Consider the following 72089-nt stretch of genomic DNA (forward strand, 5'->3'; position numbering starts at 1 on the left):
TCAAACATTCAATACCATTATTTTTCCAAATTGAGGTCTCAGGTCTGTGTTAAGCACTTCTCTTAACACAACATTGCACAAATATTATGCAACCAGACTTCAAAACTTCTGTGTTGAGAAATGGGAATAATAATGAGTACTTTTTGGAAGCATTGCTCCAGTCTTGCCTCTGTCTAGGTAGGGAAGGCTGATCATGGCCACAGTGCTACATGCTACATGAGTTAATTTGTCTTTTTATCTGCTTTTGGCTCATAGCTCACTTACAACTTTGTGAAAAATGACAGTGTCAACATCTTGCCATTAATGGGCCATGTGACAGGCGTCTAACACAGCAGGCTGAAGAGAAGCATCTGAGTCCTGCAAACTCTCCATACTGCTAGATTTTGTGATGGATGACAGAGATCTATGATACTGACAAAGATGCTGCTGACCTTACTTCCAAAAATGCTAGATGGCTTGCAGAATACAACAGTATGCCCAGGACACATGATACAAAAACCAAGCACATTTTTTGAGGGGGAAAGATTGACTTTTAAATCTGGAAAATGGTTCAGAAGCAGTAAGTTCTCTTAAGAGGAATGTTGTTTTGGAAATGCTTCTCTTATCTACAGAAACAGCAGATTTATTTTTTAAAAGTGAATCCATAAAATGGTAGACAATGTCCATTTTTTTCCCCACATACCACCTGTCGTCTACCAGAAACTTTTCTATTAACCTGTGACAATACTTAAACTGGCCAGATTATGTAAAGTATTTTAAAAGAGGATGCTTTTATAAAGGTAATTTTGTCAATGCAACAAAGCACTTCTTACATTTCTTGCTAACCCTGTTTGGTTGTTAGCAATTTTTTGTTTTCCTCCACAGAGAACAAGCACTCAACTATTTTCAGGCTTTAAAATGGGAACAAAAATCAAGATAGCATGTGCTTTCCTCTTCAGCCTGCATTGTCTCTGAGAAGAAAATAAATAGAACGTTCTTGTCTATGACGATGATATCAGAAAAATAAAAGTAGGACACACAAAAGAAAAGCATTACTGAGTCATAGCTACATACACAGCAGAACCAAGAGCTCATTACAACAACTTAGAGGAGCTGTTCGTGTACATGAACATGGTATATTTGCATCAGCATTTTAGCTCAAGCCAGGAATTGCTCAAAGATCACTACTCTCCCCAGAGTGATGCAGCAGCAGAGCACACGAACTAGGTTCCTTTGAGATGAGGTACCCCCAGAGACACCCTCCAGCAGGATATCTAATGTACCCCAGCCACAAATGGACTTCCAAACCACAAGACCAGACTAGAGCCATCCAAAACAAAAATCCTCGAAAAGTACATCATGTGGACATGTGGTCATTGGCACCATTTCTCACCACAGATCCTCTTCCTTTGTTCCTTGCTGAATTCAACGCTACCAATAAGAGCTGAGGAGGTCTGGAAAAACTTTGGAGTGTGTGAAGCTGTGGTCAGTTCAGGCACAACTTGTCCCTGTTCTACCCATCAGTGGCATGCAGTGATGGCCCATCAGGGTTTATGGTTGTTTCAGCCAAGGGACTCAGGTAACATCAAATCGCAGATCGCAAGGTTAAGCAGTAAAGTTTGGAAACAGTAAATAAGCTTAATATTAGCTCATCCAACCATAATGTCCAAGGGGAGACAATAAGAATTCAAAAGCTATATGGACAAATTGAGTATTTTTGTACCAAGAGTGATCCTGTGTGAGTATTGCATCTGGCTCTCTGACCTGAAAAGCAGACAGAGAGAGGAGCTCTTCAGTTTGGGAAGAAACCATGAACTGCAGGAGAGACAGCAGTAAAATACGCGTCAAGACACAGAGAACACAGAAATGTGGAGTTACTGCCTCACACAGAAAGTGATGCAATACTAAGGAGAGGATGACTTTCTGTTCCCACAAACATGATCTACAGTAAGGGAAGTATCTCACCTCTGTTCAAGCCCGGAGAAGACAAATTCCCACAGATGCATTGGGTGCCCCGTGGTGCTCACATGATGAGTGTCCAAGCAGGAACTGACTGCAAGGCTTCACCAACCAGCAACAGAACCCAACTCTGACACTGGGGAGCTGGTGCAGGGTCCTTAGGGAGCAAAGTGCTGAAAAAAGCAGGCTTCACTCATTAAAACTCATACCTAGGAGATACATTTGATGACCTATGTATCATTAATGATTGCGTCTACAGCTACATCATTATTGCAGTAAATAATGGGTGGATTTCCATCTCACATTGGAGAGTTTTGATCCTAGACAAGCTTGGAAATATGCCTCTTCCAATTTGGAGGCAAGGCTTTTCCTTTTTAGTGTTCCTTCTGTTTTCTGTTCCTGCATGTATTTAAATGCTAAGTACTCCTCGGAATGATGGCTGGACACAGAAGAGGCAACAGCCATGGATATAGCTTTGCCAGAAAAGAATGATTCGAGCTTTAAAACAAAAGGAGGGGGAACTAAAATAAATAAAATCCAGTTCAAATAAATTCTGGATCCTACATGTCCAGATGTGGCAGGGTAGGTACAAACAATGAGATAATTTACCTTTTACCATAATGGGCAAAACAGACCCATCCCTGGAAAAATTAATTTAATTTATTGCCAATTAAAACAGATTCTGGGGAAAAAAAGAAAAAAAAAAAAGTGATAAAAAATGGCCCTGAGGAGCCACTATTTTGGCTGAGGAGCTCAGCTGTGCCCTGAGATGGGTCAGCTGGAACCAGCTGGAACTGGCCATGTCGGGCACAGGGCAGTCCCTGCCACTCCTGACAGAGGTCACACCTGCAGATCCCCACTGCCAGCACCTGTACCCAATGTAAAATAGAAACAGTGCAGAGCATGAAGACCCCCTTCCAACGGGTTGTAAACAGCACAGGAATAACCAGGAAGCAGCTACAAACAGACAAAAAAGTTAGTGCCATGGCTCTTATTCCAGAACATGCAATTACATACATCATTTCTTAACAACTGAGAGATCAATACTAATTATCATAGGCATCTCTTTTATCCATATTCAGGACTAGATCCTTTGAATACAAAGTTTCCAGATAAAGCTCTATTTTCTGCAAGGATATAATGTTGTTTAGCAGATATCATTCTTGTGTATTAAATCTAAGTATCTTTTCCACCTGGATGGTAGAGCATTTCCATATTTCATAATACAATATTTAGAAGTTTTGGCGAAGCAAATGCACCTGCTCGTTGGTTGTGAGACCTTTGTTGTACATAAAATCTTAGGATCAAAATACTTCTGAAAAAGTCAGGAGAATCCACAAGATATTTCCATTCAGTTCAGGCAGGAAAGAACCTGCTTTATGAATAAATATCCTTCAAATAACTCACTCACAGCAGGAGAAGCAAGTCTAAGACAAAAATAAAGGAAACTAGAAACTTAAAAAGAAACTTATTAGCATGTCTTAGAGAAAGAAAACACCAGTGAGGTCTGACTCAAGTAAAATCAAACTTCACATTAAACAAATTGCACCATTGATTTAGCCCAAAGTCTTGACTTTTCCTGGTAAAAGAACATGACGATAAACTGATCTTGTATATCTGTTAGATTGAGCCTTTCATGTAATGCATTAGAAGGTGTTTTTCAGCACATCCTATTCTGACATTAATCAGCAAAGCCCCTATCAAGCCAGAAAATTTATAAAGTAGAATTGCAGGATTATTATTAAACCAGAGGCCCTGACACAGTGAGAACCTACCTACAGGTACTAAGTGCATGACAAGCTATGTAAGGTGCTTTTCTGGGAGGCTGTGATTTTTTCTAGTACAAATGAAACAAAGAAAAAATCTCTGTAACCATGGAGGACAGAACCTCAGCTAAAATTAGGGGACTTCAAGCCAGAATCAGAAGCCTTCAAAATGCTCTTTCACTTACATGGATTGTCAAGAAATCACTCTTTCAGTTTAAGATATATTTGCTATATTAAAATCAAATACCATTACAAATTATGTGCCAAGCAAGTTTTTTCAGAGCTGATGGTTGGACTCGGTGATCTTAGAGGTCTTTTCCAACCATAGCTGCTCTGTGATTCTGCAATTCTGTGACAGTTTCACCCCGGTTCACCATTGAGGGGTGAGGCTACCACTACATGTTTTGGGATGCCTCATGCTGCCCACTCCTAGCTACAGCTGGTGGGCTGGAAACCAAAGGGACAATTATTTATTTTGTTCAACACTATGATCTTTGGGAGAGCAAGAAGTGCTGTTCAAAATCTTGAAATGCCTCCTCGTAATATTCCCAGTGAGGATTATGGCATATATGTCAATAGACACATCTGAAAGCTTACATATTCCCATGTTTTTCTAATGACCACCTACACTTTGAAGTCCACTGTCCCTTCAATTTTCCTTAAACTTTCAGCCAGAGATAGATGTCCAGAATAAAAAAGTACAAGCCCGTCTTACCAAAAATTGGAAAAGTTGTAGGTGATTTGACACCAGGAGCTTTCAGGGAAGGTTTTCAATTTGATGGTCTTTCTATCACCTGGTGTTTATGTGATGCAAGATAGCCAAAACACTGTTATCTTGTGTGGGGAAATATCTGTAGCATACAAATATTGCACAGGTAAGTTGCTCAGGCAGGTCGCTTGTTAATTGGTAGAGTAAAAAATTAAGACTTTCTCAGTGAACTGACATGTCCCTATACCTACCAATTTTAGGTGAATTAATGCAATAATTTGGACTAGCCTTTACTACCATTGGAAATTCTAGTCTAGTTTAGAGCAAGGCTTTAGTCTTTGCCAGGTCAAAGATTTCAATTTACCCAGAATGAAGCCAGTTCCTGCATATTGATTGCTCTCCCTAGCTGTAAATTATCACTGATTACTTTGAGAGCAGATGTGTTGATAGTTTCCTGCCATCACTGACCTAACTGAAATTAAGTCTATAGCATAATTTTGTATTTATAGCAACTGAAATATGGCTGGAGTGCTTGAGTGTTTCAAAGTTGTTTTATTTTCCTTTAAAAAAAAACTACAAAATTAAAAATAGCCATGTCAAATTCTTTTTTGGTCAAATGTAAGGTCTGAAGGACTAATAAGCCCTTAAAATCCCTTAAAATATAGAATTAATGTTTGTAATCTGCATTTGCAAGGCTGAAGAATTCAGTATTCCTTCCTCCTCATATATGTGAGGCTTAAACACCTTCATGTGGTATGGTGTGGTGAGCAGGAAGAGGTTTTTTGAAAGATTCAGCACTGGTAGCTTGGGATCCACATTGAAGTACAAGCCCCCAAGCCCCTGCTTGCCCAGAGAAGCTCAGAACATGCAGTAACACCAAGTCAGTATTCTTCTGCCCGGTCAAGATACCAGTCCCCTGGTGGACTCCTTCTCAGAGAAGCCAAGCACAAACCCAGCACAAATCCTGACCTGCAGGGATTTCTCTAATAATGAACTGCAGCATCTCAATGCAATAAAGAAAGGGAGGACTGCACAGTTATATCTCATGTTCAGTTGACTGAATGAGTACAAGTCTTCATTTCCCAGAGCTGTCAATCTGATCTTTTCCACAGATCATTTTATTCTATCTTAAAAATACTCGTATCCATGCCATACCAAATTGTAGTGTCTCTTCTTGAGTAAAATGGGATCAAATGCACCAATAGTCAACCAGAAATCCTTTTCATTTGCTCTCAAATTGTGTGTGGGAAAACTATTGTGTCCAGAAAACCAGAAACAGAGGCAAGAACAAAGAGCTGAAAACTCAGATACCCTCTTCTGGGATCTTCTGTCAGCAACACCAGTGTTCCTGAAGTAGCCAGCTCCCTCTGAGATGTAGAGAACAAATAGCCCAGTCAAAAAAAGTATTTTACCAACGGATCTTTTGCAGGGTTGGAGATATTAAGTAATGAAACACTTAAATTATTCATTCATATTTTCATAATTCTTTCTTCATTCTATAGGAAGAATACTATGTGGAGACAGAATCAATCATCATAGGGAGACTTATATCTCTACATACAAACGAATAACCATTGCTGTTAAATATTGAAAAATGAACTAACATCTCAGAAGAGGCCCTTTGCAGCACAATCACATAGAGAAGTCTATGCGTAAGAAAGGGCGAGACAAAAACCACTTCGTTGTCACTTCTAGGGAAAATATTTTTTTATATCTTAAAATCTGCTGTCTTAATTCTATAAACTAATAAGTGGTGCAAACATGCAAATCCGCAGTGTACCATCTGCTGTTTGCTTTCTTGAGCTAGATGATGATACCATCCTCCTGAGACATAGTGAATAATGAAGTTGCACAGTGTTGTTTTATATTGTTTGTGAGGTCATATCTGAGGCCCACTTTTCTATGTAAGAAGCAAAACTGTAGTAACAGCAGCAAATTTCTGGATTAGGTTTAGATTCAACAATACTAACTCATTTGGGGCTCTCTATATCCCTTTGTTTCTTTTACATTCTTCTAGTTGTAAAAAGAGCAAAACATGTAACCAGAGTTGAGAAACACCCACTTGCACCCTTTGAAGTAAATTGAAGAAAGAGGTTCTTTTTCATTTGACTGCTTATTTACAGTGTGCTTTTTTAAAAGAATTTAACTTCATAGAAATCTATCCTGAAGAAGGAAGGTGCTGGGTAAAATGTGAGAAGGGGGAGCTTCATCAGGAGTACCAGAGTTCAATCTCAGAGCTGCTGACCATAATGGAAGTCTTTCTCTGGCCTCCCATGAGCTGAAAACGGAGTACAAGGAGGGGAAAGGAGGTTTTGACAGACAGCTTAAATAGTATTGGATTTTCTGCCATCAGAAGATTAACTCTGCAAATGAATGTGCAGTGTTGAGAACCACAGAGTAAAGTGAATGGTGAAAACAGGGAATGTGGGTTTTTTCTCTCCAATAAAAGTATTAGTAGCTTGAGGGCTTTCATTATATCACATCTACAGCCTTTTTAAGTGTGCTGTAATCATAAACAGGGTCAGCTGATTTAGATGAGTAGTCCTCAGAACAGTCAATACAGCCATGTTGGTTCATAACTCCTGGAGGTCTGAACCATTACCTGCCTATCATTGAAAGAAGTTTGGGTTAGCAGATAGCAACTGCTGACTAGAAAAGATTATTGGTAATAACTATTCAGAGCAATACTCATGGCCTAAAGCAGGAAGAACAGCGAGCTGCAGCAGAAAATGTTCATCTGACCAGAATAAGCATTCAGCAAGCCACTCTACATCCATATCCGTTTATTCTGAATACTGTTTTAAGCTAAAATAAATCCTCAAAGTATAAAGACTGGAAATATACAGTAGAAATTTCTTTATTAAGGAACAATGCTTTCCTCTTTTAAGTTACCTTCAAGTGGATAAAAAACTTCTCCCTGAGCTTGTTCCCCAGCCCTTAAAAGTCTAGCTAACACTTTTTTACCCAAGGGAAAAAGAAAAAAAAAAAAAAAAAAAAAAAGCAAAGCATGAACAATTCAGCCCAAAACTGTAAAAATGTTAATCATAACACACTGCTGAGGAAGAGCAACTAAAAATGTCCAATATTGCCATTCAATTTGGAGTCAATATTGTTGTGCTCCCTCCCAGAACACTCACCTCCAGTGGGACAGTTAGGAGAAAACAACATGCAGGGAAAATGTCTTTATCAGTGCAAATTTAATTTTAATTAATGGAAAGATACTTTTTTCTCCAGACTACCTTGCCAGTCAGAATATACATATGACACCACACCACCAGTGACTTTCATTTATACTCTGGGGCTGAGTTTCAGCATTTTTACCTTCTCTCTCAAGTAAGAATTATAGCTGAGATTTTACCCAGGGCATTTAAAGAAATTAGGCTCCTCATTCCTGTTAGCAGCAGGATGTGAACATCTGCATTCTCCAGGTAACTCTGAAAGTCCCATGACTTGCTGTTGATTGTATCATAGTACTGCTGGAGCCTCAGAAGAGGGCACTTCTCGATAGTCACCCATTATTTCAGCTACACCTCTGTGCCTGTGCTTGGCCCAGATGTTTTTTTTATATTCTTTTATAGGGCTGATCTTCTGCAGCACAAAGGAAAAATGCCTGTATCAAGACAAAACTTTGTGAAGAACACGCAGACAGGAGCTTCCCTTGGAGACCTTCACGTGAATTCTTGCCAGAGACAAAGACAGGAAACGTCACTTGCTCCAGGACTGCATCACTATGCACCTGGCATTTCAAAACATGTTCAGTGCACAGGTTCAGCCGACTGGATTCCACATGATATTGCTTTGGTTCAGTTGTTTTCTTTTCCTCCTATTCCACGCAGTGTTGCAGAGAACCCTCTTTGGGGATCAGCTTTCCTAAGTTAGGCATGATTTTAGTCATGGGACTTCCTAGGCTCAATGAAATAAAACAAACAGATGCTTCAAGTTCTGAAAGAAGTGTAATGGTGGAAATAGAGAATGATAATGCTGACAAGGTCCTGCTTAACCTAAAAATTACTAGCCAACTTTTTCTACTACACAGTACCAGATTCATTTCTCTCGAAGTCTAGTAGAAAAATCTAATTCTTAAATTTACCTCTTTTGTTAGATCCCAAAGTGATGCAGGTGAGGAGGGGAAAAATATTATCTTGAGGGCATGTCTGTCTTTATTCTTTTGCTCAAAATCTTCACGTTGCATAGCACAGTGTACATGCCAGTTTAGATAGAATCATAGAATCATAGGAGCATCCTGGTTGGAAGGGACCTTGAAGATCCTCAAGTCCGACCATAACCTAAAACCCCCTACCATAACCTAATTTACCTGTTCAGTGCTTAAGCACTATATCTATATTTCTTTTAATATTTCCAGGGATGGTGATGCCACCACCTCCCTGGTCAGCCTGTTCCACTGTCCAACCACTCTTTCGGTAAAGAAATTCTTTCTAATATCCAGTCTAAACCTCCCCTGGTGCAGCTTCAGGCCATTTCCTCTTGTCCTGTCATTATTCACTTGGGAGAAGAGGCCAACTCCCACCTCCTTACAATCTCCCTTTTTTTGCTTTTGCTCTGTTCAATGCCCAACCAAATTAACTCAATGATTTTTAGATGTTTCATAAGTGCAAATAATTCGGTAAAGAAAACATGGGGCTTGAAGAAAACAGCTAACCCAAACTTCGTTTTGGCATTCATTCTGATTATATTGTTGACTTTGGAGGCCACCCATTTTGGTGTTTAAATATGTATAACATAGACACACCTCCAAGGAGGCTTTTGTGAAGGAAGCCCTTGAAGCACACCAGCAGCTAGTGGTAGGGCTCTTTCCTTGTCAATCCACATAATTTTGCAATAATTTTGCAATAATTTTGCACAGGTTTATTATTACAAAAAGACCACCAAAAAGAAAATATTATACACTGGGGAAACCCACTCATTTGCATATGTAATCAAGTGTTCAGTGATGCTTGCAGAAGTCTTCATTTTGAGTGATGGACCCTTGAAATAGCACTAATGAAAACACTTCTGTTCTGTATTTTCTGTGTATAGTTTAATTTCATTTATGAAAATGAAGGTTTGATTGTGTATTTTCCTATGCCATTTGGTAGCCTGCCATCAAAACTCTAAGTGGCATGACACACAATAGATTTGTGCACCATGAAGCAGGCACAGTTGGGATTTGGGGTATTTGTGTTTTATTTCCAGTCAAACAATACACAAGGGGCTGTCACACTAACAAGGTATATAATGATTGACTTGCTCAGCCACTCTGAGACCTTTACTATGATACAACTGAAATCTCAATAAACAGGAAATTTATATTTGAACAGCTGCTTGTTTTGAAATGCTGTGCTTTATCTGCTTCCTCCTCTGAACAGTACATATGGTTCATTTCTATTTAATTGAAAAAAATATTTCATTTGTTGAAGTTGAGCAATACTTGTACATTTTAAAGCTCTTAAAGTAAGCATTTCCTTTCTTCTTTTCACACTTCTCTTTATTTAACATGTTGTTTGGCCTTTGATACACGGTTTGCAGACTATCCTTAGCACTATAACTCCGAACTTTCCAATGCTGCACCACAATACAAAAACATCAATACAGCCATCCTGTTGTGTAAAATCCACAGAATAATTTAACCAGCATGTCGCTTATGGGCTCATTAAACATGAGATTCACAGTCTTGTAATGCTGTCTATGGTCCTTTATCTCATACAATTGTAAAAAGACAAAGTCTCTGGAAAAAAATGTCCTCCCTAGGCCTAGTTGTGTGAGTTTCAGCTGCAGAGATGTTGTCTGGAGCCCTCTCCAAACCACTCTAGACCAGATTCAGGGTCGTGTAAGCTCGGGCTCTCGCACTCTTACTAGCTGAATAAACAATCATCAGTAAAAATTAAGCAATTATACATCCAAAGTAAGGCAACCATTCGTCTTTTAGCTGTGAGGACAGATTAACTCAGCTAATTTATTTTTATCCTCAAATTCTGAGGCATAAAGTCCTACTTTGTACGTATTAGATTTTGCATAGTATAATTTTAATTCCTTAGGCAGTAGGGATTGGTTTCCTGCTACTGGATCACACAACAGTCCGAGTGAGTTTAGAAGGCAAAAAAGGTGCCATTTATTCTTTATTGAGTACTTCATTACACTTTACAGTTGATTTCCTGGTGTAGAAATTATGAAGGACATCAGCCGTGACAGCTACTATAACCTTTGCAACAGGTGGGTTATACGGCTTCAGCACATGGAGCAAGAACTAGTGCCTCAGCCAGGAAAGAGTTAGCTCAGTCTGTAAGTGCACTCTTGGAGATTGCATTATATATAAAGAATGGGGTTTAAAACTTGAAAATTCTCCTGTCATTTTTCTGTACCCATACACTTGAGCCAAATAACGGGGCCTTGTGAAAAGTGATCATTCAACTACTGAGCATACGGCAAGGGAGGTGGCACAGGGCAAAATCCTCAGCTGTGATAAATCAGTAATCCCTGATCTATATTCACTGAAGTTCTGGCAGTGCAAGTTTCTGAGTAAAGTGCCCATGCTAAACAAACTGAAGAGGCATATGCCACTCCTTCACCATAAAATGAGGCCCAGCAGTCTGCTTCTCATCTCCTAAAAACCCTCTATATCAATCAAAACAGGTTCCTGCACGAAGAGTTCATGTTAGTCTGTCCCTGAGCAGAGATCTATCTCTAGTTTCTTCTAATTTACATAAGAATATGTGGGTAATAAATCATTTCTGTCACGTGAGATGTGCAACACTCATTGAAATTCACTGGCAGCAACTGAAGAAAACATACCTGCAACAGGCAACTAGACTAAGCCTTGTAGGTTAGGTTTTCTGGGTGTAGATGTGTAGATCTGTATCATTCAACATTCAACTCAAAAAGCTTGGCCACTGACTGGTTTTATACCAACAAAGACTGGAAAGAGGGACTCAAGGAAAAAATTTAAAAGGTAGAGTTAAGCACACATCATTCCCCCTTCTGAATTTGTGGAGTTTCAGCCCAATGATGTTTTTTCCTAGAACTGGATATTCCTCTTAAAGGAGGGACACTCAGCACAGGTAAAATTCCACTAACAGCAGGAACATTTTGCATTGGACAGCACTGTGGCTTGTTGTTTTTATTTCCTTCCTTAATTATTTATCTCACTATAATGCTGCTTATATTTTACTTTTATGTAAGTGGGTAGTTTAAAGGCAGGGCTTAGTATCTCGTTGTCTGTGTTAGCCAGATGACACATCCTGAGCTTCTTCAGACAGACTGCAGACAAACTAAGTGCTTTTCCTTGAATACAATTTACCTCACTTGGGCATTTTATAAGCAACCTACAACTGTTGCCAAACTAGCAGCAGAAGTCCCCTCAAGGTTTGCCAGGAGGGCAGCCTTCTCATCTTTAACCTTTTTTGCAGTTGTTCTGTTTTAATGTTTCATGGTCTCCCAAGGTGGCCAGTGGAGGGAGTTGCCACCACATTCCCCCTTTCCATGCTCCAGCTGCCCTTTCGATGTCCTCAGCCCATAACACAAGTTGTAATATTCAGCAACGTTCTGCACTGCCAGCTTTGCTGCCTGAGGCACAAAATTAGGTTTGTTTTGGCTCACAGTGGAGCATATATGTGTGATCCACAATTCACCTCAAAGACCATAGCCAAGCTAGCAACAGTAGATGTAGGAGCTGCTGTGATTAAGTCAGCTGCAAAGACAAAAGAAACCAGAAATGAGCTTGCTGCTTGCCAGAGGAGCAACAAGAAGTAATTAGCAGTAGATTGGGATGTTCCAGGGTCTTTGTGTCTCTGCCAATACTGGTAAATAAAACTGTGACCAAGTGCTTCCTCCTTTTGCCTACACTTCTCTTCCCTCAAGCAAGGCAGCCTCAGACAGGTGCATCCCCCAGCTTGTGCTCCTGCCCATCGCTCCATCAGCACCTGCCACTGCCCTGTTCCCATCTCCGCAGCCCTCCTGGGGTGTGCAGACCAGCAGGTCATGGGGAGCCCCATAGAACAGCCGAGGACAGGCTCCCTGCACCTCTGGGGCTGCTGTGAGGGGAACAGCTTGCTGATCCTGCAGGGATCACCAGGATACAGAGTGAAGGCCAGAATATGGAGCAATGAGCGATGCTACTCTGCGTTTTCAGGCTCTGCATTCATATTCGCAGGGAAGCTGTGCTGCATTTCACAGGTATGGCAAAAGCACTAGCCTGTTGAGAGGTGTCCTTTAGGGTTCTGCATTGCTTGTCCTGTTATCTGCACAAAAAGCCAAACCAGTTATTTTTATTTTGGTGAAGCATGTATAGTATGAGATGAAAAATAGCCCAGAAGCCTGTACTCAAGTGTGTCAGCTGAATAAAGTATTCACTCTCCTCAAAATTCAGAAATGCTCAGACTCAGCTTTGCATCCCCACCTTCCCTAAAACACAAATGTCTTGTTATGAGCCCCTGGGTTAAAACTTGGAAAAAACCCTTGCAGACTTCTTCCCAGAGATCTGGAGAATGAGGGGTCTTATTTTTCTGTACTTGCACAGCCAAAGCTAACATCAAGAAAAATGGCTTTGTGTGACTACAACTTCTTTGGACAGATATATGAAGTCTGACTTGTCTTTCAGTTCTGAACAAATTGTTCCCACTGTCACTTTCCATTATGAATATCCTGGGATATTTGTTTGGTTTCTCTCTAGCTTGCAAATTACAAAAATATTAAAAAGGCAAAAGTATACTTACTTGTTTAAGCCATCTTTTAATCAACACTGCACAAACATTACTTCCCTAGATAATTTAAATAACAGCACTGCAATTCCTGTATACCTTTAGATACTGAATTTAATCAAGTGAAAACTAGTTGATGTAGAAAAATACTCCTAAAATAGGCTTTAATAACTAGGGACTTACAAGGAAAGCTTTAGAAATACATAAATGCAACAAAGCACATTAGATTTCAAGAAACACAGACTTAGGACAGTCACTCAAACTCAAGAGTTTGTTCATATACCAATGAATGCTACATAGTCTTGTTATCTTCAGGGAAAATCAGCCTTCAGGTCCTACTCTGGGTAACATCCCTGTTTAAGAAGGGTGCAGCTGCAAACACTCAGGTCCCACTGCAGTCAACAGCACTTATATTATATTGGCCTGTGGGTATCTGACTCAGAGCTTTCCTGAACAGGAGTGGGTTTCATTTGAGTTTAAAAGCATCATCTGACAGAGGGTTGAAATGAAAATTATCAACTCAGTCAGCAGCCACTATGAGCCAAACTGCAGCATCAGTTTTTAAGAAGAATTCCCTGTTCCTCTATATTCCTCCTAAAGGCTAAAAAAATAAAGAAGTGGTGCTTTACTTTTTTCTGATATAAAACCTTTGACTTTATGTTATGCACTGGGAAAGCATAAACTGTACATTTCACTCAAGACCTCCATCGATTCACTTTCAAAAATTCTTACTTCTGTGATTATTATTTTTCCTTGTTATTTTAATATGAGTGTCTTGTTTAACTCCATATGTTTAAATCTTTTTTTTTTTTTTTTTCTTTTAAGCAGCTGACAGAACAGACATGTATTGGAGCAAAGGTCATGCCACTAACACTTGTCTCTGCATGCCAAAGTAAATGCTAGACTCTCACATTACTGGTACAATGACTAAAACATTTCTAGCCATCAAACTAATTCAGACATCTCTGAACTGTCTCTATTCAGTAATTAAGTATAGTTATTCTACATTACAAATGGGTGGTGAAGGCCAAGGGTCCCATCCAACAATCTTTGAGGCTGGATGTCTCAGTGATTTACTCCAGCCTCCACAAAAACATTAGTGCATAGCAGAGACTTATGCTCATATTTCTTGCAGGAAACTAATCCCTTCACATCAACTGCTCAGGGAAGTAAGCAGCGTATTTATATTTAGTCCACACTAATCTATATTTACCTCATAGCCTCCTAACACTGTGAACCTACATACAGTTTAAGAATCTGTCACAAAGGTTATCTGAAACCTCATTCACTTTTTCATAGATAAAACTCCCCTAGCAGATGCAGCTTTGACATAAAGCAGGCAAGAATTTCAGATATGCTTTCCTGAGTGTTAGTAAAAGAGGCTTGAAACTTTGTTACCAGCAGGAAGGATGGCTTGCAATGGCTTGAGAGTTGCAAATCAGGGGTTATCTCACTACCACTGGTGGCATTGATCTTACTGGCATTGCTGGGAAGGCAAAGGTGCAAAACTACAGTGTGTCCAGACACAGATCCATACCTTTTGTTAGTAAACCTCAGCAATGGATTGCAGTGCAGTTGCAGTTGAGCTGGTTTTTGATGCACTATGTACAAAAGTATAAAGCCAACAAGCTTTATAGGCTGGATAAATTTCAAGAAGACTCAGGTTCTCAAAAAAATGTGGGTATTTTAGTGGTTTTTCCATACTGAGACATCTCCAGAGGTCCAGCCCTCCAGACAATGATGAGCTTCTGTCTTATGAACAAAAATTTCCATTTTGAAATTCACAGGTGGAAGATCCCAAACTCAAAGTCCTTTTCAAATGTCTTGGTCACAGTATAACTTCTTGCCCCACTCTTTTCTTAAGCCTAAGAACTATATCTAATTTTGTTTATGTGCATATTTGTATTTGGATATGATACTCAATACGGTATGCTTTAGTCAACATGCAACAAGTAATAATTACATTGGAATTGTTAGAACAACCTGTCTCTTTTTATTTAAGAAATTATTTTTTTCCTGTACATAGCTGACCACTTTGCTTCGGGTCATTGTTTGAGGGTCTTTTTCATACCATGAGGCTATCAGTCAACACTCAGTGATGATATTGGTCATGCTAAAGCACTTAGCAGGGAGGATGATATAAATGTTCCTTTATTCCAACCTATTCAAGCAAAACAAAAATTAAATATAATCTAACTTCTCAAGGTTCCCTTAAAGGTGTGTCCAGGTTTGAAAAGAAAATTTGAGTCAATTCACCTGTCCCTCAAGCACTTTTTAGAGTTAAATTTTAAAAGGCAGTTAGAAAGGATGAAACCATCGTTCTAAACTAGTAAGTCTGTAAAATATCACATTGGAGATCACAAACCCTCTGTTTCTCTTAGCTTGTTTCTTAAAGATTGCTAACCTCAGGAAATAAACAGGGGGGAAAGGCATTAAACTGTTCGTATGTTTTACCCACAAGCTTATTTACTTAATATTTTCTTACTGCAGGAGCTATAAAATGAAGTTTATGTCTTGTATGAAACTCAATAAGGATGATGATTCATCTCTAGAACAAATGTTTGGACATTAAAAAAAAAATATTCAAGAAATGATGTCTGCCCTAATACAGATCCCTTTGTGAAGAGTACTGTCCCTATCTTCACCACCAACTGACTCAGCTCACCTTTTCACTGGTGAGCAACCAACACACAACTTACTCCTCTTCTAGATTTTCCTGACGCTTGTAATGTATAATGCTGTAAGGCTTCTTCACATTAGTTAATTAAATTTGCCTCAGCCTGCACTCTGGCCCTGAAACCTACAGGTAGAGACTAGCCATGTCTGTGCTGTTAAATTCTCCTAACCTCCAAGAGGACAAACTGCCTTTTGGGAATTACTAGCTCCTGAATCACTCCATGAGTTGGCTGCAAGCTGTTATTATCTGTGGGTCACAAGTGTGCTGTTCATGGGCTGTTACATCAATAACAATACGGATGCTCAGATGCTTGTACCCTGGAGCCTTCCTCTGCACCACTTATTTTCCTGGCATAGATGTAACCATTGCTAAGTCCAGCTTTGTACAAGTTCATCAATTTTCCTCTTTTGCACCTCTCAAAATAAGAGGTTTCCAACAACTTCCTAACTCATCTTCATAACAGTAAGGACAAATCTCTCCTAAGTGGTAAATAAGGCCATTATATTCAGGCATGAGGAACAAGGTGACTGGTTTGAGGCCTGGGATCATGACTTATTTATCTTTTGACCACTGCAAGAGTTTTAAAGCAAGATATTATGAGGTACTACCAAAAGAAATAGTGGCTGATTTTGTGAGCATGGTCCCAATGTGTCTCCACCACTGGGCAAGAAGAACTAATCCCAGGAGAAGAAATACCCAGCAGCATGCATGTGCTTTGGCTGTGGTGCTATACATGATGACAAGAGACCAGTTCACCATGAATTAATGGCCAGCCCTTGTTAGAAGACCTGCAAAAACTGGTTCTGGGATTCCCACTAGTCTGTGTCAAGCACAGAATAAAATACAACAGTTGGATACAGGCAGAAGTTAATACTTTCTAGTTCAGTGGTGGGGAGGACTGAAGGCTTTCTTGAGGTGTGCAAATGCAACTCAGCTGACAAGTGTTAACTCTCTCATCTACAGTAACTCCGTTTATTTGTGTTTCTGCTGACATTCCCTAAGGTGAAAAGAAATGAAGCATCTTCAAAGTAAGAACATCAAAAAGCAGAAAAAGAGACATCACAACACATGGAGCTGACGTGACACTTTGAGTTCTCATCTGCAATCAAGCCAGTTTACAGAGTTTACTGCCCATGAAGAATGGGCCAGCAGTACTATATACATGAGATTTATTTCTCAGTTGCAGTGATATAGTATTATCAAACAATCCCTGTGTAAATATGGATCACATCCACAAGAAGTCTTGAAACTGCCCATGAGAAATCCAGAGGAGTAAATAACAGAGTAAAGCACTTTAATTAAACCTCTAATATAGCTGAAAGCCAGTTTTTGACAGAAAGGCTAGATTACGAGAACACATTAGATGACTAAGGGTATTCATTCCAGTGAAAGTCAAAAATTGTGCTTTTAATGGAGGAAAAATGCTCTTAATTGGAAAATGACAGTGACGCTTGTCATACATACAATGTCTTGCTTGGCAAGTTATTTGTTGATGTCAGCTACATCATCAAGATTCAGAAAAAGAATGTCCTTTAGAGTTTTAAAGGATCACAGCAAAAATCTCTAACCCATTGAGAAACCATGTAGCTCCTATTTCTAGCGAGGTATATTTCCTACATTTCACATATATATATATATATATATATATATATATATATATATATATATATATATATATATATATATATATATATATATATGAAGGTCTGAGGTGTTACACATTTGTTATTCTTTGTTTTCTACATGCAGCTTGTCATGGTTTGGGCCCAACACAACAACAAAGGAACAGCCCCATGGCAGCTCACTCAACTTCCACACACACACACAGACTCTGGGATGAGGAGGACAAAGCTCATGGGTCAAGACAAAGGACAAGGAAGGTTCTTCACAAATTTAGGTCCCAAGCAAAACAGACTCAACCTGGGGAAAAATAATAATTTCACACCAATCAAACACACACAGGACACAGACAACACAAAGAGCAGGGCTTGCATATGTTACCCCCAGCCCTTCCTTCTTCCCAGGCCCAAATCCCTTTGTTCCCAGTTTCTCTCCCTCCTTCCCCCCAGCAGCACAGGGGGACAGGGAATGGGGTTTATAGTCACTTCACAGGCTGGTGGTTCTTGCTGCGCCATCCTCCTCAGGAAGAAGGATTCCTTACAGTCCTTCCCTGCTTCCCCACGGGGTCCCTCCCATGGGAGAGAGTCCTCCACGAACCTCTCCTTCCTGAGTCCTTCCCACGAGGTCCGGAGCTGCTCCAGCGTGGGCTTCTCACAGAGTCATGGGCTGCTTCGGGAACAACTCCCCTGGCACTGGGGTCTTCCAAAGCTGCACAAGCAGAGTCCACTGGCTGCAAATCAGAGTCCACTGGCCACAAAATCCAAGTACACTGGCAAGTTCAGCCTTCCTGGCACCTTCAGGGAATGTTCCTCTATGAGTGCAGGGGGACAGCCTGCCCGATTGCCATGGGTTGTAGGGAAACTTCTGCTTGGGCACCTTCTTTCCCTTCTTCCTCACCAACCACCAGCTCAGCTCTCCTTCCCCAGCACAGCTCTTCTTCCTTAGGAGAGCTTAGAAGACCTTCTGCTCAGGTGTTATATCAGTTCTTTTGTATGTTAATCTCTGAGGTGAATCTATTGTCCCTCCAATGGCTCCTTGGCTGGGTTTGGAGCAGGGTTCTTAAAGGAGCCACTCCTGAGGCCCTTCCCACACTACCCAAAAAATCCTGCCAAACCAAACCAGCACACTTATAATCCACTTTTTTTAAAACCAAACCAGAAAACAGCTCTACAAATGAAAGTAAGAGAAAATAAGACAGATACCTATTTCATTGTCAACCATCATCATTACTCTGGCATTCATAAGAATTCTATTCTGTTTCCTTCAGTGCATATTTTCCTATTAATTCACAATACTTGTTGATCTAGGAAGCACTACATGATTTCTTAGCCATTGACTAATTATTTAAGTCAATACATTGTTCAGTAATAGTAATATTTTTAAGTTGTAAGGAGTTTCTGGATATAAATGAGGATATCACAGGCTCTACACTAAGGAAACGTATTCTGGGGAGAATGTTAATGGGACCCCACAAAATATCACTTTATTGTATTATCTATGGAAAATTTTAATTTTGGAAGGAAACAATAAAAACTAATGAGTAACATTAACTTTAACATTAAAAAACAAGCAATTGTTATCAAGCATGATAAAGGTAACAACACTATAAGAAGTATCAGAATTTACAAATTTATTATTAATAAAATCTATCCCAATCACAAGTGTTAAAATTTACAAGCTTTTTCACTATTTCTAATAATTTTAGACTCCTTTCTCTCTCTTCCTCTCTTCTTGGCTTTCTTTGCCTGTGCTCCACATCTTCAAGGCCCATGTTGATAGCACACTTAATTCCTTCTGCCATAGATCAGCCAGAACAGCCTTTGTCACCCTCTCCAACCAGCCTGCAAGACTGTTCCTCTTGGAAAGCAACTCTCCATGGACTTGGTTTAACTCATCTGTGTCTTGATTCTGCTGCTTTCCCTGTAACTGTGCTTTCAGCATTCCTTTCAAAGGATTTTCCTCATTCTTCCCACTAGTGTTCTACAGAAGCCTTCTACACCTGGTCTGTGTCTCTGTTTCTTTTCATGTTGTCTCCAGATAATTCATTTACAGATAATTATACAGATAATCAAATTTGATATAATTTCATCTGCAAAATAAATAAATAAAGTACCTGCTCCATGTTTTAGCCATCTGCTTAAGAGTGGCATGGTCAGAGTAGGGCTCCTGGTCTTTCCCTCGAACATTTTCCCTTTTTCTCTGTCACTATGGAAATACCACTATTCTTCCTCTTCTCCAGCTCCTCAAGGTCCATAGCCTTGGCACAGCCTTTAGCTTAATACCCAGTTGATTCTTTTTACATTACAGTTATTACCCCCTCTTTTTACATTACAGTTATAAGTTACACACTTCTATTCTCATTCATAACCTAAAACACTCCCCCAGGCTCCCACTGTCTCCCATCTTGACTAACATCCCCTTCTACAAATTTGTCAAATATAACATTGTTACCTATTTCCATTCATAACATTACAGTGAAGAAAACTTTCCTAGCCTTTTGCTCGGAGCATGTGATTTCACTTTTCACAGCCTTCCCCCTCTTCATTCACACCAAACATCAGCTTCTTGTCTTCATTCTTCACAGCTTGTCTCTACAGTATTTATCATCTTTCATATACTGTAAGTGACAGTAACATTTAACACCTGTTCCCACAGCACACTTGGCAGAAACAGGCACTCAGGGCCAAAATCAGAAGAGATGTGAATTAACATCCTTTGCCTGAAGCCAATGAGGTGTGGTCAAGCACCAACAGAGACAGTTATCCTGTCTTTGCTGGTAAGGAAAGGAATTTACTCAACTGTAGCCTAGGAAGCAAAAGAAAGCTTAATTAATGCAAGATAAAGTAGGAAGAGGCATCACTTCTGAATCAGTCCCTCAGCTGGTACAGGTGGTACTGTATGGTGAAGACAGAGTCTGGGCTCCAGAGGAAAAGAACTACTGAGCTGACACTGGCAGCACTGGCCTGTGTTCAGGTATAAAATACCCATCAGCCATCATTATCTCTAAAAAGCTAAACATCAAAATGACTGAAACTCGAAGATATGTTGGTAATAGCTCAGGTACAGGACTCTGTAACCAAGCATACCAAATAATCTCCAAAAACTCTAATGTAACAGCTTAGCATGCTGACATGCAGGTTTTTTTCCAGAGTAAGAGCTGAGTCAATGCCTACAGTCAAAAGGGTTTTCCCAAGTATTTTCCAAAGCCATTAGCATGTTGGCCTCCTAGTTTTTCTGTTGAATCACCCTACTAAAACTATTCACAAAGGTGGTCCAGGCATGGATGCATAAGGTAGCTGGAAGAAAAGGGTCTCCATCTCACCCCATTAGAGTTGAACTGTGCAGCACACGCAGCATGTGCCCTCATTCACCCCTCATCACTCAGGTCAGTGCCATTCACCTGACTGAAATTCAGGTGCTGCTGAAAAGTCCGCTGAGTATTTAGGGAGACTTTAGGGTCCAGTCCTCTAGGCTGAGTGTGAAGATTCTACAGTGATAAATGACAGCATTTGAGACTTCAGCTACTCTATCTGTAGATGCATGTAGATACAAGCTTATGAGAGCTAAATACCATCAGTTGACCTGGCATCAAATCTGAATTAATTTCCCATTGATTTACCCGTTAATAGCTAACTGGGCATTTGTCTTAAGAATACTCATACACAGAAACAGGCATTTTGTCCAAGTAGGGACTGAACAAAACTCAGAGATTTGCATTCCCTCACTCATGATGGTAATGCTTTCATTAGCTTTCATTAGCTTTCTCTTTTTTTCTGATATGTATATTTTACCATATCGAATGGACAAAACCTGTGATTGTCCTTATAGTATCCAAAGCACTGTGCTTTTCAAGCAGAGGAGCCCAGTCTGTTTATGTAAGCCCTGTGTCTAATCAGAAAGTGAAATGAAATTGCTTATATGTCCATATTTGTTCAAAAGGAGAAGAAAATTAGCAAATCTCCCTGATTACAACTTTGCAGAAAGCTTAGACCCCACTCCAGATTCAAAAGGTGCCTTTAACAGGTTTGTACCCTGTAGAGACGGCTCCTAGAAACCCAGGTGCAACCTGCAGCCCTGGCCAGCTGTGGCCATGCACAAAGCCAGGCTCCAGGCACTGCAGCTCACATGGGATGGATGAGGCAAGCCCCTGCCTTCCCATTTCTCCCCGTTGATAAGTGTAACTGCTTGCAAACAGCAGGCCTTTGCACCAAGCTGAATCCCTCTCCTGCAACAATACTGCAGACACTTCTGTCTTTTAAGGTTTTGTTGGCTGCTAACACTACAATTTTTGTTATCTCTTCTACTTTACAGGGTGACCAGGAAGATTTATCAGCAATTTAGTGTGGAGAGAAAAGGATCAGGGGCAATGGGCTGCCCATGCTAGACTATTAGACAAGAACACATGCCCCACTAGCATAGTGCCTTCAGAAGAAAAAAAATAGGAAAAAAAAATGAATGGCCTGCCTGTAAAGATCCTTAGAGCAATTGAGCCTAAATAAATATGCCTCCCTCAGGACTCTTCTTACAGCTGCCAGAGTTACCAGGGCCATACACTGCCACATGATTAATATGGTGTGTTTAATTAGCACATACATGTTGTCTTGTATTTCTTTAGAAATCATACAAAACTACATGCATCATGCAAAATCCCTGCATTAAGATGACAAAATAAATTGTGTCTTCATTTGGCAGTGAGTTGTGCCAGTAACATACTGCAGAAAAATAGGCTGAAAACAAGAGAAAGAAAAAAAAATAAATGGGAAACTAAAATAGAGATACTGAAGGAAGGGAAGGAGTTAATCGGCTTCCTCTTAGGGCACTAAAAATTGAAGGAAGATTTCAAGGCATTAACAGAGCAAGCATTTCTGGAATGTAAAATAGCATTCGTATTACACAGCTCAGTACCATGCTAGAAATCAATACTCCCAGAAATGCAGGAGAATTTAGGAAGGTCGTTGCTTCGTGTAATCATGGTTCTTTTGGTAGTGCCTCCCTAAGGGATTCAGAGACCGATAGCTTCTTATGGAGGGTTGACAACTTTCCTGCTTAACACATGTGAAGGTTCTCTCAGGTCAATGATAAGATAACGGGGAAAGAAATATTTCCAGATACCAGGTCCGTTAAAGCTTGAAAACGGTACCAAAGTGTGTTGCATAGCTTTCCTCACATGACGAGGCTGTGCTCAGATGGATCAGCAGAGACATGCCCACTAACCATCCACCCAGTAAATGCAGAGGTGCTGTGGTGTGAGGTCCTTGGCTGGTCCTTCCTTCTCAGCTTGATAGAGCCTGAATTTATTTCCTTAAGGGCATGGTTCAAGGTCTGCTGATAATGCCAGCATTTCTCCATGGAGTTTCAGTGGACAGCCAAGTTACCACAGAGGGTCTGCTTGTGGTTTTATTTATCTGTTTATACTGGAACTTGCTTTACATTTATCGTCTGCAGTTGCATACATAACCTCAGAGACCTTCTTAAATTAAGAAGTCTTTACTAATGCAAATACGAACTCCTCGTCTGTTTTTCTTGTTTGTGCAGTTCCTATCACAGAGGGGGTTTTGTGTATGACTGAGCTCCTAGTTGCTATGGCAATGCAAGTAATAAATAGATAGTAAAAATAATAGATTGGAATAAAATATTCTGATTTTCTAAGCATGTTTTCTAGAATAGTAACAATAGCACTTCCTACAGTTTTGTGTTTCTGAGCAATATTTCCTAAGTGGGGTTCCCCAAAACACTTGTTAATGATGTCATGTGTTATGCACACTATAAAATGGTAATACGGCTCTACCACGTATTGCTGCAGCTTTTTGGCAGTGCTGGTCATGACACGGATTCGTTGTTGACAGAAGTGTGCCTTGGAGAAGATGTGTGTGCCTGTGTGTGGGCACATGCATGCACATGCCAGGGCCAGGCATGTCCAAACTGGTGAGTTTGCACATGTGAAGGACAAGCAGTAACTTCATGGGCTTCTCTCTCTCAGCAATACCATGATGTGTCCACTGTGACTCAGATGAAAACCCTTTTACACTTCTATGGCTGTGCAAGAAGGCCACAAAAATAGCTCTCATTTGCATTTATACTCATTTTAAATAATATTTTTATTATTATATGAAGAAAAATTAAGCTCATCTAGCCAAGATATGATTTTGCAACATGAAGCTGTAGATCACAAGTCCTATTTGAAAGTACTGCAGAACTGATGCTTTCTGAACAACCTCAGAATTATGAGATTTTTCGCTGTCTTTTTTCTGAATGTGTCCTAATATGCCTTTCCACTGTGGGTGGACATGAATGTTCAGAAATTGAAAATGTGCAGAAGAATAGCTGGTTTTGTTCCTATTTTAGAGGGAAAATAAATATTGGTGAAATCTGAAGTATCTGTGGATTTATTTCTTTATTGAAATAAAACTATATTTACACTTGTAAGAATGATACATTAGTACATACATAGAGAGATGTGTGCACATGTGCGTACATTTACCACACAGAAACTGTTGCTAGATGTATTTATAAAATAAGGAAGCATAATCTTTGAGTCTTGGACAGTGACAGATGTACCTGATACTATTCAGCAACTGTGCTGGTCATTGAAATGATTAAGTATATTTTTACCTGTTGACACTTTTCTAAAATAGGTGAAAAATTAATTTTTATAAATAGCAAGTATAAACACTGCTGGCTTGCAAACAAAAATCCACAGGGCTCGGGGATAGTACAAAGATCTCATGATACTGCACAGATATAAAAGAAACTTATATTTCTGAAGAAAAACCTTGAAAAATGGAGTCGATGGCTCTATGCATCTTCATTGTAATATATTTGACTACACAGGACTAAGGACCAGCAGTAACACAGCCATTAGCATATGGGAATTGGAGTAGCTTACTACTGCAAGTTTTTAAATCAAGTTACTTTTTCTGAAATAGTTATTAGTCCCAGAAAGCATTTTTGAAGATTAAAGTACAGCAATAACAATATCATAATCAACAATTTTTTTCAGCTTTCTCCCAGGTTTTTTTTTGTTTCTCATAGCAGGCCTCAGCAGGGAAAAATGGGAAATTAAATGAAATAGAAAAACCCAGCATATACTTTTCCTGCCCTTTTCCAAATGCTCTGGTTACAGAAGACTCTTGCCTCCACCTCACTTATTCAGACAAGTTGAGTGCAATATGACTTTACAACCTAACCAACATCCTTTGAAGGAAGACATTATATGGGAGAAAATTTAACTTGCAGCTCAACCACAGCCAAAGCGAGGTTCTGCTCTTCTACTCCTTCAGGGTCAGCAAATTATTAAAGATTGCTCTGACTTTCTCATGGGAAAGCAAGTGGCCAGACATGCAACAAGGGAGAGCAGTAGGATGTTACCCCCATTTCCCAAGCTCACAGCTTAGTCACTGGCTTCTGCTTGATTCTGTATCCTGCAGGGCTGACACCCCTAGTAGGCATTCCTAGCAGATGACACTCTGACCAGTGAATAGGTTGGTAACATCTGGTTTTTAGATCCTGCCAAACAGCCTAACATTTGGTTATGTCAAGGCTTTAGGATATCAAGTAGATGCTTCCCACAGAAAGTTGGTGTGCGTTACTGGGACAGAGAGACACCAGAACACTGCAAACATCTCTACTGTTGGGTACATGAACACAGTGCTGTCCCAGGCACTAAGCTATCTCTTCCTCCTAGTGGAGAGTCCTCAATGTCAAAGCCTAGGATTCACCTACCATCAACATACAAAGCAAATTTACCATTACAAGCACAGTGATCCAGGAGGAACAGCTACTCAGCAGCTTGTCTCTGCCTTCACTCAGATCAGAGAGACAAGCTGCTTGCTACCAGTAGTAACATCAAGGACAATTTTAATGCAAACTTTTACCCAAAACTGAGAGTCTTCTAGTGTGTTCCAAATCCAAAATACAGGGGAAGAAATGAAGGAAAATGGTGTGGTGAAAGCAAAGCCTAATACTTCTCCATATTTTTAGCCTCCAAAGGTGAAAAGACATTCAGTGTTGCTAGTTAGGGAGCCAAATTAGAAATTGTACATAGTGGCAAGCTTAATGTACAAGAACAAACCTGTGTCGTTTATACTTATTAAGCCTCAAAATCAAGATCTAAAATAGGATCTGCACGGGCTGTGCAGGGTTAGAATAATCAATACAAGTGGCTTCTGCATTAGCTTTGTGTAGAGCACAACCTGAATTGTAAGGCTGTTTGGTTACTCTTCATCACTCCTGTTGAGAAGAGCTAGCTTAGCAAAGGGCTGCTCACTCCTGCTCTGTACCTTTGGCAAAGGCATCAGGCCACCCCTGCAGCACTGATCCACCAAGAATGTCTCCGGGTTTCACTGTTGAGACTTCACTATACAGAATAGCATTTGTGCTCAATATCATTCTGCATCAATGTCCACATTAAGGTACTGTCTGCAAGCAGTCGTCTGCTGCATTTGCATGTGGCTTCCAGCCCCACGAGGCAGCAGCAGGAAGCCCCAGTGATCTCTTCCCTGAGACCTTCCTGGTCTTCCATTGACCATTAAGACTGAGCTGTTTAAAACTCAGGGTTTGGCAAAAGGTTTGCTGAAAAGGGTCTACTGCAGCTGGAAGGAGAGGTTTCTCCCGCAAACTCTGGGTTTCTGAGAAGAGAAAACAGAGTTTCTGCTCCAGGCTGCAAAGCAGAGAGTCACTGCAAGTCGGGTGGGGCCTAGGGAAAAGCACCTGGTTTGGAGCTCACATCATTGCTACAATTACTCCCAGCAGAAGTAGAACTCATAATTCCCTCCTTTCTCTGCTAAAACTCTTGAGAAAATGTCTCCTAGCTCTTTAAAAAAATAATCAGCTGGATTTCTGCTGGCTTGGAAACATAACAAAACTCCAGCACCCAATCTAGCCTCAATGTATATGTCACTTATCATTCATCTGATATGAATTCAACCTTCTTTTCCACCCAGGATTATACACTCATTGTGGAAGAAAGTCCACTCTGTGGCCAGTTTGGCTTTTCCTGTGATGATTTGTATAAGGTACTCAACAAATTGAAAGATCCGTCAGCACAAGACTACTCGATTTTTGTTCTTCCCAATCAGAATGGACCTCAGTGCTGAAGTACAGCTCATGGTCAGCCCAAACCATTACCTGAAGTTTTCCCTTGCCGTGTTGCCTGTGATACCAAAGGACTCTGCTGGTTGGATCAAGTCCTCTTTCCTGGAGGTACCCTCTTATTCTGCAATAAGAGCTTGTGCTGTATGCAGAGTCCTACTCACCTTTGCTCTTGATTGTTAGAAACTCTCAGTCATGGAACATGTCTTGGTGGCAGTGCAGGTGGTATGTTGTGGAAGCATTGCCGACTTGGAATTATTTCTTATCATAGGGGAAGGACATAGTCTGTTATTTTCATCCTTATAAACCCATCTGGACATCTTCGGCTCACCAGATTTTTTTTTTCTGATTAAGACAGCCAGACCCTAACAAACGCCTGCTGCCTTATGTCTTTCACTGTGATGCAAAGCATCTTCATTCCAAGTGATCAGGGTAAGGCAGCAGCATTTCCCTGCCCCTTTGCATTCCTACAGCAATGAGCCTGGACTGGTTGCTCTGCATGCAGAAAGTCACAGAAAGCCAGAGGGAATTCTGTACTTGAAAGTGTTGCAGCCACAAAATGCAGCAGGCTTCAGCAGCAGCTCTCTGTGAGCTTTAGAGGAATAATGGTTGCATAGCATATCTGATGAACAAATTATACAGTACATATGTACTTGGAGTATTCTACATCTTGGTAGGTATTTTAGCAGTATCTGTTTTTACCTAGGTGGTAATGCTATAGGTTTTGTACAAATGGGTGTGTATACATATGAAACAGAGAACTGTTCAAAACAAAACCTATTCAGTTTTTTGACCAAGCTGGTGGAAGTCTCACGCTGGGTGAAAAATTTTGTGATCTCTTTAGTTTTTCAGTGTAATCACTGCAAGTTCTTAGGCAAGTTGCTGAACCAAAGCTGGTATTCAGATATAAGGCTTTAGATTACAAAAGTGTACTGAAGCACTGTTTGATTTGCTTGCACTTTAGTTGCAAAAAATTCACTCCTAAATTTCAAACTCAGTCATTGGAGCAATATGGAAAGCATAAGCAAGGTACCATACAAGGCTTGCTCATGGTGCTTATTCCAGAGCCTTTGTTATAGAAACACAAGTCAGAATGCTCCTGAAATAAGAAGTAGCTGCACTGGGTACAAACACAAAGTCATAACAAGAAATCTAAAAAAAGCTCTAAATTGTAAAGAAGACTGGAAGAATGGACAGGAAATAATAGCTCAGACAAGATATGGGATTTTTAATGAGCTGCAACTTTTCCATAGCCTCCAACTACTGCCTGCATGTATCCTGCCTGGGAATATACAATAAATTATACTTTTGGCTATAGATACACAGAGTCTTCAGGGGCAGTTATGCATATAACTATGTCATTTATCGAACAGCAAGAGTACGATAGTGTCTAATTAAAATGGGAAATTAATTGTTGAAATAAAGTTAAAAATAAAAGTGGATGTAAAAAGGGAGCCACCAAAGTGACCGATGTCCACCTGGTCTTTTAAACAGTCATAGAATCATAGAATCACAGAATCATAGAATCATAGAATGATTAAAGCTGGAAGAGACCTTAAAGATCATCAGGTTACAACCTCCTTGCTATGAGCAGGGACACCTCCCACCAGACCAGGCTGCACAAAGCCTCCTCCAACCTGGCCTTGGACACCTCCAGGGACTGGGCTTCCACAACTTCCCTAGGCACCCTATTCCAGCACCTTACTACCCTCATAGTGAAGAATTTCTTCCTGATGTGTAACCTAAATCTCCCCTCTTTCAGTTTAAAACCATTACCCCTTGTCCTATCAGTGTCCTCTCTGGTGAAAAGCCCCTCCCCAGCTTTCCTGTAGGCCCCTTTCAAGTACTGGAAGGTACTCTCTTCTCCAGGCTGAATAGCCCCAAGTCTCTCAGCCTGCCTTCAGAGCAGAGGTGCTCCAGCCCTTTGGTCATCTTTGTGGCCCTTCTCTAGACCCTCTCCAACAGCTCCACGTCTTTCCTGTGCTGAGGGCTGCAGAGCTGTACGCAGCATTCCAGCTGGGGTCTCACCAGAGCAGAGCAGAGAAGCAGAATCACCTCCCTGGCCCTGCTGGCCACACTTCATTTGATGCATCCCAGGATGTGGTTGGCCCTCTAGGCTGTAAGCACACACTGGCAGCTCATGTCAAGCTTCTCATCTACTACCATCCTTGTTGAACTTCGTGAGGTTAGCATTGGCCCATGTCTCCAGCCTGTCAGGGTCCTTCTGGATGGTGTCCCTTCCCTCTAGAGTGTCAACTACTCCACACAATTTGGTATCATCAGCAAGTTGCTGAGGATACACTCGATCCCACTGTCTATGTCTCCAATAAAGATGTTGAACAGCACTGGTCCCAATACTGACCTCTGAGTAACATCACTCGACACCTGCCTCCACTGGGACACTGAGCAATTGACCACAACTCTCCGCGTGCAGCCATCCAGCTAATTACTTATGCACTGAGTGGCCCATCTGTCAAGTCCTGTCTTGTCAGTTTGGAGATCAGTATGTCATGTGGGACAGTGTCAAATATCTTGCACAAATCCAGGTAGATGACATCAGTTGCTCTGCCATTATCCACCATCTCTGTAGCCTTGTTGTAGAAGGCTACCAAATTGGTCAGGCATGATTTGCCCTCAGTGAAGCCACGTTGGCATTTACCAATCACCTCCTCATTTTCCATTTGCCTTAGCAGATTTTCCAGGATTTTCTGTTCCATGATCTTTCTGGGCATAGAGATGAGACTGACCAGTCTGTAGTCACTTAAAGTCAGCTTACAACTTAGCAAGTCCATAGTTTACTGATGGCCAGATTCTCATTTCAGCAAAGATGGTTCTTCTACTTGCCCAAATCTGCAGACTTTTCTTAAGCTATTGGTCACTCCCAGAAACAGACTGCTGGGATAACCCTTGGCCAGGTCCATACGGGTGCTCTTAGGCTCTTGCCATTAGAGCTGAGCAGGAAAGCAGTCAGACCCTGTTTCTCACAATCCAAATGTGAAAGAACAAAGTTCTTAATCTTTGGTGCCTTCCAAGGTCTCTGCACAGTGGGTACAGCACAGCCTTTGGACATCCTCTGCTCCTGTCTCACACTCCTAGGCTGTGCCCACCTGTTGCCCATGCAGGTACATGGGCAAGGTGTTCATTTCCATTTAAAGGCTATTTTTCCACCTGATATCTACATATAGCAGGGAAATCTAACAAACTCCTGCTGCTTTGTGTCTTCATTGTGATACCAAGTATCCTAATTCCAGGCAGAAGCATTTTGCTGAGGAGTCAGAGGACGCGTTATACCTCTTTTATCAGTACACAACCCCAGTCATATGTATGCTCACAGGAAGAAACATTTCCCGTGCAGAGAATGAGTCAGACTAGGTCAAAGCAGAGATATAAGGAGAGTGGAGAAAAGTGAACAGTAACTGCAGTTTATAAAAGATGGCATTTATCTTACCAGAGTGACAGCTGCTCACTGCAAAGTTACAAGTATTGTGATTCTCGTGACTCTGAAGCCCACCCTTTAGGAACCATTGATCTGAAATATGAAAAGACTGCACATGCAAAAAAAGTCATCTTTAATAAGACAGGGTCACATGGTGATGAAACTCACTCACATTTGGTGGCATTTTCCTCCTGCTTGTAACCCCATCAACATTAGTACCATCATCATTGTTAAAAGAAGGCTGAGTAAAATCTAACTGCAGTTGCACTCCTGTCGGGTGCTGATCATTGGTAATTAATAGATTTCAACATTTTTATTTTCTCTGAGTGCCTGGCTCTACTGGACAGTAGCAACAGTGTGGGGTTCCCCTGGTAAGGCACTTCTAATGACCAGGTTATCTAATTGATTTTACATCCCCATTCCATGGTACCTCCAGCTGTGTTAGGACTTGGGAGTGTGAGCTGCAACAGCTATTAGGTATGAAGTTGACTCTCTGTTTATAGGATTAAACAATGACTAAGCTTACCAAAAAACATAAACAGTGTAATAAGGCTGTCATTGCAGTATAACTAGAATGAAATGAAACTGTTATAAAACATAACTGCATTTTATTGTAGCAAAGTCAAACGCATTCAGAAAACTGCTTCCTTTCAGTATAAATGTTCCACCTGTCTGCATACAGCGTGCTACACAAAGTTTCCAACTTAATCACCTCTTAGCTGTGTCATGACTGTTTCCTGATGCAAAACACAGTAATGCACCCAACCAGCTAGGGAAACCAGAAATCATTAAACGGCTATAATCTGAAAGAGTCCAGCCAGTCTTCCTCAGTTTTTGTGTATTTATTGGCCCAGGGGGAAAATAGATAAAATCTATAGAAGCTGTACAAGAGTAGATTAATGATTCAATTTGTATCAGAGAAGGATTGCACCTTGTAATACCTATCTGTCAAATGGGGATGAGGAGAGATGCTGCCAGAGTGGAGAGGGATAGGTGAGGCTCTAACTCATGTCACACAAGATGAGCATTTCAGGCCTGATGCAGAGGACATGGGCTTGTAACTTGGTCACAGCCTACTTCTGGGGAAAGGACATTGGTCTTCCCTCATTCTGGCCATGAGTTTGCCTTCAGAGGTACCTCTCAGAGGAGGAACGAGATGGATTTCACACAAGCCATGGTGCCTCATGACTTGCATGATTCCCTTGGTCTGGGAGGAAAGTCATGGTTACACAGAAAGTCCTGGGAGAAAAGAGAGCTGAAGAGAAGGACTGTGTGCAGTTTTATAACAGGTGGGTTGCAACAGAGGTTGAGCTTGGTGTGTTGGGCTGGCATCACTCAGCTTTGCTTGGTTTGTTTCTTTGCAACCAGAGAACCTTTGCTCGGGTATCACTTGAATAGACCTCATGTTTCACTCTTATGCTTTTTAATCTTAGGTCTCCTGAAACAGAGATGTCAAAAGGTAATATTTGCATGAGGTGACCTGTTTTTAAAAACTCGCATCAACTCATTAATTTAAACTCTCTGATTTACCATGCAAGACCAGGGAATCAAGGATATTTAAAAAAAAAATCAGTCAAAAAAGAAACAAACTGTGAAGAAAGTTTCTTCTTTTTTTTTTAAGCACTGAGAATGTTTGAGAAAAGCAAAGATGTAAAAGGAAAAGCTCGGAGTCAAAAAATCCAAATTTCCCCTTGATTCTAAACTTAGCGCAGCCACTGGACCACCGTGCAGATGACTCACTGCACTTCCTTGAACCTAAATCATTCCTCTTACAAAACTTGTTAAAGAAAGACGTCAGTGTAAATTAGATGTTGTGCCTAAGTTTAGCTATGGCCAATACATAAATATTGGAACTTTAATGTGCTATCACTTTTGTCTGATTTAGAAATATGTGTCTATACATACACATATGCATAGCTATACATAGCAAGGGAGAGAAAGATTTCTTTGCTCTATTTTTACAATTTAATTTACATATATTGTTATTTTGCTGGTGACATAAGAGCTCACAACTGATTAAAAGTTTCACTGTTTTCAGAGAAGCCTGATTCCCACACCACCCAAGCACTTTTCATTCTCTCAAACTGTCAGGGAAGTTTCAATCCCATCCAAGCGGTGGGAGCTGAGAGGGTACATGTTCAGCATATAACATACATGATGGCTGATTTTTTGTGACACTAATCTTCACTCCTGAGGGAAAGGCAGTCATTTATTCATCACCCTATCACTCAAAAGTAACCATTCTTCTCACCATGGAGATAAATGTCAAAACAGAGATCAGCCATAGGCTGAGTCTAATCTAATCTGTCCAGAATGAATATATATTTAGATCTGTTGTCAAATATTGAATGGTAAACCTTTTAGCCTGGGCAACTATTCTCTCAGTCTAACCTCTCCACCTATAAATATGCACACTGCATTAAGTATGCACTACCAGAGGACCATATTAACTCCACATAAATGGGCAGGATATGAGGCTGCCCAGCCTTTCTGATATGAGCAAAGATTCTGAGGACAAAGCCCAAGACTTTCAGATGTGTGTAACAGAGATGAAAATCCCTATCAAGGGCCATTTAACTATTTCTTGCAGAAGATGCATTAGGTTTTACACTTATTCTTCCTTAGCAGCTCAAACACACTAATGCTAATACCTCATGCACTACTTCTCTGTGGATTCCAGATAAGTAACTGAGCCATGGTCAGTTTTAGAAAAATGGCTTCCAGACATCCCATGCAGGTTTCAAGTGAATGGGACCTTATCTACATCAGGATAGGATTGCTTCTAGGAACCCAAGTGCAAAAGAAAGACATTTGGTCAGCAGCCTCTGACGAGTGACTCCGAGTTGCTCTGTCCCAGGATTTGCACTGAGACAGGGCCAAATCCTTCTCTGGCATAATTACACAGATCTGCACCAGAGCTGGTTTGGACCGATGTATCACAATGCACAAATACATAAATGACATTGCTGGAATGGGTCTGCTCTTTCTCAAGTATTAGGAATGGGTGCCAGGTGACAGTTGAGATCACAAAACATGGCAGTTGTGCAGAAAAAAGAAATTCATCTCACCCAGGGTGAGCTCAATAAGGTAAACTCTGGAAAAGTGCTTTAACACAAATTGACACAAAGTAGTACAAAATAGGAACCAAGAATGATGGTGTCACTTCCAGGCCAGGGCTTTTGTGCCTGATAAGCAATCACAGAGAAAAGAAGCTAGGTGTAGGAAAGAATTATGAACAGATCACAATCTACCCAGATGATGAAATTACCAAGAGAGGTAATGTGACCCTTGTTAGCAATGAGCAGCACCTGAGGAAGATGAGGAAAGTTACTGGGTTTTGCTACATCCTCAACATGGTCGTTGCTGGATACTGTAGCCATTTCTAGTCTCAACGCTTTAGCAAGGATGATAATAAACACACATTATTCAGAAACCGTGCAACCTGTGGAAAACCACCCTCGTGGTGAGCCCTCACAGATCAACCTTGCTACCTCAAAGATAGGGCATAGAGGACAGTAAATCTCTGCCTAAGACTACATGGCAAGAAAAATCTACAGGAATTAGAGATTCTTCAGCAGGCTACAAACCTCTTGGTCTCAAAAATGAGACAAACTGAAACAAGGAACACAGTGTTAAGCTGCCACATTTGGAACTACCTATCCAGCAAATTTGCCATTCCAACAAGTCTTCCAATCAATACTGCTGTCATACAGAATAGCTCACTCAGAAATTGAATGCTAAATTAAGGACTCCATGAAATCCTATGCCCTGTATTATCTAAGATAGAGTAGATGATTGTAAGAGTCCCCTCAGGTCTTAAAAATCTATGAGTGTAGTTGAGAGTACATGTACTTCTAAAGAGTAAGCATGAGGTCCTCAAAATCATCAGGGATGTGTTTTCCCTGAAGGTTTTTCCTGAAGAAAGACTAAATTATTTAGCCTGGGACTGGAAAGGGCTGCAAAAGTATCAAGCCCTCCTGATTTTCTATTTTCCTTAACTAGAGGTGAAAATGTACACAGTCAACAGATGAACTTTGTTTTTTGAAGAAGACTGAAAGGCTCCAGAGGAATGTGGAGAGGAGGTCAGCACCCTCACAAGCAGATCTGGTGAAAGGCAGATGCTGGCCACAGCTGGGTTTACACCAGGCCTCTACAGAATTTGGTTCTTTCAGGCTCTTCTGGTCTTGATGACCAGTGTAGCTCTGTGACAGATGTTGTGTTGCACCACATTTCTGAGGGCTGAAATCTGGATCAGTCTGTCCAGCTCTGCTCAGCCTCCTTTACTAACTGGAGTTTATCACTTCAGTTGAACGTCAGGAGATTTTTTCAATGTGAGGCTCCAAAATCTTATCTTGTATAATCATTCTTTTCCTCAGCTGGCTCTTTCCTTTCCTGCTTCTCATTGTATAGCAGCATATAGGACATCAGCAATTCCCACAGAAGTAATGTTTTAAGGCTCAGTATAGCATATTTTCTGAGTGTATTGTTTCAGGTGACAGACTAAATCACTGAGAGTAGAGCTGAGCTTCTTCATGAAATCATATTTGATTTCATAAAGGGAAATTTCAGTAGAGTGAAGCTAAGACCAGCTTGACATCATTTACAGCAGAATTTCCCTCTTCTGCACATCCTCAACAAGTGCCAGGACTTGATGAAGAAGACCTTATCTTTCAGGTGGAGCAATCTGAAGTTTCATCCTCCAGCTACCAATATCAAGAAGGTCTTCAGCTTGGATCTCGTAAGCACATTTTCAGTTTTGGTGGGCAGGAAATGTAGTGTGAGTATATGCATGAGCAGTACATAATTACTGAATAAACCTGGCAGCAGGTTTTTTTGTGTATGCTGCCTTTAGGAAACAATGACGTGATATTCTCATGCTGTCAGACAGGGAAATGATTGTCCTCTTCCCTCCCCATAGGTATCGTTTTGCATTCTTCTCTGACCCAATCTGCATTTCACCAGAAATTTTCTCTTACTTTACACTAATTCCAAAAACATACCACTGACAACACCAGCTTCCTAAGTTCTCTCAGTGTTTTCCAGTTAGCCACTAAAATGCTGTTGTTTAAACTAGCCTGGAAGGTGAATTCATGGCAGAGAGGATATGACCAGTCTGCTTCAAATCCTGCACTTACAGTTTTGAAAAATAAATTGCTAGGAAATTGTCATTTAATTCCTGTGCTTTGTTTTTTAATTGCATGATCCTAGAAGGAAATAGAGTTTAGTTTAAAGTGAATTGCTGTTACTTTTCAACATACTTGAGTAAAGTCCCTGAGCTACAATAAAAATAATAAACATAAGCAGCTACTGCTGAACTAAAGTGAAGATTAAAGCTCAGATATCCTGATCTCTTCTTTGTGCCGACAAACTACTCTGCCTGTGTTTTTTCGTTGTAGCCGCCCTATAAAACCTGAGTAACCCTTCGCTATGTTGCAGCATCAGTATTTAGGACAGCCCAGTACGTTTGTAATCCAAAGAAAGATGCTGCCTTTGCCCAAGCCGGGTGACTCTGGAAGGCACATTGACACATACAGAATGTTCATTAAAAACGGATTAGGCGAAGATCTCATCAAACATACCGATTCCGCTTAAAATAAACGGCTTCTAAGTACAGGGATTGGTAGAGGAATGGACGATTAGAACCGACTGGCTGGGTTTGCATATTTTAGAGAGCATTATGGAGCCGGTGTGTGTGGAACTAGGCTCTTTATTTTAGCGGTTCTGTTTAGTTTACTCGAACAGAAGAGTAATCATTGGTAAAAATGTCAGAGGTTATTCGATGATAAAACGTGGAGACTATAAAAAGATATGCCCGGCATGAAAAGTTAGGACAACGCTGCTTAAAAATGAACTGATTAAAAAAAAAATTAAATGTAGTGCAGCTTCCGCTGTTAGGTTCTAGATTTCTTTCCCCCAAACATTAGACGAAATTGCATTGTTTACAAAAATTTATTAATACAAACTTTACACACTTTATATAACAGTTATCAAAGTCCTAGTTATAGATATCATGTGTGTAATAATACTTTGTTTAAGTTCTTTTTATATTCATTTGCACACAAAATAATTTCTCCAAGACTAACATCTACCTAAACTATGACTGTATTTCAAATCTGCTCAGATTTTGGTAAGGCTGTTGGCGTTTGTAAAATAAATTGGGAAAAAAAAAAAAATCATACAAAGGATAATAACCTAGGTGATCACTTCATAATGCTTGCGACTAGCCACTGAACTTCTAACGGATAAGGTCATAAATAAAACGTCAAAGAGAGCCCTATGTCATTATACCACAGCCGACACAAACACAGCAAACTCCAACCCATTGCCACAGAACAGAAGTACGACTAAAACGCAAGCCGATGTGTTGCAGCATCGTAGGGCCACTAAAGAGCCATCCGTGAACTCGTGGCGATTAACAAGGTGAAGAGAAAGGCACGAAAGCTGCAAACTGCGCTCCGTCTCCCTCCGCCCCGGGAACCCACACCGGTGGCCGGGTGGGCGGCGGCGGCAGGACGGGAGGAGCTGCCCGGGGGCATTGCGGGCAGCTGGGGCAGGGGCTGCCGGCAGTGTGGGCAGCTCGGCAACGGAAGCAGGCAGCGCCGGCAGAGCCGCCGGCCGTCGGGGAATTCGGGAGAATGGGCTCTGCCCGCTCCTCTCCTCTCTTCCCCGACGGCCGGCGGCGGGGGAAAGGAGTCTTTTCCCCGCGACCATATTTTTTTTTTGGGGGGTGGTAGTGGTGTGGGGATGCTTTCCGACGTCTTGAATGTTCTTTTTGTATCTTTGGAAAGACTCCTCTAAGGTTTGTGTGGTGAGCTGGAAGGAAGAAGGTACCTACTTGTCCTCCTTCGGCACCTGCCCGGGCGGAGGAACAGGGCCAGCCCCCGGGCCGGGTTCGCTGCCGCTTTACTGTCCCCCAGGCGGAAGGTAAGATAGGAGTCCGTACATAGAGAGATGAGGTGGAAATGGTTTATCTCGTTAGAAACCACAGGTGAACACTACACATTCTTTTATGACAAAAGTTTGTTTTATGAAATAAATTTTACTAAGCAATAAGCCAGAATGTAGAAAAATACATTTTACCTCCAAACTCAATAAACAAGGAACAAAAACTTTCGTAGTAGTGCATAATTCTTTAGTGGTAGCTACAACAGGGGTTCCTAAACTTGTACAATAAGAGCTTGCATAAAACAGAACAAAGGAGTGAGAGAGCGTTCACAATCTTTTTTTTTTTTTTACTTTTTTTATCTTTTTTTTTTTTCCCCAAAAGAACATAACCGAAAAAGGTGACTCGGATGGGTTAAACAGAATTCGGAAAAGTGCAAAGAGACGATGAGAGGCAGGAGAGGGTTTACAAGAGAAAAAAAAAAAAAAAATCAATCAAAGAAAAAAGCAACTCCGACCGAAAAAAAAAAAACAATGCAAAGGCGAGAACCCTGCTCGTTACACGTGATGAGAAGCATGGACAGCACTGGAGAGTAACACACTGTACTTTGCATCCAGGTCCAGTACCGAGCTGCCCGGGGCAGTTGGGTAGCGGATCGGAGGTGGGATCGCCTCGTTTTCCTTCGACCCTGCGGCACCGGCTCCGGCTCCAGCCCCGGGGCGCGCCGGGGGCCGCCCCCCCTCGCTTTCCCTCTCTTTCCAAATGGGTCCTGTCTCCGCTTTAGCTTTGCTTTGCAACTCTGCCCAGCCAGCCAGTGCACGGGGCTTAGTACTTACTATCCTTGCTGCTGGTTCGGAATCTAGGGGGGGGGGGGGTTGACTTTTTTTTTGTTTTGGTTTGGTTTTGGTTTAGTTTGGTTGTTTTGGAAACATTTTTCTAACTATTTCTCCCTCCAATAGGCAACAGAGATGCACAATTTGGATCGAGCTGTTGTTTTCGCAAGAGAATTATCCTCTAAACTTATTGTTTGAGGAGGCACTAATATAGCTACATCTGGAATCAAAGAAAGCAGGAGGGGGGGTAAAAATCGAAATCTAGAGGAAAGAGGACGCTGCCCCCTCAGAGAGGCTAGTGGCAAAGGAGCCTGCCTTGAGACTAACCGGGGGAAGAATCTGCTTCACCAATTCTCCCAAATAATTTTCCTCATAATCCCCTGGGAGCAGGGCATCCTTCTCTATGTACAGTAGCAAATGGTGAAAATTAATGTCTTCGACCCTGTCGTGGATAAAAATACTATCCTTTTAATTTTCGTTACAAAAATAGGAGTAATATTCAAAGCAATGATTGTCCTTTTTTTCTATTTATTTTATATAAAAACATAAACAGCTCAGGCGAATTCTTATTCTTGTGCAGGCTTTATATGAAGAATTTTTCTTTAGTATTCGTAGCAGTATATATATATATATATTTATATATTATATATAACTTAATGATTGGTCCACAAAGTAGATCTGTGCGTTTCTCTAGTGCTTTTGTACAAAAGAAAAACAATATTATTATCAAAATATTCATTTAATGGCTTTACTTCATACATAAATACATGTTTAGATAACACAGGAGCGGTGATTGTTCAGTCAGTTTAGAAATGACTTTTTGTTTTTGTTTAGATTTTTTTTGTTGTTGGGTTTCTCTCTCTCTCTCTCTCTCTCTCTCTCTTTCTCTCTCTCTTTCTCTCTCTCTCTCTTAGGACTTTGTATACACAGGAGTGGCTGGTTACTCATCGCTACAAATACGCTACTCGGCGTCCTTTGTTTTTAACTCTTTGTTTATACCTTTTCCCCAGGACGGCTGCTAAGTATTTCTTGACAGCCATTTGTTTCCGGTAGCGGCTGTAGCTGTCAGTGAAGATGCCGTCTATGTGCCGCTTGGTCAGCGGTTCCGCCTCGTCCCCCAGGCCGCCGCTGGCACCACTGCAAGCACCGAGAAGCACAGCTGCATCAGCCGGGGCTGCTCCGCCCCCTTCCGCGCCCCTCCGCACCGCCCTACCCACCCCCCTTCCCACACCCCTTCCCGGCCCTGCGCACCTTCCGCGGCGGCTGCTGCCCACGGCGCAACACGTTGCGCGGAAGATGCGCAGGGAGAGACAAAGGCCGCGCCGAAGCCCGCTCCTGACGCGGTGCGCGCAAGTGGCTGCAGCGGGAGAGACAATATCTCCTCGCCATGAATTATTCATTGCGGCAGGGAAAGCTGCTCTCCCCGGGGCGTTATTAACGTGTTACCGTCTGCCGAAGGGCGGCGGGTGGCAGCGGGTCGCCTGGGGGTGCGCGGGGCTGCAGCCGAGACCCCCCGTTTCAGCCCAGCCCCTCGGTCATCCCTTCCGAAGGACTGAGACTGCTCCCCCCCCCGTCAGCAGACCTGGGAGGCTGCCCAACTTCTTCATATTAAATCAGCCGGTTGCAAAAAATTACAGACATATATGTATACGTGTGTGTGTGTAAATATATATACCCGTATACATATCACATACATGTATATGTATGTATGTGTGTATATATATATATATATATACTCTCGAGCGTATTAAACAAAAAACACCTGAGCTGACAGCCGGGCTCACGCTGCGCCGGGAGTGGGCTGGGAGCCGCGGCTTGGGTCGGCTGAGATGTGAGGAGCCGGACCCACCCCAGCCCCACTGTCCTCTCAACGAATTCCCATTCCCTGCCAGGGCAGCTTTGTTCCTTCCAGCCGCGGCCTTTTAAGCGGCTCCGCTCCAGCAGCACCAACGCCCACCGCGGAAAAAGAACAAGCAGCAACCCTTACCCAACCCGCTTCGCCATAAGGGAGTGCAGATATTTTCTGGCGGATAACTGGCCCAGGAGTTTCCTGTAGGCTTTGTTGAAGATCCCATCGGCATGCCTGGGCGGAGGGAAGAGCCCGTGGGTGAGCGGCGAGGCCCGGGAGCCGGTTGCGACAGGGTAGGGGAGCCCGGGCGGTGGCGGTGACCGTCCCTCCCCGCCGGCGAGCGGAGGGCGGCATCTCCCCGCGTCCCGCGGGGCCCTTTCTTCCCCACCCCGACCCCTCCCCGCCGCACTAGCTCGGCTCCGCGCTGGCTGGGAATTTCTGCTCCGTTTGTGGGAGCATCAACTAGCCCCCACCGGCGCGGGCGGCTTCCCCACTCCCTTCCGCGCGCTGCTGGAGGTAAGGCATATATATATGAGTTCCTTCTAGGCTTTAAGCTGGGCAACGGGACCCAGGCAGCGTGGTCGCTTGTTTGGGTTCGGGATTCATATATATATATGAATATATATATATGAATATATATATATGAATATATACATATATATATGGTTGTTCTTGGATTGTTGGGTATTATTATTGTTATTGTTATTTTATTATATTTTTTCCCCAATGGGCTCGGCGAAAACCTGTTTTGCTCCCGGCTCAAAATTCATGCCTGACACCCCGCGAGTTGCAGTCACCTCTTTTCCGGTGGGTAATACAAGGTGTACATCTCGCCTATCATGGAGGACGGATTCGCTATCCCGAGGGGTTCGTGGTCATAGGCGAAGTCCTGCAGGGTGTTCCCATCCTCGTCATAGACTTCATCCTCCAGCCTGGCAACGAGAGCAGCAATGGGAAGAAGTCAGCCGAGCTCGGCGGGGTCCCCCGCTCCCCGCCTCCGGCTCCCGGCCGCCTTGGTGCACCCCCTCGCCGGCGAAGCCGCCCCGGGAGTCCCGTCCGTCTGCCCCCATCCACTCCCTACGCCCGCTCGCTCCCCATCCCCGCCCTCTTCCTCCTCTGCGAGGCAGGACCACGGGGGAGGGAACACACCCGCCGTCAGACGTGCTCTGAGGAAAGCCCCAAAATTACACCCACCCTCGTCCCCCCGCGTCCCCCGCCCGGGCCCGAGAGAGTCCCTCTCTGCCGCAAAGGCGGCTGGTGCTTTCCGAGCGGAGCTCCCGCACGCACAATCGTGCAGGCTGCCGCACGCACACGCGTTTGTGTGCTGGGGGTTGGGCAGGAGCCAAGCAGCCTCCCCGGCGGAGACGGAGAGGCGAGCGGCAGCCCCCGCGCCGGGGCCGCGCCCCGCTCCTCCCCGCAGCGCCCTCCGAGCCGGGGCGCGGGGAGAGGGAGGGGCGGGGGCGGGGGGTGGGCTCCTCTCGTTGTTTTTCGTTGAACAGTGCCTCTGCCCTTCGAGATCTCGGCAGTTTTGTGCCCCCACTCCCCAACCCCCCCTCCCCGCTCTCTGCCTCCCTCTCTGCGGTACGATGTAGGTCATTGTATGTTACAGGCTGCTATTTTTGTCTGTGAGCTTTAGTGGAGGTATTAATAATAGATGCAGCTGAAGTGTTTCACTCCTGCTAATTCAGGCGCTTGAATGAAGAGATGCGAGTTGCTGCCGGCTAATGGTCCCTGAGGCCACCGAGTCCGCTGCCCTGCAGCCCGGGGAGTGGAGTAGGTTGCTCTGAGCCAGCCCCGACGGGCTCCCGGTTCGTGCTAGGACACCTTGGAGCCCCAAAAGGGACACCCTCCTGGGACAGCCTTGCGCGCCAGGCATTGCCCCCTGCTCACAACTGAGCCGGCATGGCTGTGTCCCCCGTAGGGCACCCCAGAATGAAGCAAAGCTCCGGTGGGCAGGACAACAGCACCGAGCCTAAAACTACGCCCGAAGCCAAGCAACACCGGCCGCCCATGCACGAACACCCTGCTACAAGCAGGGTGGGACCAGGCTGTCAAGGGCCGTCCCGGACCTGCGCTCATAGCCACGGCCCAGCGTGGGAAACCTGTTTGTGCCGACACCTCTGGGGGTCCCCCACTCCTGCCCCAAGCACAGCAGAGTCCGCACGCCCCCGGCTCCCACGTAGAAAGGGAGAGCAGAGGCATCAGCCTGCGCTGAAGCCCAGCAAGACAACTCTGAACAGACACAGACAACAAACCACCTTGTGCCAGCCGCTTTCCCCCTTGAGAACGGAGGTCGTATACAGGCAGGTAAACGGGAAGAGGCTGAATCCCCGTCAACTGCACTGCTGCTACACAAGCCATGACAGCTCTCGCATGCTTACAACCACCGCGATCCCTTCCTGCCCCTCTCCCCCATCCCGGTCCGAGCAGGCTATGTCGGCCCTTCGCCCTGGGAGCAACCGAAAGAGGCCGGGACAACGCCCGGGGCTCGTACCAGGCAGGGGGCAGGCGGGGAGAAGGCCGATGGGCCCCGTCGAAATCAATTCGGGACCTCGGCCCGCTCCCGCCAAGACGCAGTAGAATAGGTCACCCCGTTCCCGGCTATGAGAGGCTGCAGGTTAACCGCGCCGGGATCCCGGGAAGAGGCCCTGTGGAAAGCCAGTGCTGCAGTGGGGTGGGGGGGGATGTCCCCTTCCCTGTCTGACCCTCACGGTGGCTCCTCTCCCGGGGAGGAGGGGGTGGGCACACAGCTGAAGGGAAGGGGGTTTCGTTTGGTAACTCCCCCCCCCCACGCAAGTCCCCTTCTACTTTCCTCGCCGGTAAGCTTCCCCTTCCCTTAGCAAAGCCGGGGCAGAGGGGGTGTGAAGGGGTCCCGCTGGAGCACCCCGAGGGGTGAACGGACCTACCTGAGCGCCGGGTACGGAAGTCCGGCCGCAGGTGAGCAATAGACGCTGCAATGCATTATTATGCCATAGACCAGGAGTGCTAGGATCGCTTTGCTACACATTGCCACTCTGTGCGGGAGGGAAAGGAAAACCGCTGTGAAAAAAAATAAATAAATAACAACAACAACAAAAAAAAACCCCGCCACACCTCAAAAAAAAAAAAAAATCAAAAAACACGACACAGCAAGCCCCTCTCTCGAGCTTGCAGGGAAGGGAGGGAGCTTGGTCCCCGGGGGCAAGCGCCCTTGGCAGCCCGGTGCCGGCGCGGAGAGGCTCGGAGCGGTGCCCGGCGCTGCCGCCGCCGCCCGCCCGCCCGCCCGCCCCGTCGGTGTCCGCCCGCCCCAGGAGCGCTGCGGGAAGGCCCGGCGAGCCGACTCGTGTCCTTACCATCAAACTCTAAACACCCGGCACTAAGAGCGTTTGGCTACGAAAAGAAAAAGGCAGGTCTTTAAGGGGAAAAAAAAAAAAAAAAAAAAAAAAAGGAAAAAAAAGAAAAACGACCCAAAATGGAGCGGGGGAGAAATAGAGCTGTCTCCCAAGTTGCGGCCAAAAGGACTTAAAACCCTCGTGGCATCGCCTCTCCGGTGGGCGAAGAACTCGCGGGATGAAGAAGACGCAAAAGCAGCAGTTAGTTGTTTGCTGGTTTTAAGGGATTCCACTCCAAAAAGAAAAAGAGAGGAAGAAAAAAAAAATAAAGGAAAAAAGTTTGCAGGTAGCAGCACAGATCTGGAGTGGAGTCTGCAAGGGAAGGGAGAGAGAGGGATAGAGCGAGATGTCTCCGGAGAAGGGAGCACAGGGGAAGGGGGAAGAGAGCGAGCGAGCCCGGGAGGGAGCGGAGGCGGGGAGCCGCGGGCTGGCTGCGTGCGATGTTGTCTTCCCCAGATCTCTCCCCTCACTGAGCGCCTTCAGCCTCCTCTTCTTCTCTTCCTGCTCGGTGGCTCCAAACTTGACCAGCCTTCCGCAGCCTTCCGTCTGATACGCAATTAGCAACAAAATCTTTGCAAACACCCCACTTCGGCAAGAGCCCGCTTAGTAAACATTTGCCTGCTTGTTACCTTAGAGGACGGGCAATATTGTTTGTTGCCCCCGTGGTGGTGTCCGGATTTTTATTCATGAATCAAATGCCTTTTTTTTTTTTTTTTTTTTTTTTTTTTTCCCCAGTCACGTAATAATCGGGTATCAGAAAAGACGTCACCACCCCAATTCCTCAAGGAACACAGTTCTGTGTTGTCCTCAAAGATGAGCTTATCAGGAGTCATAAAGCTTTTCATAAACACCAACTCACACCTCCCCCCCAACCCCCAAATAATTAGAAAAAAAAAATAATAGATATCCCGAAACCAACAACCACACAGCGACACACAGAAACCCCCCACAACCTATCCCACAAACCTAAAATGATGCTCGCCACCGTCAAGTTATACCCGCCGTGGGAAGGGACCAGGAGGCGGAGGAGGGCGTTTTGGGGTGGGGTGCAGGTCCCTGGACTTGGCGGGCTCCCCGGCGGCTTTGCTCCGCTTCTCGCCGCGGGGCCAGCTCACCCCCGCTGGAACCCGCGGAGCTGCCGGCGCTGAGCGCGCAGGCGGAGCAGCCCCGGCGCGGAAACCCCACTTCCACGGAGATTTGGGGATAGGAGTGCCGAGGGGGGGAGGGGGTGTTTTGTTTTGATTATTTCCTGAGCCCCCTCTTTTTTTCCTTTTATTTTCTTCCCTTTTTTATTTTTTTTTCTTATTCCCTGTTTTCTGGAGAGTTGTTGATACCTCTCTCATTACGCAAGGCTCTCCCCCCGGGGGAAACGAGCAGCGCCGTAACCGCCCAAGCATGTGCCGCAACCGGGGGTGCGGGGGAAGAACCCCATGGCCGACCCCCGGGGAGGGTCCCACATGCGACCGCAGCCACCCGCGGAGAGCGAGGGCGACTTCCCCCCGCTCCTCCTTCATCCCGACCCTTTCCCCTCCCCGTCTTGTGCAGGGACAGACTCGCAGCGCTTGGCAAGACCGGGAGAGGAGAGGATCGCCATGAGGGAAAAAAAAAAAAAAAAAAAAAAAGTTGATGTGCCAGAGGGTCTGGGAGGGAAATCCCTTCTCTGGGGAGTTCCTCGCTGCCGGAATTATTTTCCCCCAAGTGATGCGGTGGGAGGCGAGCGCCGGGCGCGGACCATCGGCGGGCTCTCGGCCCCTGCGATTGCGCTCGTCTCCGCGCTTTCCTCCCACAGCGGCCGAAAGTCAGACCTTCATTTCCGAGAATTACCCAAAGAAATACAGGCTGCAAGGAGCCATTACTGCACATTTTAATTATTAGGATCATAAGCAGAGAGTTCAGGAAGCGGCAATAATTTAGTTCTCCTGTTTCCTACTTGAATGGGTTTGGTGTAACATGCTTAGATGAGTTATTTGAGCCCAAATCGATTTCTCAAAAACAACGACAACAAAAAACACACCATACAATTACATTCCTATTATGGTCATTTAAGGTTCCAATATTTTCCGGGGATAAAGGAAATTTAACGTGAATGAATTATTCCCCTAGAAATGGCCAACGACGGGGCGGGGGATGGACACACACGGGACATGGGACAGCGCAGGACGCTATTCCAGTTGTCATTCTCTGTAGGACCGGGAAAGGCCTCCGGCAGAAGAAAGGAGTGGGCATCCCGCCGCGATGGGCTTCCCCGCCGGCAGCCGCTGGCGCAGGGCTCCGCGGAGCGCGGGGAGCGGCGGCTCCTGCGCCAGCGCGGACCGTCCGTGAGCGGAGGGCGCCACCGCGTGGGCCACCGACCCGCGGGACTCGGTTGCCCTGTTCCTCAGCTGGGGCGAGTTCGGGAGAGCCCCCCGCAGTCCCCGACGGGCCACCTGCCCCGGCTGTAAAGGCGGCTGGGGGGAAAGGGCTGCCCTCTGCCCTCGGGCTGTGGGCGCTGCTGGGCTTTGGGGTGAGGTTTTTTCTTGTTATTTTTTTTTTCCTTTTAAATGACTCTGCGACCGCGGGTGTAAATATGGGCTTTTCTAGAAACAAGTGTGGCCAGGGATCAGGCGGGTAACTTCAGTTTGCAGGCTTGAACCACACTAAGCCTAAAATGCAAGGAAAGAAATACTCTCTCTTTCCAAAGAGACCAGAATCACCCGCAATACATTTTAAAGCCGTGGCTGTTTTCACTTTAGAAAAGCTACTTTCCGCTACTTTTTATTTACACGGCTTCACTTCCTCTCCTCCCTCTCCACTCCCCTAGATCCTTACAGAAAGTACCAGGATGCCTGAAATACTGGGCATCAGCAGCACAGAGATAGAGATTCCCCCAAAGCAAACCCGAAGCTCCAGACCCCCAACCCGGTGTCTCACTTGTGTTACCGCACACTCAGGAGAGCTGTCAGGATGGTTTTCAAAAAAATTATAGCTCTTGGGCTCTCTCATTTAGGGTGAGTGAGTAACTCACACATGATTCATGCCAAGAAAAGTCTCACAGCCCCTCAGTCTACTTCACGGGTGTGTGTGTGCAACGTGGATGTGCATCTGACATCATTGCAGTTTAGGCTGAATAAGTAAAGATGTAAGTCGGATCTCTGCGTAGAAGTGTATTTCTAGGTAACTCAGGCGTTTCAAGGCTGAGAGGGATTTAAAGTTTCTAATACTTGCCTCTAAGGCAAACTCGTAAGCTATCTGAAGAAAAGTAGGTCTTTTTCACTGGCAGAATTCCCTTCATCTTTCTTCTACCAGCTTAAACTAGACCTTTTGGTTTACCTCACTATGCTACTTTAAATATCTGGTTTTTTAACTAGAGCATTATAATCCTATAGATATTCCTGGGGGAGCTTACATTCTCTGAGCCTTGTTTAGCCTGACTGGGACTTGCTGTTCTAAAACCCACTGCTATAGGTTTATTTCAAAGACATACTTGATTGTGCACCATGATGGGTATCTTTTCCACTCTTCAGAAAACCACTTTTTTTTTTTTCTTCATATTTATGCACATTTCCATTTAAAATAAATAAATAAATAAAAGAGTAATCTATCAAACTGTCAAGAACTTTATTGGTCCATAAAGCCAGATGACGTCTCATGTGCACTTGTCAGATGTCGAGCCACTAAACTAATATTTTTTCAGTACATCCCACCTTAGGAATGTATTTTTAAGTGAATCCAGAAGATTGACTGACCAGGAACACATAATTTTATCATGGAAGGGCACATTACTCCACAAATACAGAAAAGGATTAATTCCTCTTTCTCAAAAGCAACCAATCCTACCAACCCAGCTGTCACACACACACACACATCTTGTTGTTATCTCTCCCTAGGCCTCCTTTCTTGTTGGGATGGCTCAGGGAACCCACTGCAGACCAGTCTGCTGTTGAGTACACATCTACATCAGCTTTAAGAACACAACACCAGCTTTCATCTTTTCTCTGCCTTCCAGCATGCTCCACCCCTAGAGCTAGCTCCTAGGAAGGACAGACTCGTCAGAGGGGAGATTAACTTGTCCATGAAGCCACTCACGTGTGTCTGTGGTCATCTGATAGTGGCTTCTTGAGGGATTACCTAGCTGAAGAATGGAAATTATTAAACCTCAAGCAGGGGAAGCCAGGTCTTGGTGGATATTTCAGCACTTCCAGTTGAGACATGTCATCTGTGGTGGAGGTGGGAAAGCCCTGCTCTCCATGTTGAGGCTAGATCACAGTTAACCTGCGGACACAGAGCACTGAAGCTTCTCATTTGCAAAGTTGTTTTCCTTTTACTAAAAGGTCCCCTCTTGTGCTTACCTCTCTAAGTGAAAGCAGCAGTGTGTTTAGACACACCATGGAAAGTGTATACATCTGTGTGCTGCCTCACATCTGCTGCAGACTGAAGGAGCAAAGCTGTAATCCAGACAGCTTGCTCACCTAGCAACATTGCAGTCAGGAGGCAGAAGCTATGGAAAAAATAAAGAGGAACCACCAGGAGCAGTCCTGGGACTGCAGCTCTCTGCAGACATGAGAGAGACAAGCCTTGCCTGGTGGCTGGGAGCCTTGCCAGTCTCTTTGCAGGTGGCCACCAAGCATTAACAAAGTCTTTGTGGAGATCTTCCAGATAATTCTTTTCTGCCTCCTGTCACCTCACTTTTATTTCCAAGCAAACAGTTACAAAATGTTCTTAAGTGTATGCACTCTGAGGAAAAGGGCTGGGATTTTTTTTTTTTTTTTTTTTTCTGAAGTGATATGTGTCCCAGGGCAGCCTCGTAGGAGCACCAGGAGTGCAGTCATCCTGCTCCTGCTGCTGCTTGGAGCTCATGGTGAGAGACACAGCCAGGAGGTTTCCAGTGTCTTGTGAGTTGGCCCTTAAAGAAGTACAGTGCTCAGTCTTACGTGGTAGGAGTCCTTCTACCCTTCTCAGTAATGAAGCTGGGTGCCTACAACAGCACAGAGGCAAAGGCATTGTCATTCCCATCCAAGCAAAGGCAAGAAAAGCACTTTGTAGTCTAATGAAAGACCAAATGGTGGACTTGATTCCACAAGCAGGTCCCACCACACTGTGCATGTGACAGATAATTTCCTTGGAAAATCAACAGATGTATTTGTAACCTCCCAATTTTCACCAAAGTAAATTCATATTCTACAAGAGAAGCAAAAAAAAAAAGTACTTGATGCTTTCTGACAATATTTGAAAAGAAGATAAATACATTATAAAAGGCAAATAACAACAATAAAATCACCTTTTGAAGATTTAGTATTACAAAGGCCAACTCTGCACTAAAGTCAGCAACCTACAAAATGCCACTGAAGATTTTGCTAGTCCACAGGGCAGAATAAAAGTCTTCAGCACTGGCAGCAGGTCTAGGTCTATTCCTACTCTCATTTCCATTTGGTCCAGTGTTCAGGGAAGGGTAAATCTTTAAGCAGACTGAAAAGGCAAAGTTTCACAGAATGCTGCCAAGATACAATAATTTATACCAGACAAATAATGGCCAAAATATCTTTGTGTTCCAGGTCGTTTTAGATGCAGCTGTAACCCAGTGTGAACAACAAGTAATGGTTTTGTACCCAAATGTGACAGAATTTTGGGTACACCTTTAGAAACAGTGGGACTGCCACGTGCCTCTGTCCAGAAAGTAAAACCCATCTGAAGTTCTGAGGTATTGCTAATGGCATAGCTAAATTTATTCATAGTTTAGATTTACCAGAAATAGTTGGAACAAATTAATAATGAATTAGAACATTTCTTATCATCGCAGGAGCAAGAGGGAATAAATAGAATCATCCATATTTTCTTATTACAAAACAGTGTGCAGCCTATTACCAAACACTAATTTGGTGTTGCTTGTGCTGGAAAACTGTGGAAGGGTCCCTGGCTCCTGACAGTGCAGCTTAATTCAGTCTGCTGGCAGCAAAGCTGCTCAGAGGCAAGCCAGGGTGGGCAGGTGAGGACCATCCCTACAGGGGTGAATCCCAGCCTGTCAGAGGGGGCACCGCTCAATACTTCCAATTAACCACGCTAAAGACCACAGAGACAGGTCACACAGAGCCCAGCAAATATAAATCAGAACTGCATATTGTGATAGGAGAATAACAAAGTCTGTCTCATTATGGAAAAAAGACATTTAGTTGGGCATAGAAGCCTGTTCTTGGTGGCTGGTGCACCCTGTGGGGCAGTGCCTGCCTTATGGGGTTGCAGTCCATGCTGGCCACAGCCAAAATTGCCTTGAGTGTGGAAGTTCTTTGTGGGGTTTAGCTCCCCACTTGGTGCACAGTGAGCAAAGGGGAGAGCTCCTGCATTCTGTTGTAACACAGGAGGGCCCCTGCTTAGGCAGATGCATAGCTCCTGAACACAAAAGGTGTGGGATGAGACTGGGAAGCTGGGTTTCCTTGCCTCTCTGCCAAAGCTGATGGGTCAGCAGCCGCCAGGGTCATGAACCAGGCATCAAGACCAGAAGTCAGCATGTTTTTTTGGCTGCTGTCATAACTGGGCTTGCAGGAAAAACTGGGACGTTCTCAACTGTCCCAAATGAGACTGTGGACTGGATTTCTCCCTCAACAGCCCACATTTCCTGTATGTGGTCTTAAGGCCTGATCCATCTCTATCCTCTAATAAAATATGTTTCTGTAACAGCTGAGGCAATTAATCACTTAAACAGAATTGGATTACAATCTCCATTACTTGAAAATCTTTAAAGTCAGGCTTGCTGTATTTCTAAAAGATCGCAAGCTATTGAGACAGATTCTTTGCCCTGCTTTATGCAAAGGTCAGACTGGATGTTCCTAATGGCTTCTTGTAATGTCAAAAATCAGTCTCTCACCCTTGTAATGCCAGAGGAAAGGCTCTCACTGATTTCAGACAGAACTTCACTAGATTTATTGACTTTTCTCATTAGGCATGAAGATAGTCTGCAGAAGATTCAATGTGATTCTGTAACTCCAGGTGCGTGCCTACTGAGCTCATTATGTAAATACTGCTGCCTTTGGTGGTTTTGAAATTCATAGCAGCTTACAGAGCTCAACACATCCAGAAGTTACTAGGACATTGTAAGACTGGACCTTTGTTTTTGACTCCCAAATCTGTGTTGAATCTCCAGAGGTAACTGGGTTTGTCAACAGTAACAACAAAATAATAAACTACGATACTGTGTAGATATGTTTAAAATCCTGAAACTATTATGTGATATTTTTCACTGTAGTGAAATTCCCTTTCCTGGAGCTTTCTTGCTACCAACTGCAATATACTATTGACTTTCCATACTGGTTTTCAGAAAAAAACAGAAGTAGTTAATTGCATATAATTTGGGGCGATTCTCTGACATACTTCACAGCAAATAAAGCTTTTTCCAAGTCTCAGCAACACTTGAGATTGTTTTCAAATTTATTCATTTGGTTAGTTTTAACTATCTGAAATTATTGTTTTACCATTGGGTAAAGACCTTTAGTTAGCTCCTCTGATTTAAAATGTAGGGGTGAGAATAATTTTTTCTGAACACAATAGATAAGAAGTATGAGCAAGGAATTACAGAAATTACATTATCTTATTAGACAATGCTAACAATAAAGGGTGTTTTGGTTTTTGGATTTTGATTTTGTTTTGTTTATTTGGGGTTTTTTTTAATAAGGACTCCACCTTTATATGTTCCACTTATCTCTCCCCAGAAATAAAAAAATAAAAAAAATTTAGTCATATTCACAAGAAAGTCATTGTGAAGAGCATAATCTATTCAAACCTCACTTCTGTAGGAATTAAGTAACTCTGTTTTGAATATTTCTCCTTACCTTATCTCCTCAGATCAGTTCTACCAGTTCTGCTCTGAACCAGGGGTTGCTTTCGATGTACTGTTCATTTCCACATAACCTTCACTGCTTTCCTCCCTTTCTTAATGTAGAATATTTTATGTAATTATCCCAGAGCCTGAACTACAAGGTAAATACTGGAATGTGCATATAGAATTCTGTTTATGAAAGGGTCAAATATATGTTTGGTACTGAGAAAATTATGCTAAAAAACCCTGTATCATAGATTTACAAAAAAATAAAAAAACAAACTTACCTTTTTTTCTACACGAAATATGAGTTGCATGTGGTCTGATGACAATATGCCCATGTTTATTGTGGGTTCTTCATATTTATAAAATATGCTACAATCACTTTCATCTGAATACATTACTACTAATCTCACAATGCTCTTATAAGGCATGTATTTATTAATATATTACAATCCTTTTACCCCGTACAGTGTGGAATTCAGTTAAATCCTTGGGAGCACGTAGCTAAAAACCAGAATAGCTCTAAAATAAATGCCTGACCTCACTGATGTCAAAGGCAAATATTGTAATTACTTTAGCAGGGTCAGACTATTGCTTTTGGTAATCTGACTCCGTTTTTTTTGTCCAGTGATGGAGATATAGTGCTCAGGAGTAACATTTCCCTTGCCCCCAAACACTCAATGCCATTAATCTATAAAGTGAATACCTGCTGGTGAGTTCTGTCATGGATTAAAGAAAATTTAGTGTTGGGTCTCTATAAAGAGTGATTTTAATTGAAGAAATTCCTGTCCCACCCCCAAAAGTAGTAGCCACTGGGTGATGGTCTCCACCAATATGTGTAGAAATCAGCATCACTTAAATGGCAAAGGAAAATATGCACCCAAAAATTGAAAAGTTCAGTGAATGACATGAAACACTAGTCAATTCCTGTAGTGTTAGTTTGAAGATGATTAATAACCTTGAACTAAACTAAAAATAATTAAAACTACATTACTCATCCTGAGGGAACAAGGTAATCAAAAGAGATTTTGCAACAGAGCAAACCCTGTCTTTCAAAACAAATCTTTCCCCATCTTTCAGTGTTGATTAGGGAACAATACTGTTAGTCATTGCACTCAGAATAGTTGGTGTCCTTCCTTGATTTTCCTGGGGGAAGAAGAGGCAGCAGGGGGAGTTGAATCACTAGTTTTCCTCTTATTTTTTCTTAATGAACAACAGTGTGCACTGCTGTTCTGGAACACAGTACCAGGTTAGAATAGTGCAGTCACTGGAGTGTATTAGAAACATGACAAAAGTTCCCAAACATTGATCCACAAACTGAAAGTACAAACCTGCTATTAGGATGTGAAGTGTGATGTACAGTGATTTCTCCTGTTTCCAAAGCCTACGTTTGGTTTAAGAAGTTAAACCTACTGTAAATACTTTCTCACGATCATTCCTCCCTGTTTCTGTAGATACGTAAGCATGGGAGACAAACCACCTTTGAATGCATGATTCATAGTTCTAAAATTTAGGAATGGTTAACAGGGAACAGCGCTGCAAAACGTCAAATCCTTGTGGTATTCTGTGCTGTGCTACATTAGTCCTAAGCTGAAAAGAGCCTGCAATGAAAGGGAAACTCATCTTGAAGAAGAAAATAGCTTCTCTGCTCCAGTTAAGAGATACAAAACTGAAAGATCACAGAGATAATAAACTCTTTTTTTTTTTTTTAACTAGTAAGAAATGGATAAAATCTGAGGGGTTTCTGTACTTCTTTTTTCAGATGTTTTTGTGAAAAGAGCAAAGTGAAGTTGAGTATGGCTCTTAAATTCCATGGAGATCTGTGAGCAAAGCCCTTACAAAGCTTTAACTCACAGCTACTGCCTTACTCTTGCTGAGCACTGCATACCTGCAATTCCCAGGGAACTATTACATGTCAGTAATATCCTTACATGGCCTGGAGTCCTGGTTAGAAATGCAGCAAGTTTTAAATACATAAATACAATTAATCGGAGTGTTGAATTCTTAACTTCCTTGGGCCTGGGCTACTAATGGCACCTCCATAATACTGGGCATAGAACTGTTTATTTCACATTATCTTACACTCTCAGATTGCCTTCTAAGTGAAATGTTGAGGCAGGGGCATAGGGAAAATTTTCTAGGGCAAAGAGTTTTGCACTACTCTCCTGAGGGGAAGAGCAGAAGCGGTACCTCTAATGGAAATTTCTAAACGTCATTTGTACAAAGTACTTGAAAGTATGTTACAAGGAAAACCCTGGCTGTGCGGGAAGCAGTATTGAACAGGGAACAGTAAAGTTCATATAAAGGTACCATCCTGTCACGTCCACCTCCAGCCAGCCATAACCTGCTAAATGACACAGATGCATCAAATACAAGATTTATCCTGAATATACCAAAGACAGGTGTATTTGCAAGAGAAAAACCCATCTGTACTCCCACCATAGCATCACTGAGGTGTCAGTGAGGAAGACAGTTGCAGCCTCCTGGGTCAGTGACTTTCTCATTTTGGTAGCTGTTAGACCTGTTACAGATCAGGCTGAGAACAATGATATTAGAAGAGTTGAATTGGGAATATCTACTGCTTGTTTGGGTTCTCACGCACGTGCTGTGCAAGACCTGTTCCAGGCACATAAGCACTGGGAGGACAGGGTACACTCGCACCGGCAGACTCTGGCTACCTTAGCCAAGGGCTTGGCATTTTATTGTGCTTGTGAGGTCTCTTCAGATGCCACTGACCCTGCAAGACAGAAAATGTTGGCCCTCCTGTAGGGCATCTGCATGCCAACAAGAACAGAAGATTTGTGCAGGAGTACGCATTCAACCAGGCTGGTCTTTATTTAAGCAGGCTGAGAAATAGCAACTCCAAGGACACAGCAACCCTGGCTTTTGCGTACAACAGTCCCTACTGTCCCCACAAGCAGCTTTGCAGGCTGGGGGAGATGAGCACACAAGTGGGAGTAGGTGGCCAGATGCTACTTCATGGCAGACATTTCGCAGAGGAAGCGCAAAGCCGTCGTGCCACCTTGTGGCTGCTACATGACAGCTGGCACCGGGGGAAGCCACCCCTCCTGCTCCGCAGGCACCCTCTTACAACAAAAGCGCTTTGCCTCCTGCAAGCCATGGGGGACGGCAACCTCTCACTTGCGGGCTGCTGTGAGCCCTCACTCCGAACATCTCCTTCAGGCACATTAAGGGGCCTGAGTTATCCCGAGAAGGACTTGGAAGAAGCAAACGGGTCTCCAAGGTGAGCGGGGGCAGGCACGAGTGCTGATCCCACTGGATCCGCCCTCGAGCCGCGTGGAAATTCTCCTCCCGGCTTGGGTACGAGATGTTCTAAGGGAGCTCCGTAGCTGGGCATGGTGAGAAAAACATTTTCTTGTTCTCTCCCAGTGCATTATGAAAACCCACTAAAAGGAGCTTTTCGCACCACAAAACCTTTTAAGAGGATTCTGTCAACACAAAAGCAACACTGACAGCAGTTGCCTTTAAAAGTACTCGAGCCCTCAAACTCCGAAAGACACTCCTCGATTTTTTTAATTTTCCAGCCTTGCTCTACTCTCCAGCTGCAGATAAATGTTTTCTCTAATTGCATGAGTGAGGAAATGTATCATGAGATTAATTCCCATAAGAATTTTAAAAACAATTTGCAAACATATTCTTCACCAAACGGGTATTCAAATGCATGGATCTTTGCCTCAGTAATAATAAAAAAAAAAAGTGCTGCAGGGAAAATTTACCAGAGGTATTGAGAGGGGCACTAGTCCCATTAGCAGGTGGTGTCCATGGCCCAGGTCACCCAAGGGGTCAATACTCTGCTGCATTTTCTTCCTCTTCTCCTATACCGCTCACCCACATATCACCATCCTGGCACTGGATGATAGAGGATGCACAAACCTGACTTTTCTAACACAGATTTTCCTACACTTTTGATGATATTAAGAGGCAAGTTGACACATAGAGAGCAACATGCCCATCTCGTGTACTTCAAGTACAGTGCTACCACAGCTGCCTCTGGGAAAACATATGGAAGGGCCACCACTTTCACCTCTTTCATCTTTCAGCAATTAGAAAAGTAATTTTTTCTTAAAAAGTGGCTGGCAGTAAGAGTTCTGTCTCCTGAAACTTCTCCCTTGGCTCTCTTTCTGATCATCTCATTATCATAAAACTTGTATAAATGCCTCCCATAGAACAATTTCAGCATAGGAATTTGCAAGTCAAAACAGCCAATTAGTTTATAAATTAACAGTCTTCCATATTTTGGAGATTACTTACAGCTCTGGCCACTGCAGCATGCAGTCAAGAAAGAAAATCTAAATCTTAGTGCTGGTACTGCTGAAAAGGAATCGTTTGCTAAAGGCCATTTTTGTACTGAGAGAAACTGCTATTACAGTAGGAAGAGCCCACTGTTTTGGAATAGTACCAACCAGCAGCTTATTTTGTATTTAAAAAGGTTTTTATTTGTTCATTCAATAGGAAGCATCAAAGATGTTATTAGCTAAAAATTAATCACCACGCACCAAAATATCCTGCTTCCAGAAATAATCACACAAGTGATAAAACCATTGGTCAGCTGTTGCTTTGCAAAGATTTTTAAAGCTTTAACAAGAGAGCAATCCACTGCTCACATCAATACCTTGGCAAGCAGAGAGCAGCCAGCCTGGCTGGACAGCTAGTAAATATGAAATTTCAGATGTTCTGAACCAATGCAGCCTGTAAAGACTTTGAAACTCAGGTTGACAGCCAACCCTGATACCTGTCAGTAACAGTTACTTTCCAATGTTATGTAGTACCAGATCCAGATCCCAAAAGGGCTTTAATGTTTTGACCTTATATCCTTAACTCAGAGGCAATGACCAAAGAACATAATTTCATAGGACATAGTTATAAAAAAGGCAAAATGCATAACACAAAGTTCAACTTCAGTGGGTTTTTAGTGGGTTGTTGGTTGGGTTTTTTTAGGATTAAAACAATATGTTCAAAGAATAAGCAAATCCACCTCACCTCAGTGATACTGAATACTGAAGAACTATACAAGGGCTGCAACATACTAACCTTTGAAGACTATAAAGGATCTATATGGAACGTTCTGCATCTGAGGAACATTAACTCTGGATCATGTGGTAAAATCTAAAATAAGGACATGACTAAGCTGGCCTCTTTAATGACTAGAAAAAGAAACAAAATGGAAAATATCCACCTTCCAGGCCTCACCCTGTGCAGTGACCTGGAAAACAAACCTTATTGGCACCAGCAATAAAGCTTTCCCGTATTATCTTCCAGGGGGGTTGATTACACTGCCTTAAATGTGGGTGACTGCTTGAGGTCCAAAATTCTTTACACTGTAGTTATGCCTCAGAAATCCAAACATAATTAGAAAACCAGAAATATACAGTGGTGACCAGCATATAGTATGGCATACAGTAACAGCAGTTTGGAATTGCCAGTCAGGAGGGGTAATAAAACAAGGCTACCAGCATGCCAGCTGTGCAGTTTATGATTTTCAAGGCACCTTTTACAAAACGAGCAGGAAAGTAGTTCAGAAATCAGAAGACCACTGCAGTATCACATCTGTTTCTTTCAAATAAGTAATTTTCATAGTTATTTCCAACAATAATAAAAAAGAGGTGTCTTCTCAAAGTACCATTTACCAGAACTCATTCTCTTCTATTTTTAAGAAAAAGTTCCAGTTTTATCTTGCACATGTGATTTGATCAAAGGCTGCTTGAAAAGTAAACTTCTGAAACCAGCAAAAGCCTTAAGTGTTCTAAATATGCAATATGTTTGTTTCATTCACATTTCTAACTTCAAACCAAAAGAAGAACAGAAAATGTTCTTCCAGTATTAGCTTATTACACTGACAGAGAGTTTCTCAGTGTTCCTCACATTTTTGTTCAGATTCTGATCAAGTCACAATGTACCAGCTAGTACAGGCAGTGCATTGTGCCAGGCACTGAACGCACCTGTTTGAAACGGCTCTTGTCCAAAGGCATCACAATCTGAACAGAGAGGACAGGCATGGATGAGAAGCTGTGGGCAAAGGAGAGATTGCTTCCCTCGTGATTTTATACAGGGAAATTGGTCTCAAAGTGGGAGATAAACTCCACATCTTCTAGTCTCCTGTTATGTTTCTTTCAGCACACTACTTTGCAGTATACAACTAGTTTTTTCTCTTCTATTTTTTATGGTTTGGGGTTTGATAAGGCCTAGTCTCACTGGCAAATTCCAGCTGGAGATCATAGAGAATTTTTTCTCTTAAATGCAAGTCCAGTATCTCTGGCCGAATTTGTACCTGCAAGCTAACCCACAATATTACTCTGGTGTTAACTACTTTGCTTGCAGTACTCACGCCTGAAAGAGAGGTCAGATTGTATGGACATTTTTTCCCCTTCAACTTTGATAAACAAGCATTCCTGCTGCTTGCACTCCTGTGGGGAATTTGCATTCAGCACTATCATTTCCAGTTCCTCAGCCTATCAAGTGCTGTTGATGCCTTATCTCATAGCAGACAGAAGGGCATGAAGTGATTTTTTATTTTTTTTTTAATCCTGTGAGCTAGTAGATCCTCTTGGAGACCTTAAGTAGGAAACAAAATCAATGGAAGAAAAGAACAGTAAAATTCACATGAAAATTGATTCTATCCTTGTTTTTATAAATGCAGTAGAGGTCAGCTGTTATTAAAGATGACATGTACTTACCCATATTTCACTTTATATGCTAATTGCACACACTTTCATATTAGAAGGTCTGAAAAAAAATACCTTTCTGTAACGATAGGTTGAACCTTCATCTTAATCAAATAACTTTAGTTGGATACTGTTCTCAGGAAAGATTGGTTAATATTTATAAAGTGCTTTAAAGATGAAAGAACTGCATGCTTACACATTTTATTGCATTAATGGCATTATTACAAGCTTAAACCTGAACTGAATTTTTCTTCTGTTGAACTGGAATCCAAACTGAGAAACTTTAGTAGTAGATGTTTTACTTCATTTCTGAAAGCTTCAGCCCTAAGGTAATGAAATCACCCTGAATGCCACATGGAGAGAATGCCATGCAGTAAGCAGTGATTTGCTACTTGGAAAGACCAAGAAAGTAATATCTAGCCTTTTACATCTTTAATGCAGGACAGAGTTTAGTCATTTTGGACAGAGATAGATTAGATGTGTCTGGGTGAGTAACCTGAGGGCAATTCATTAATTAGGGAGAACATGCAGCTGCATATGGGTAAAATTAGAAAGGAAGCACATTTGCAGATGCATGAACGACAGAATCAACAAGCCCTTCTCAATACTCACATTTATGCTGTCATAAAAACTTGACATTATTCTGTAAATCGATAATTTATTTTTTGAGATACTAGAGGTGCCTGTGTAAGTACAGGTGGATGAACTCCACACAACAGAAATCCTATTCCAAACTGTTTTTATCCAGCTCCTCGTGGTTCATTTTAGATCCACAATGTATGGTGTTTTGGCCAAGACAAAAACTGTGGTTAACTGACATATGAAACTAGGTTTGGGAGCTAGGTGGCCTTTCTCATGGGTAGATGTACACAGGGCACGAGTGGTAGGTGATAAGCAAAAGAAAAGATTAGACTAAGCAGCAAGAGGGATCAGGAAATGAAATCAGTTCTATGAAGCTATAAATATCTGGTGCTGTCTCTCTATTTGCAAATTTGTGATGAAGAATAATACTTACAGAAACCAATACCATCACAATAACGTATGCTATTATACCAGTCAACATTTCCCAATTCTCCTGAGGAAGTGATTGTTTAGAGACACAGATTGAGGCAGTTTGAAATCAGTTGTCCTTAAATGTGATGAAAGAGGAGAAAGGATTGACAGTGCAGTACATTCTCGTTCAAAAGAAGATATTTCTCTGTACAGTGTGCTTCAAAGATCAGACATACCATTTCCATTTGCACTTAATTTAATTACGGAGAGAAGATACTGCGAGAGGGGAAAAGAAAACAGCTAAGCAAGCAGAATTGCAAAATTTAACATGAGAACTGAGCATATCAATATTTTCTTCCACATGCTTCCACATGCTTCCACATTTAGACCACCTGGAATCTGTTTTGGGGTTCTAAAATATTAAGAAGAAAAAAAATTAATATGCTGATTTTTCCACTCATATTTCATGCCTTAAAAGTTTAGCCAAGGTGTATGAATTAAAAAGAATGCAGAAAAGTCCTTAGAAGTCTGATGCAGTGAGTGAAGTGGTTTTCTTTGTAGGGAAAGAAAGGAATGTAGCTTGGTGCTTTTGGACTGCTCTTCCTTAAAGTGACCAATATTATCTCTGGTTGAGATAATTCTTCAATTCCCCCCCAGCTCAGCTTTCAGTTCCCACTTCCCCCATCCAAAAACACTTGCAATGAAGAAGGTGATGAAAGTTAGAAAGGCAAATAGTGATATTTATGGTAATACTGAGAAAGAGCGACAACTGAAAGGGTAGGTGCTTTAAAGGTCAGGTTCAGGTGTGTCACCAGAATTGGAGCTTACACAATAGAGTCATTTGCCATGTCTAATGAAAGGTTAATGTTATTAATTTCTCTATCAGAAATCAGTCAGATGTAATAAAGGCTTAGATTGTCAGAGCTTCAGGTGATTCCTGTCTAGGGGAACAGATCTTTCAATGGAATCCAGGACTTATTTTGACTGTGTTGCAAATCAATGTAAGTCATCTTTCAGGACTATACACTGTATTTTAGGAGTCTGATGTCAAAGAAAGCACATATGAATAGACTCTCAGAAATACCCATTTCCCACTTGTGCACTGGAAGTCATACCCTGATTTTCATGCACTTGGAATGGGGCTATGGGTTTATTTGACAATCTTGACTAAAGGTGAGTTTTTAAGATCTTGAAAATCATTATGTTCTTCCAGGTGTGTGCTGAATCCTTTTGATAATCTGTCTCTTAGTAAGTAGTTGAAAAACCAATGCATCCAATGACATACAGAAGAAACAGATACATCGTAACATGTTAGTAGAGAAATAATTCAATATGGGCATGTGCTGAAAGCATCTGAACTCTGAGAAGTTAGCATTCCTTTTTTTTTTTACTGTTTTATCTTAATTGCACAATAAAAGCCCATAAAATATCACAGCAATGTCAGCTAATATTAAAATGGAAGCTACACATTAAAAAAAAAAAAAAGTAAAGAACCATAAAACAGAAATGCCTAAAAGGAAATCAGACACTATTAACGAATTAATTCTGTACATGTCTAACTAGAAAGGGCACAAGAGAATTACTTATATAAGTCGTGCACATACTTTTGGGAAACAGATGCTTACAAACTTCAAGGTAGAAAAAGAAGTATAAAATCCTTCAGCTACCATAGTTACTTTGGTACAGTTTGGATGGACCTCAGGTTAGTAACTATGAACATGTCCGAGTGATAAATAAAATCTTTGGCAGAATGTAAAACTGTGATAGCTTAAAAGAGAAATTCCTTGAGGAAATCTAAGAGGCAGAACAGATGTTTCGGTTTCCACATAAAATGTGTTCAGTAAATTCATGTATCCACTGTTGTTTAATTGAAGAACTGTCCATCCTTTATTTTCATAAGGTGAAGGAGGCACTTGTTTACTGATGGAAGGAAGTTAACAGTTACTCCTTTTTTAATAAATATTTCATTCTATAACAACAAAGAGCAACAAATGAAACCTCTAAGCACAAGCTAATAGGTCCAAAGCTTAATGGTTCTTTACAAAACTAAGGACACATCACAGTTCTTTCCCACATTTGCCTAAAATGATTAAGCATCACCATTCCGGGAAAAAAAAAAAATACAATCTTGTTCTGGTAAATTACTTTTGTGACATCAGGAAGAAAATAGACTTCTTTGCAGACATAAAATAGTCTCTAAAGGGAAGATTTCTTATTTTCAAGTAAATGTAAACAAGCTTGGAGTTTAGACAATTCTCTGTTCACTTCAAATAACAATGCCAGAAACAAGAGAAAAAAATACTGATTGCCAGCTGACAGAATACTGAGTCTCACCTTGATTTGCAACTTCAGAAATTTAAGAACCAAGTTTTGAGAGAGGGTCTGCTTTCACCCAGGTGACTGTGTCCCTGTAGTCATGAGTGGTGTTCTTCAGCCTCCGCTTTAAAAGGCAGTGAAGGACTGTGATTCATACCCACATCAGTGGGCAGGAGGAACTGCAGCTCTACTCCTGGAAGTTCTGATCCATGTTCTCTAACTTCTTCTGTTTCAAGGCAGAAGGGAGAATTCAGCTGTTTAGTTTCACTTCTTCATTCTCATCTAGCCAAATACTGAAGCAAAGAAGTTATGAGGTGATCAAACTTCACTTTGTTTGGTGAAAGAAACAGGTACACTCCTGGCTTAGGTGTGGAGACATTCAGGAACATTAAACTGGTAACTTTATCATGGCTTGTCCCAAAGATCCTGGCAAAATCTTGATAGAACTCTGACACAACCTAAAAATTATCCAGGCAATAGAGAGAAATGAGACGGGATTCATTCCTTACTACCTGAAGAACTCCTCATCTGACATTAGTTTCTGCAGTTTTTCATGCAAAGTCATGGGGAAGAGACAATATCTGAGTAGTATATAGGCAATTTTGAGATGAAGGCAAGTGTCATGCCTTCAAGTGTGCTCAGGACATATGCTGCCAAGCCGCTGGCAGCTGCTGCTCCAGCATCTTGCACACTACTGAAATGTGATCCAACACAGACAAAACATGTCTATAAGCATATTTGACCACCATGGCATTTATCAGCTCTCTATATCTTGTGAGACATAGAAAGAGCTTTTGAACAAGTGTCCTTCATGTTTTTCAAAGTTGGATTGACTCATTGACAGCTCTGCACTGAAAGGGATTGCATTTCCTGTCCATGGAAAATGAGTCCTCTGTCTTACAAAAGATATGTAAAAATAGTGCACTAGATGTGGCATTCATGCTGAAAGATGATATCAAACTGATTAATATCAAGAGCCTTAGGGTCAGCCCCCCATATCCACCAGATTTCCATGCTAGAATTGTTACTAGTTGGGAAGGATGGAGAGGTAGGAAAGTTTGAAAATTCAAGCAGTGCCACGGCCCTGGGGTACTGCCAGCCCTGCCTGCCCCTGCCCACTGCCCCAGACTCTCCCCACCCTGCCCGAAGCCCAGGACACCACCTCACCCCCCAGGGCCCTCAGCCCCTGCCCCCATGATGCCACAGCAGGGCCAGTCTCCAGCCTATCCTCAGCCCTGCCTTGCCTGGCCATGGGCCCTGCTAAGCCAAACCCACCTGCAGGCCCATGTCCTGGCCCAGTCTTGGCCTGTCCCCATCCTCAGGGAGGAGCCTGATGCCTGGGGCTGGGGCTGCTCCGCCATCCCAGCCAGGAGTAGGACAGCTGGGGAATGGTGTCTATACCTGCCCTGATGGATCCTGCAAGGAGCTCCCATGGTCCCCAGGGAGCCCTTGACCCATGCAGCACGCTGACAGGGAGATAAATTGTACAGCTCCAGGAAAATGAGCTGAGATTTCCAACATGCACAAATTCCATTGGATTTTCCAACAGTTTTCCCTGAGGATAGCTGCAATACAACCCCAAGATGAGTGCTTTTGAGGGGTCCCTATGCCACCTCTTCAGCAGGGTGTGCCATGCAGCAGTGCAACATCTGACACAGCCAGAGACCCTCCAAGCCCAGTCCTGCTTCTCCCACCCTTCCAGTTCCTCCTGACCAACGGAATTCTGAGATTTTTCTGGTATCTGCAAGACTTCTTGAACAATCTGTTTAATTAAAACAAAGACACAGGGACTCTGAGGCTACAGAGGGAGTAAGAAGCAGACACAAAGGTCAGGGAGCTTCTCTGGTCCCCATGGGTGCTTCTGCAAGGGATGAAGCCTGCTCTGGTTGACCAGCCCTTCACAATTCTAGTGGCATTGGGGCAGCATCAGTGTGTCAAGGCAAGGTGACTGCAGAGATTTGTTTCTGGACCTACTGTCTTTTCTCAAGAAGGAAGATTGCACTTGCAGGTGGAGTATGGGGCTGTTTGGTGGAACATAAGTGCCATTGACCAGTTGAAAGAAGGTCAACAAGACATAATTTTGATTTTCAGCAAAGATTAGCTATGTTAGGCATGTGAGGGACTTTCTAGGTGGAAAGACAATGAGTCTCAGGGCCATGGGGCAGAGAAATGCTGAGGGACTTTATTCAAGGCATTTACAAGTAATTTGACAAACATCTTTGCCAGTGGCCTAGATATACTTGGTGCCTTTCACCACCTAATTAGATTAGATGATTTACTGAGGTCCTTACCATATTAGATTTCTGATTTCTATTTCTACTACTGCTAAGAGCAAAGTATTTTGCATTATAGAGCTATGAACAGTATCTTATCCATATTTCTTACACAGTATCTAACCACATGTGTATTCTGCAGCATGAGCCTGCAGTGGTAGTCTGGAAAAAGAAACAAAAAACAAAAACCAAAAAAACTGCCTTTTGCTTCTCCCACTCCTAAAAGAAAGATTGTCTTTGTTACCCTTGCATTAAAACAAAACTGTGAAATCAGAACATTTTGCTAGTGCTTACCTGCAGAAAAAGAAAACCAAAATACAGTCCAGAGTGAGAGTTTGACTTATTCTTCTATTTAAAAGAAAAATAAAAGGAAGAAAAAAATAGTATCTTCTGAAAGTGTTAATCCCAGTGGCATTGTAATAGCTGAAAAATATCTTCTTCAAGTTCTCTGTGCAAATAATCTTCATGCACTTTTAGATAATGACATTTGGGTAGAGAAGAATAGATTTCCCATGGGAATGCTTTTATGTCACATGTGGTATTCAGTTCCTGAAAACAGCAATTGATCTGTGGGGGTCAAATCTACTTAAACCACGTTTAATACTAAAAGAAATTAGTCCCTCAGTAGTCTCTTTCTCAGGCAAAATACAAATAATCAGCTGGCTTATTTTCTGTGCACACAGAATACATACAATACTACTGTTACTTTGTAGATTGAATTCAGCATTTTTCCCATTCTAGGATTCACAGGGGTTTTTTGTGCCAGCAGACATATACCTATAAAGTGTATTTTCACCAAGGATTAGTACAATCCTTGTGGTATCAGGCCTTCGGTTTTAGCAATATTTACAATACCTTAGCAATTGGTCTCTTGCGAGAAAATTCCTGTGCAGAAATTTCACTGTTCTCATGTGATAGCTGTTGACTCTGGGTTTGAAAGGAATTATCAGGTGGGTTTGCAATTAAAGTGTTTAAGGAATCATCAACACAAAATGGCAGCTGTCAAAATCTAGGCTCTCCCCTACTCTATGACAAAGTTTTGATGAGGGGGATTTATTGCAGAAAATTGCAGAGACTAATAGCAGTCTGCTGAGATGTACGTTTGATGCCCAGCTCTGATTTTTGGATGGGGCCCTGAGCAACCTGCTCTAGTGGGAGGTGCCCCTGCCCATACAGTGAGGTTGGAACTAGATGATCTTTAAGGTCCCTTCCAACTCAAACCATTCTATGATTCTATGATTTTCTAGGAGGACTCTGGTATTTGCTTTAACAGATACCGGAGGAGTTGCACCAGACACAGATGCTGTTACGTTCTGTGTTTTCTTATGAGAACTGTTCTGCATAGAATTCTTGCGCAAAAATTCACACAGCCCCACATTTGAAGAGCCTGCCTCTGACATAGGATACAGATTGAAGTCCCTGGGACTGCAGGACATAAGAGCTGGGGATGTGAGAGCATAAGAATTGCTGTATTCTCTCAGACCAGGGGTCCATCAAACCTGCTTGCCTACATCCAACAGCAGCTACTAGCAGATGCTTAGAAAGGAATACAAGAACAGTGCATGCCTACATTGATATGTGTAGGCAAGTAAGGATGAGGCCTGAAAAAGTCCTTCAGATGTATTAGGCCATCCATTTCAATGTTAGAGCTGGCTAGAAAGAAGACCATGGCCAAGAATCTTAGACAATCAAGCTAAAGAAAATGCCTCAGGCCACAGCCCAGCCTCTGCTGGAGCCCCGAGCACAAACAGCATTTCAGAAGACACAGATTTTGGTTTGTACAAGTCTTTATCTTATGTCAGCCATTCCCATCTGTTTAATCAACCAAGAAAGGCAAATGCAGCAGAAATTTAAAATAGCCAAACACCCACTATAGGTTTGGATCAGCCTTGCTGGGGAGCAGCCTTGCTGAAAGGGACCTGGGAGTTCTGGTGGACAACAAGCTGCACAAGAGTCAGAAGTGTGCTGCTGCAGCAAAAAAGGCAAATCAGATCCTGGGCTGCAAACCCAGGGGCATTGCTAGCATTGTTAGAGCCATGATCATCCTTCTCAGCACAGATCAGGCTGCTTCTGGAGTACTGTGTCCAATTCTGGTCCCCAAAATTCAATAAAGAAATGGACAGACTGGAGAAGGTGCAAAGGAGGGCCACAGAGGTGATCAAATGGCTGAAGAACCTGCCCCATGAGAGAAGAGAGACAGGGTGAGGTCTTTTCTTCCTGTAGAATATAAGGCTCAGGGGCACTTCATCAGAGTATTCTAGTATTTAAAGGGCAGGGACTGAGAGTACGGAGGCTCCCTCTTTGTGAGGAGCCATGGAGAAGGCAAGTAACAATGGGTACAAGTTGCAACGGAAGAGGTTTTATCTCAATATAACGAAGACATTATTTACAATGATAACAATCAATCATTGGAACAACCTCCCCAGCGATGTGTTAGAGTCCCCATTGTTGGAAGTTTTCAAGGTACAATTGGACAGGGTATTAGATAATCTCATTGAGGTTTCCTTTCCCATGAAAGGTTGGACTATGTGAACTTTCTAGGTCCCTTGCAACCTGGGCTGTTCTATGGTCTGTGATTCTATGATCTAAATCAGGGCAGGCTTACCCTGCACATGGGGCCAGAGCAAGCTCCAAGGAGATTAGAAAGACCAGCCCACATTTGTGCCATTTCCCTAGTCTGGCTTCAAGAACAGATCTTGCCAGAGGTGCACTGGCTCCCACATGTATAGTTTGCATTCAGTTACACAAGAGTTGTTCTCTTTTGAGGCAGTATGTGCAGAGCTGTTACAGCTGCATGGTACTGGGCTAAGTATTAATTGTTTCTGTTTCCTAGGAAAGGGTCAAAATTTATCTCTGAAAGACAAGTGAGAACTGGTTTATAGAGCTTAATGGGAACAGAGTGTTGGGATAGGAATTCATTTTCATTATCTGACACATTTGCAAAACAGCGTAACTTTCTCTGTAATTTCATTCAACAACGGGGAATGAAAAGGGAAAAAAGTTGTGAAAATTTTGCAAAATGCAGTTTTGTCACTTGAGGAAATATTTTGAGGTTTGTTGTTTTTCCTTTTTTTTTTTTGTCTGTTGTGTTGTTTTTTTTAAAGGACTCTTCACTTAATTCTACATTCTACTGTAAAATCTAAAATGTCCACATCTAAAAGTGAAATATCTAGGTCAACCTGACACTAATCCTTTATGAAACACCCTTCTGCATAGAATTTGTGAATCTATTGCTTCACAAATAGCCATAGCTAATAAGGACAAGTGGCCAGTCCTTTGCCAAATGGGATTTCCATCTTCTACAAGGCTCTATTAATAAACTGTGACTTCATGGAGTCTGGAAGGTTATTAATTTTTTCACTGCACACTTGTGAGAATCAGATTTGCTCACCATGGATAATAACCCATGAACAAATAATTACTATACGGTCTCATTACCAGGCTGCCTGACCTGAGACAACTTCTACTGAATGATTTCTTTTGTTACCCATCTTCTAGGACTTACCTTTTGCTGCTACTATTGTTCCCAACTCACCTAGCATGAACAGTCATTATTTCTCTGCTCTCTCATGAGGTTTTTTAATAGCACAGCATGATATGGTGAAAAATTTAGAATTTCACCCATCCTTTTATTACTGCTACTAAGTCTTCCATTGCCCCATCACAATCCATATATGTTCCTCATTCATCTGCTCTATCTCATCTCATAGTTGATAATCTCTTTGAGGAAAGTACTGTCATTTTCTATGTGTATCTGAATGGCACCTGCCACAGCAAAAGGCCAGGCCACCTGAGAAGTGATCATCGTGTGATATCTGTAACTGCCATCAGAGACAAATGCCTATTACTAATCACAAAAATGTCTAAAGAAGCCTTGTCTTTCTTGCCTGTGGTGTTCTTATTTTCCTTCTTCTTGCTTCTCTTCATGCTTTTTTTGATCCGCTTTTTTCCCTAAACAGGTATTTTTACATAACAGGCTCCCTAAGTGGAGCTCTTCCCTCTGTATTTATCTGGTACGAGTGCTGGGGAGCATCCTGATTCCACAAGTATTTGTAAATGAGATTTAAGTGACTGGCTGAATGATGTCCAACTTCAAGGTGTCACAGGAAAAATACTGTGCTGATATACGAATGCACTGTCCTTTGTTGTGCTTCACCTTTTTTCCCATGCTTTGCAGCATCCTGCTTCAGGGTCCCATGCTGGAGAGAGGCAGCTGCAAGCAGGCCAAACACACAGTTAGCAAGGCCACCACCTCCTCTAAGAAACATCTGACTTCAAGCAAGCTGCAGCAGATTTCATAGGTCCTTCCTAGACAGAAGACTGACCACATCCCATATGCTGTCTCCAGGGCCTCAAAGCTCCTTTCTGCCCCAGATCAGCTGGTCTGCCCTAGTTCAAAAAGCCCTTTCAGTCAGATAGATAAATAATTTCTACTTCTCTTATTCCCTGGTAGAGAAAAGAAAACTAAATGCCTGGGAGACAGTGGGAGTCTGATTCCTCTTCTCAGAAGTCTATGCTCTACAACGCTCTGTGATTCCGCTTTTTGACCACACGATGTCTCCTGCAAACCATGGAAACAGCAACGGGCTATCAGACAGATGGGGGAGGTGGACAACTGCACCGTTTGTCTTATACGTGCTTAGTAGGAAAATCGACTCACATTCATCTCGCTCGATCCAGTAATTTCATCAACAAGAGGTCTGGAGCACTGAAAGGATTATTTAAATTTTATTACACCCTCGTATTATTTTCCTATAAAAGTTTACAGAAGTTGCAAAGATTTTATTACTCTCAGAGCACCGGTAAAAAAAGAGTTTATCACACCAAGCAGCTGTTAGGAGACCACCTGAGAGGAGTTTCCCAATGAATGTTCCATCTCCCACCCAAGAGAACAGCCTTCCAGCAAGCAATGGCCAGCTTTGAAAAAAAGAAGGAAAACCTGCTTACAGGCCTCCTTGGAGGCACAGACTGACTGACACAATCTGTAAGCATTCACAGGGACAGTTTAAAAATAGTGCAGTAAGAGACCAAAAGGCTGAGAGACACAAGGTGCTGAGAATCTCCTGTGAAAAACAATGACGTGCAGAGAAACAAGAACTTTCCTGAACTGCAACATTTCCAGGATAGAGAGAAGCTTCAAGAACAGGCACGAACTGGTTTGTGCAAACATAGTGAGTGTGAGGCTTTTCTTTTAGCAGAGTTATTTTTAAGGTTGTCCAATATTGGTTATTGTCTTTGCCCACTGTGTGTGTAGCCTGCATTCATGGCTTCCTTTCATGTCCAGTGAGGCCCTCAGCATGCAGCCAATGTTTTAGTTAATGCATTTCTTCATGTGTGCTCTAATGCTGTGTTAAAGGGCAGACTTGCCCTTGGACTGCTCTGTTTCAAGTGTAGGTTCTCCTTTAAGGAGTATAATTGGCTGTAACTTGTAATGTAACTGAATTGTCCACTTTGAAGTCAAAGCAAGTCAGATTGAGAATATTTGTTGCTAAAACTTTTCATTAAGAAAAAAACAAACAAACCCTGTATTTAGAAATCCAAGACATTTATTTGAGAAAAAAAACAAATATTTTATTTATTTTAAGCTTGAAGTTTGGGGGATTTTTGAAAGAAACTTCTAACAAAACATATTTTTGTCCTCATTGATTAACTTTTGCTGGCAGACACTCCTACTGAAATGAATTCTTAAAACTGAAAGTGTTGGCTATATTAAATTAAACACTCTTTTAAGTGTGTCATTCAATTGATATTTATAATTTATAATTGCAGCCTGTAAGGCTGAGGAATAAAAAAAGTAATATTAGTTGCATTGTTCAAATTGACCAGAGAACTCCAGTGACTTAAGCAAATCACAGAAAGGGAGGCAGGGAGGAAACCTTGCTCTCAGGATTAAAGATTGTGTACTAGATTAACAGGCCTGCACAGATTTCTGAATCTGACTTCCCACCTGAAATCAGCACCAGGGCAGTTGTTACAGTAGCTCCTCAGGCAGCAATCGCTGAGGGGAAGGAGCCTTAAGGAATACTCAGCTGTTGGGAATGCTGACCTAAATCATAACTCCCAAAGACTGTGCTTAAAACTAGAGCCAACATAAGCACAGAGGAGGTTAGATTGTTCCCCCTCCTTAACAAGCCCTGTATTCTACTACTAGAGCACCTAGCCCAGCAATAGGCTGCTTCTTACTCCAGATTTAAAGATGTCTGAGGTCTCCACTCTCTTTCATGCATTTGTCTGCTATTTAGCTCTTCAGGACAAGCACATGTGATATATGCAATGGTGTATTTGAAGGCAGAAGTGCCTGGGCAGTGAGGAGAAGGGTGTGACTTCACTTTGGTACTTTCCAAGTCACACTCCTTTTTATTAAAGGGTATGTTCTCCTCAACAGTATTTTCCCTCATGAGCACCACTGAGGTTGGTGAGACAGCTTTATGGGTTGTAGGATCCAACTCTTGTTGAATATAAGTAGTTACCAAAAAAAAGGCAAGAGAAAAAGCCTACTAGCTTTTGAGTAAAGGTTTTCTAAGAAATCTAAATTATACCAGGGTCTGTTAGTGGTCTGCCTGTGAAATTTTATCACTCCAAAGTCTACCATGAAATATTATAATATGAAATAATTACTCTAAGCACTTTTCTAAGTTGCTGTTCATGAATTCTTGATTCAACAATTTTGAAGGGCCACTAGTATTTTCCATAAATACCAAACCAAGCTAGCCACAAAATTTATTGTATAAGTGCATAGGTTACTGCATTCCTCTATGCAATGTGCATTATGCAATTTATTATTTATATAGGATACTTCTTACCTATTGTGAATAATTGGTAAATGGAGATGTAACTCAGAATATTAAGAAAGATGATTAAATGTGTTTTAATTTCAAATTAACTATGGAAATTATATAAATAAAATGGTAATTACTACTGCCTGAGTTCTGTGATAGTAACTACAGGACTTAATGAGAATTTAATTGAGTGGTAGCCACTGTCTTCACTAAAATTGGTAGCTAGGCCTTGAGCTGAAATATTCTGATATTCTGAAATCTTCCCATAGTGATGCCTGTGTTCCTCAGTTTTCTTAGAGTCTATACAGCTAATCATATATGTGTCTATACATGTGTGCCCATTTCTTTATATGAATGTATATACATGTGTGTGTATGGGATGTTGAGAATGCTGGTTAATGCTTGATTTGCACACACACTTTCATGCAAGTTTAAGTGTGTTTGTCTTTCCTATTGGTCTTTGCCAGCACACCTGGAATCTGACTAAAACCTTAGAAAACTTCAGTATTTTCTGATGGAGTCACAGAATATATTCACTCAGAACCATTTCTAGCTTTAAATTCATCAAAACGGGCTTTGCCCAGTTTAATCTCTCCTTCTCCTAAAAATACTATAGCTAGCAGAAAGTAGAAAGAAATTAAGCCCTGCTGTAATTAAACTTAAATGTAACTAACTGTAGAACTAAGCATAAATCATTCCTTTGCTTGAAATCATCTGCTGCACTTCACCTGAAGTAAACTGAGTGCTTTGGCCCTGTGTGCTAATTCTTACACTTAACCATCAGCCAGAAACTCCTAATTGACTCTGAATGAGCCATAAATTATTTGCTAGCACAGATCATGGTTTTTTCCTGTACACCTGGCAGAATTCAGCAGTAAAATGAAACCTACAATTCCATTTTCCTGAACCCAAACGTAATTTCAAATCCCTGACATGAGACTAATTGTATTCTGTCCCAGAATAGATCAAGCTATCCACCTTGCTTCATTCCTCATCAAAGTCCTGCAAGCCTTGAAAGAACTGTAATTTTCCTGAATTCTTCAGGTCCCCATGAACCAAACTGTAGCGTTAACCCTAACCCAACCATAGGGTTCACATATAACCCACCAACCCCCTCCAACACCAGCCCAAACAGTGAGCTATTTTCCCCTACCGGAGTCAGTCTGCAGCTTAACCACGTGTACCTCTTGGATCCAACAAGCATCTGACTCCTCAGCCCTGTTAAGTCCTGAGTTAAGGCCAAACTCTAACCCTAGCTTTAATTAAAGCTCAGAGTTCAATATGCACTTGTGGCTAGCATCTCCCTCCCCTCCTGCCTTTCTGGAACAGCCCTTTCCCTCTGAACCTCTCACTGCAGCTCCAGCCCTCACCCACATCCTATCCTGTCCTGTTACCTCAAAATGTCCCCTACCAGTAGTAGTTCCCATTTTAGATTCTTGTAGGAATTGCCAAGAAACACAAATGTTCATGCTTTCTTTTTCAGAACCCAAATCTTTTCCCTAATTGTACCACTAGGCTCAGAACTGACCCTTCTCTGTTCACACCCACCACCCCCAGCCATTGTCGCACTTCTCTGACAGCAAGAAATGAAGAAATTCATCAAGATCCTGCAGCATCCATGAGGAGGAGAGCTGGGGTTACTGTGAGAAAAGGCAATGTTCAGATGTAAGGACCTCGTGATTGGGGACCCATTATGCAGCCAGGATTACAATTAGAGCTAAAATTCACCGACAATGCTGAGACCAATGGGTCACATTTATTCCTAGTCCCTGGGAGGTGCATGGTGCTAGGTAAGAGCTTCTTCTGGGAGGGACGAGTGACACATGCAAAATTTGGAAGGACTGCATCTAGCAGAGAAAGGTTAATTTTCAGTTACCTTAACTGGAGCACAAGCAGAGATCCATGGTTAATTTTTAAGCTGGAAGGAGGGATAGGGTATGTGGTAGGATTGAAGCTGCTTCTCAATGAAGATCCAGGGGTTTTTGTGAATTTGCCAAGGCCAGAAGACTTGTGAAAGAGTGGGGTGGGCACAGTGGGTGTGTCTAAGATGCATTGAGAGAACTGGAGATCACTGCTTTGTACCCATTCTAGGATTGGGTTAATGGATTCTGGGTGGAAAGGACCAAAAATTTTTCCTTCCTGAATTTCTTAAGCCAAGTCCATGCTAAAGCCAACTTTTTATAAAAGCCAGGGTTGGAAATGGCATACATTTGGAGTACAGGATGAGAAGGGTTTTATCCTATAGTGATGCTCAGGGTTACAAACCGGGGGACCAATACTAGGAGTAAAAAAATGGCTTTCATTATGGAACAGTTTTGCATAGTTGAATCTGCTCGTAGATCTTTGGCTTTCAGCAACGGGGCTTTTTTAAATGTGACTGGAAGTGCTCCT

At 42.5% G+C, this 72089-nt stretch overlaps 1 protein-coding gene across 2 annotated transcripts; it reads right to left on the minus strand.

The window, feature by feature from the left end:
* Positions 1-38365: 38365 nt before the first annotated feature.
* Positions 38366-43852, minus strand: ADCYAP1 (adenylate cyclase activating polypeptide 1). 2 transcript variants are annotated; one of them, XM_051610490.1, is made up of 5 exons: positions 43832-43852; positions 42401-42508; positions 40292-40426; positions 39633-39728; positions 38366-38782 (listed from the first exon to the last, which is right to left on the minus strand). In XM_051610490.1, exons 2-5 carry the CDS (start codon positions 42499-42501, stop codon positions 38596-38598), a joined length of 519 nt encoding a protein of 172 aa, XP_051466450.1. In that variant the 5' UTR covers positions 42502-42508; positions 43832-43852; the 3' UTR covers positions 38366-38595. The 2 variants fall into 2 exon arrangements, with proteins under 2 accessions (XP_051466450.1, XP_051466449.1); XM_051610489.1 differs by lacking the exon at positions 43832-43852 and adding an exon at positions 42827-43534.
* Positions 43853-72089: the final 28237 nt, after the last annotated feature.

This window comes from Apus apus, chromosome 2, assembly GCF_020740795.1.
Source record: "Apus apus isolate bApuApu2 chromosome 2, bApuApu2.pri.cur, whole genome shotgun sequence".
NCBI classification, from domain to species: domain Eukaryota; kingdom Metazoa; phylum Chordata; class Aves; order Apodiformes; family Apodidae; genus Apus; species Apus apus.

Excerpts from the sequence above, each read along its gene's own strand:
- ADCYAP1 (XM_051610490.1), bottom strand. The coding sequence starts at position 42,501 with ATGTGTAGCAAAGCGATCCTAGCACTCCTGGTCTATGGCATAATAATG. Across the intron at positions 40,427-42,400 it reads CTTCCGTACCCGGCGCTCAG|GCTGGAGGATGAAGTCTATG; the intron begins GTAGGTCCGTTC and ends TCTCGTTGCCAG. Across the intron at positions 39,729-40,291 it reads TATTACCCACCGGAAAAGAG|GCATGCCGATGGGATCTTCA; the intron begins GTGACTGCAACT and ends CCCTCCGCCCAG.